Here is a 56,845-nt window from a genome sequence, read left to right as displayed (position 1 = left end):
CGGAGACACGCCGCCGCCGGCGCGTTCGCCTTGGCCCCGCCCCCCGGCTGCCAATCATCCCTACAAGGCGACGAAGCCGCGAGCGCCGCTCGGCTCCCCGCCCTGCCGCAGCGCGGTCCCCGCCCCCCGCCCCCTATGCAAATCGCGGCATAATCGGCGGCCAATGGCGCGCGCGCTGCGGTCACGTGCGCCAGCTCCCCTCCCCGGGGGCGGGGCCGGCCGCCGCCGCCGCCGCCGAGGAAAGCGAGCGAGCGAGCGAAGTTGGGAGCCGCTCAGTGACTCCCGGCGGCCGGAGCGGAGGGGTCGCCCAGGCGGAGCGGCGCTGGCGGGGCGGGCAGGGGCGTCCGGCCGGAGCAGGAGCGGGCGCGGCGGAGCCGGTGGGGGAGCGCGGAGGCGGCGAGGCGGCGGCCCCTCCGCCGCCTGGGCCCTCGCCCGTTGCCGCAGGGCTCGCCCGGACCATGCCGATCCTCCTCTTCCTCATAGACACGTCCGCCTCCATGAACCAGCGGGCGTATCTGGGCACCAGCTACCTGGACGTCGCCAAGGGCGCCGTCGAGCTCTTCATGAAGGTGGGGCCCGCGCGGAGGCGCCCGCGCCCTCCCTCCCCGAGCCTGACGTGTCCCTCCAAACACGTTCACACGCACACCGGCCCCTCACGCGTGTCGCCGCCCGGCGGCCGCCCGCCCGCCCGCCTCGGCGCCGCTCACTCGCCCTCTCTCTCTCCCCTCTCTCTCCGCAGCTGCGGGCCCGCGACCCGGCCAGCCGCGGCGACAGGTACATGCTGGTCACCTTCGACGAGGCGCCTTATTGCATCAAGGTAAGGAACGGGCGCGGCGGGAGGGCGGCCCCCTCGCCCCCCGCGGCCCCCCGGCGCGAGCGCGGCCGGGCGCGGCGGCCGCGGCGGCCGCGGCGGCGGCCCCGGGGGCGCAGCCTGCGAAGATGGCGGACATTTTGCTTTTGTATGGAGGCGAGCGAGAGGCTGAGGGCGCTGCTGAGATGGAGGCGGAGGAGCGCCAGCCCGGGCCCGCCCGCCCGCCGCCCCACCACGCGGCGGCGCCGCCTCCGCCTCGCCCGCCCGCCGGGGAGGGGGCGCCGGCTCCACTCCAGGGACGCGGACCCGTTCCCACGGGTGCCCCCAGCACGTGCGCGCGGCGCGCCTCGCCTCGGCCTTCCCGTCGGATGACCTCCAGCGGCGGCGGCAGCAGCAGCAGCAGCAGCAAGACAAGCTCTCCATCATCCCCAGCTGGCCTGGCCTTGGAGGGGAAGGGGGGAGCGGGAGGGGAGGGGGTGGTCCTGGGGGAGTCAGGGCTGGTCTCTGAAGGTCACCAGGGTGCAGGAGGCTGCAAAAGACAGGTACTTGCCCAGGTGTACACCTGCACGGCTAATTCAGTCTAAATAATAACGATGATAGAACCACATGAACAGGAGCATCGGAGTTCATAAGGAAGGCGCTCCACCTTCTCTCGTCCTCACCTTCTCTGGGCGTCCCCACGCACGTATTCGTTCCTTACCGTGTCAGCAGGGAGGACGTGCTGTATTTCTACAGGACCCTTGCTCTTACTCTGTCCCCCAGAGCAGTTTCTTCCATCTCTGTTGAGCCTCGGTTTACGGCATCCCCTCCTCACTGTGGCTTAAGACCATTGGCCCAGCCCTGGAGGGCTCCAGATAGAGAAAGCTTGATAAAAAGTCCAAAATTTCCCTGACCTATTTTTCCCTTGAGGTGGGCTTCCCTTGTGTTTGGAGGACAGCAGCCTTCTGTGATAAAAGCGCACAGTAAAATGCTTCCCATGTAGTAATGTTCCGTAGAGTTGCTTGGAAGCTTAATCTGAATTCTGTGCAGCTTGGTTAAGGATACAGTTTCTTGATTAAATAAAGTAGTTTTTGCCTTGGATTTTGTCCTTTCACTACCTATTTCATCATCCTGAATTCTAAACTGAATAAGGATCACTCTTTAAGTGTTTTACATTACATTTTAGATAAATATTAGATAAAATATTGCATATTTTAGTCTCCTTGTTGAAATAGGGGCCTGTTATAATCTTACGTGGCAATTAGTGTTTGTCAAGCACTTGTAGAAACAATTTTCTATCTCTTTTCCACCTTCCTTAAAAGGAGATCCTGGTTAGATAATTTTTCACACCTTTCTAATTCGTTTCCACATCCTTCACTTCAAGAGAGAGACTACCAGAGTAACTGCGTCCTAGGCATGGGGCCTTGCTATAGCCTTCTCCCTCTCCTATGGGAGCCAGCTAATGTGACATGCATTTTCACTGACGGGGTGAAGAGGGAGAAATAGATCCAGAGCTGCCATTTCCAGCAACAATTCTGTGGCTTTCCTTGCTGCCATCCCTTCTTTTTGTTCTGGGCCCAAAGGCATCTGTCTTTCAGATCGAGCTTTCTGTTTCTGGGAAAGTCCTCTTCCTACATTTCTGTTCCTCCTATTTCCTTGTTGCTAATCCCACCTCTTTCTGCATAAACAGAAGACCTTTCTTCTCATGGAGTTCAGTCTTTCTGAGAGAAGAATATTTAACATACTGTGTATTCCTTCTAGTTTCTTTGGTCGAAAATGAACTGTAAAGTTTGCTGCTTTCTAAGAAAAGAATTCCCTGCTAGTAGCCCGTTTTTACATTCTTTCTTGTACAGAGCTTAAAATTGCCTATATTACAATAAGGTTTCCGATAAAAAAAGGACCTCAAGTGCTGCAATGTTGCCCCTTGGCCACATTCTCAAAAGAGCCAAAATGAAACAATTCTTTGGTAGCATTTTCAAAATCTTAAACTCCAGGATGCACTTATGCAATAAGAGAAAATGGAATCTGGACTGAGAATTTATCCTAAATTCTTGGAACAGTATCCAGAAGCATGTTCCTCTTGCCCTTCTCCTACTGTGAATTGATCAGAAGTGGTCATAAAATCATGCAGTCAGGCCTCCATTTTGGAACTGACACCACTGGGGTGATCGTGTCTTTTGTATTTTGCTTCCTTTAACTTTGCATCCAGAGAAAACAATTTTCTCTGTATTCTTGTTAATAACACTTGCTCCAAACAACTAGGAATGCCTGCTGTTACAACTTCACTTACGGTTGTGCATCTGTTTGGTATTACTGCTAATCCAAACATGTTGAAAATGTATCTAAGAATAATTGTCCGTTTCAGTAGCTCTCTTTGAAATATACTACAAGAGTTCTTAAAAACTTTTAGCTTTGGAGTCTCCAGAAATTTGGGGTCTTGATTTCTTAATTGTTCTCCAGAAATGATCTATTTTGTGTTGTTAGCAAAAAATAAGACTCTATGGAATTATTTATTTATTAGTCAGAGGGACTCCTGTCACTCTGGAAATGAACTTATGTTTATATATTTGTAGTTTTCAGAAGTTTCACTATCATTTGCATTGTTATTTTTACAGCCGTTCTTCGTCTTTCAAGAAGAATTGAGAGTCAGAAAAAGTGGGTTGCTCAGGGCCACCTACTGAGCCCGTTGTTGAACTTGAACAGAGGAAACCAAGGGATGTGGTTCTACTTTTCCTGGAAAAAAAGATACACTTAAACAGTACAATCAGCTCCCTTAAAACACTGAAAAGACTTCAGCCACACTTCCATTTTTTTGCCCACGTTCCTAAACAGCCCTCTTTAAGTTTTCTTTGCCACCAATTCTTATTAAATTGAGTTGAGGTTGGTAGTGATCCCCCAGTACGCCAGCGCTCCAAAGACATTAAAATGGCACTTTTGTTTCAGTAGATTGCCAATCCCATAATTAGGGTTGAGAATAAATTTCTTGCTAAGCTTGTTACAAAGGCTTTGGTGCTGTTGGTGGTGGAAGTAGAAGAAAAATACCAAATATGAGCACACAACACAGACAAAATCATAATGTAGCTGCTGACACCAAATTAAGTATTAGTTGTGATCCTGCAGCCATGCTGTTGAAGCAAGTGAGCCAGAAGATGTAAAGGCTTTATCCGTGATTGATGACATACGTAGCCAATATATATGCAATAATTTCCTTAAGTTTTTAGGCTGCACTTAAAAGTTTTGGTCATTGCTTGCCTCAACCACTAACAGTCTAGTTGGTGCAAATGTTATTGTAGTGCCAGTAGCTGATCTGTAAGAGAAGGATAACTTCAAATGTTTCTAGGACAACTTCTTTAAAAGACCCACATTTCTCAAGAGAAAGTGTATAGCAAGTGCTATATTGTGTGGGATATAAGGAGCAGTGATCATTAGAAAGGGGTGTAATGGATGGCTGGTGGCAGACTTTGGAGAATATTGCAAAGGACTAACCGTCCCCTCTTTTGTTGTCCAAGTCATGTGATGATCTTTGGCCTGTGAAGCACAGGAAGGCTGTCCCTTCCTACCAGTGCACACATCAGTCTTAATTTGTTGCTGAACTCTCAAATAGTGCCATTGAGTTCATCTAAGAAATTCCCCAAAACAGATCTATAGTCAGTCAATTTCATTGAATAACCCTACCTTTTGGTGGGTTGAGACAGTAATTTCTTGTCAACATGATGAAAATGTGTTTAGCTTCTGTTCGTAGGTTTTGGTCTTCAATTATTTTTTATGCATATGTTTTAACAGTTCCAATAGAAATGGAACACCCTGTACTTTGAAGGCTCTTTGGAGTTTTAGAACTATTGGGCAATGCTGTGTAATAAACAAGCATTTGAAGAGCAGGAAGGCATCCATCCACATCTTCATATCTATTTTCTTGAATTCACTATCTTCTTGTGCCCAAATTAGTCACCCGTAATCTATACCAAAATTTGGAATGGCCCAGCAATTTGGTAATTGGATGTAGCAGCACTGCACTGGTTTCCTCTGGTGCTCTGATGTCTGTGTAGGAGTTGGATATAATTATACAACGCCTGAAAGGTAAAATGGCAGTGTATCTGAGTAGCCCCTCTGCCTTGCATTGCCTGAATTGAAAAGGTATCCTTTTGTAGTGCTCTCTCCAAAAGGTGTTCCTCTTTTGAGGTTATACAACTGCCTTCCCCTCAAGGCAAGTGCACCATTGAATAAGTCTGCTGGAAGAAGATTCTTCAGAGGGGGAGATTGGTTGTGCCTTTGCTACTGTTGTGAGATTTGTTGGGATTGGCACAAATCTCAGCCATCCTTTAGAATTCCCAGTTTTGTAATAATTGACACTTAAAATAATTTAGCACTTCCCAAAAACTCCTATTTGTAATAATTGACAGTGGATGAAAAAACTATTCCATGTTCTTTCAACCTCTTATCTATTTGGTTCAAGCTCTGTTCTTTTTTCCCTTTGGAACACCTGTGTTTCTGGGATGGACTAGTTCAGAATTAAAATGTTTGGGGGTGAAACAGGTCTTGCAGAGCAGAGATGTCTACAGATAGTACTCTTAGCAGTTCATGAAACAAATAGAGGGGGGCATGGAAGCGACTGCAGGATTGGTGAAAGAAACTGATCACCAGAAACCAAACTGAAGGCCTCTGCAGAGGTTAGCTGTGGAGGGTGCAGTGAGACATCTGCATTTTGGCTGCACGCAAACTTGTGCATGAGCTCTGAACTGGCTTTGGTTCACACCTCTGGGTCTTACTACATCTGCTGCTGCTGCTGCTGCTGCTGCTGCTGCTGCTGCTGCTGCTGCTGCTGCTGCTCAGAGAGCCGGCTGCTGGCAATACTTGTTCTGGCTACTCTCTCCGGATCTGTCATTGGAAAGTTCTTTTGACTCTCTGGTCAGGATGACTCTTCCTGTTTTTTTTCCAAAGCTGCTTGCATTTTATGCCTGGAAATGGAGTAGACATTCTTTATGTAAGTGGCAGCTGAAAATGGAATTTAGTTTCTTTAACTCTTCATGGCAAATCAGTGTATTCTTTCTAGAGAAACACAAACTCTGTCACACATGAGCAATTTCGGGAGTTTCATAATTCCCCAAAATATGTGCTGTTGTATTTGCAATGGTTCTGGCATCAGAAATACTGAGTTGTGAGCCAGTGTTGGAACTTGGGGGCCAGCTGCCTTTGGACGTGGAATTGCATGAAAACTCCCTTTGTGAAATTAGCAACTGATAGTGAAGGAGTGAATTCAGACCACGGAGTGAATTCTGAAAAATGTGTTTGGAGAGGCAATTCTTATATCTGCAAAGAGCTCTTTGATCATCTCCCCACACTCAACCAGAACATCTTAATTTCAGTGTCCCTCACGCCTTTAAAACACTGGCCAGGAACCGTTCTAAAAATAAAAATAGAACTATAGAATTGAAGTAATAAGATCAAAATAAATGATATTTTAAATATCCTGTCAAATTTGAAGTGAAGCGGGGGGGGGGGGGACTGAAAAGGCAAGTCCTCTGCAGCTCATCCCCTCTTAAGACACTGCAATATTTGTCTGAGAACAGTGCCTATTACTTTTCTAAGCTTTCTGAAAGCACAGTTTTGCCTGCCTTAAGAATTTAATGTACATACATTTACCTTTATTTTTATGGCTTCTTGAGAAGATTAAATCTTGCCTAACACAGTACTGTTGGTTTCCTGAGGAGCAGAAAGATTATCTTTAAGTATTAGAAATACAGTCTCCTCTGTTTGCCTCTGCCTAAAAAAACCAACTTCGGTTAGTGGGTTTTCTTCCCTCAGACTCATTGTCACATGAGTTGGGATCCTCTGGGGTTCGCAGCCTGCGGGGACAGTTAAACCTTCTGTCACAAATGCAGTTTTCCCAATCACTCCCTGCATGATAATTAAGTTCAGAGAACAACTTTCAGGGCACTGGGAAATAGATCCAGGGCTAAGGCATCATGGAGCAGAAGCTCTTCTGGCGAATACAGGTTCTTGTGGATACCCCATCTTGTCTTCTAGCAGCTGCTCCAAAATCACTGATTTTGGACAAGGAGAGAAGGAAACAGCAAAATTTTCCAATCCATAACTGAAGAAAAATGTTATCAAGACTAATGTGTTAGATATAGGCCTTTTTGGGGTGGACGTTAAGAGCAGAAACAGCACGAATTATTATAGTTCTCTGTTCTGTGACCGTTCCCAGCAAGTACAGAAGGCCTGACATCTTTTTGTGGCAAAGGAGGATTGCAGACAAGTCTTCAGGCCCTCCTAGATTAAAAGAAAGGCCAATAGCTTTATGATTCAGTCTGACTGTATTTGAGCACACTTAAAATTTGAGCAGAGAATGGAATTTCTTGTACCCTTTCATGATAGAACCTTTCCAGCTGGCCCATACACTTCTCCGGTGACTACCTCCTGTTTCTATCTCTTTTTCTTACGTTAATGTGTTTGTAGGGAGGGACACTCCCCCACCACCTCTTCAACAGGTCTTTCCACTCTGTCCTTAGTCTCTCCCACACTGGTTTCTGACCTTTGGAAGTATGATGTGGAAGGCATGTATTGTTTCTCGACATAGCTGCATGGTGGTGTGTCCATTCCTCTGGGTGTGGAGTTTTTAATTAATGCTTGCAAAACTAGGTGTTGCAAAGTTTTCAAAGAGCCCCACATACCAAAAGCCATTTGGCGAAAACTTGCCCATGGCATTTTTTTTCCTGTAATTACCGGGTGCCATCTTGTTAGTCTATGGAGATATAGCTGCTAGAGCATCAAGGCCTAATGAAACTGGATCTTCAGAAGGCCTAGGAGCTGGCTGCTGGAATAAAATCGATGAGGGGGAGACAACCCTTTCTGGCAATTTGCCTACTTACCATGGCGGCCCCTCCTTGTTTTTCAGTCTACCATCCTAGGCACACCTCTGTGGTTATTTTTCTCTGCTGGTAGGAGCACTTGTTGTCTCTTCATTTGCAAAGCTCTAGCTTCTAACAGCCTGAAATAGATGTCACCATTTTTGGTCCTTGTCAGGCTGCAATGGTGGGTTTAAAGGGCTGTTTTTCCATTTAAAAGAATGTAATGGATGAATTATAGTGGGTTTTTTTCCCCCCATGTTGCGAGTTGATTCTAACCAAAAGGCAAATTGCCAGCATTGAAACTCAGATCAGGAGTGATCTATGCCCTGCCTTCAAGTGTTCATGACTGAGCAAATACATTTTTAACATTTTTAATTCAATTTCTATCTGTTCAGACTGAATGCTCAGGAGAGTTTATCTAGTGTATTGTTTTGCAGGTTATTCATAACTTCCTGGTGCTCTAGGCAAGAGGGAGAAAGGGAAGTTGGTGTCTCTAAAAGTCCTGTATTCATACCATCTTTCTAGCCCCTGTTGAGGTTGTCTATGTGGCATCAAGTAATGTCCCTGGTATAGTACGGTGTACATGGTGTCAGATAACTGGATTGTATTTGGTGTATTTAGAATATTGCAAGTAACGAGACCATGGTTACTCAGATTTTTAATAGTATACACTGAGATCTGCTTGTATAAATTTGAATAAACTTGAGCCACAATCTAATCATCTCTGCAGTTGTGGTCCAACACCTGAATCACACTACCTCATATCTCTATAGCTCTCACAGAAGTGGCCTTCAGTTTGTAGTCCTTGTTCTATATTAAAATGTTAAAAACAGTTTAAAAATGCAAATTGTGTTAATTTGGTCAGTGTTTTGCAGTGTTATCTAGCTTTTGAAATGAAATGTTACATATTTCTGTATTAAGTTGCTGCCAGTAATAGGTAGTACTTTAAACCAGAACAACCTATCCAGAGAGCAATGGATTATCAAGCTCCTGGATTTTAAAGTTGTTTCTAAATAGATGTTTATGTATCTATGCATTTATTTGGGTGGCTCCTGGTTAGTGAATTAAGTTTTTCTAAATCACTAATTACTGCCTGTGTTATGGGGATGTTCTGCTATGCACTTAGTGGATCCTTTATCAGGAGTTTTATTGAGAAAATGTTTTAGACCCAAAGACCCAACTTGCAAGATTAAAATTGGGTAGTAGTGTGGCATGGTATGAGCAGGAATTGCAAAGTTTTAAGGCACACCACTCACTCAGGTTTTCTGCATCTTAAATAGACCTACAGTTGAAGGAAAGGTGGTGATTTGTAGGGTGTGGAGGGATGATGTCACAGCAGCAACTAAAAGCTTGTCCTAGATTTTTTGTAATGTTTCCACCTTCAAGCAAATGTTACAGCAACTTCAAGTTTCTCTGCGAGTTGAGAACAAAACTTAAAACTTTCATGGTGCGCATGCTGAGAAGCAAATCTTCCTGGGGACAGTGGATTTGCAATCATACCTCACATCCATTGATAATTAGCTTAGGTCTGCGGTAAAAAAGATGGTACTCCATCAGGTGGATATCTGGGCACAAAAATAGTCTTTATGTAGTGAACCTGGCAGAGGTTAAGGAGGAAATTGCGTTTGTGATGTCGATGGAACTTGTTTTATGGACAGCAAAAGAATGTCTAGTGATTCTGGGACTTCTTATAACAGTCTGTCTAGGTTCCTTTCTTTCTCTGGTGAAAAAAGCCTGGGAAAGTTTCTCTTCTACTACTGTTTTTTAGGGGTGAAAATATTCTAGGACTGTTTACTATGAAGTAGGATGGCTGATTTGGCAGATGTTCCCTGCCCAGTGACATTTGGCAATTTAGTGTAATAGTCCTGAAAGATTAGTAGTGATTCAAAGGCTCTTTGTAACCATTCACTTAAATTAAACTTATTGGAATGAGATCTGAAAGATGCTGCTGCCAACCATTGAAATGGGAGAAAAGTAGTATTGAGGAAGTTGCTTTGTCAGTAAAAGTTGTGGGGTTGGGAAGGGCTGGCCTGGGACTGAAATGCTTCTGATGGCTGAGCTCATTTGATGCCTACCTGAACAAATTGTTCCACACGCTGTTATTTGATAAGCCAATAGTTACTCATTTCGTAGCCTTTTTCTTGACTGTCACAAAGTAAGCATGGGCTTTTGCTCTTTTTTAGGCTGGATGGAAGGAAAACCATGCCACCTTCATGAATGAACTGAAAAACCTGCAAGCGTCAGGATTGACAACCCTTGGGCAGGCTCTTCGATCGTCATTTGACCTGCTGAACCTCAACAGATTAGTGTCTGGAATAGACAACTATGGGCAGGTAATAGATGCTGGCATTTAATTCCCTCGGTTCATCTGAAGAAGTTTTAGAGTTCCTTCGTAAACTGGACAAGAGCAGTTACTGAAGTGCTTAAAATAAATTCTGTGGGCTGCTTGGAGGCCCGCTTGGCCTGTCCAGGGAGGCTTTCCCTTTTCCCCCCTCTCAGAGCTCTTATTGTCTCTTCATGTATTCCCTTTTGCTACAGGTAGACATTTAGGATAGGTGTTTGTAGAAGACCCTCTCTGAAAGCAAGCAAAATTCAGATTTTGCCACACAATTTTGCACAATTAGTAGACCAGAATATGAGCATGTTAGGACATAAACTTGCATCATCTCTTTGCTTATTAATTGCCATTTTGCATGCTATAAAATGGGTTTATTTTTATGCATACTAAAAAACCAGTATTTTTGTTCCTCTTTACTTGGCGTGAGGTCTCTTGTTGGGGTTAATTTCAGCTGACTGGTTAATTTCAACTATGCATCCCCATTGACTCTTTGAAGTTAATTCAAAGCATTAACTTAAGCATGTTGTTCTTTCTGTAGGGGAGGAATCCTTTTTTTTTAGAACCGTCTATTTTAATTACCATCACAGATGGAAACAAGCTGACAAATACTTCGGGTGTCCAAGAGGAGGTAAGATGCACTACTAAATTGCTATGCTGTGATGTGAACGTGACACATTTGTTGTTAAAATGTTAACATTCTCCTGTGTTCGTATTCTCTTATAAAGGAATCAAAGACTAATAAAAAATGCAGGATTGCTTATTTTGTTCATGTTGCGTTCTTTCTTTATGATTCTCAAAGATGTGGTAGGCTGTTACAAACCTGTAAGATAGGCAAGTCTGGGAGAAAATAAGAATGTAGGAATCTGCCTGAGATAGCCAGGCCTCCTCCTAGCTGAATACTGTCTGCTCTGCCTGGGTTCAGTTTTTCAAGCAGGGGTCTCTCAGCTGTGGGGTTGTGCCAGAAACTTTACGTATGATGAGTATGTGCTCTGCTACTGAGCTACAAAGATTTCTCTGCAAAGTGGAATCTTGCTCAGGTTCCCCTGAATGCTTCATCTCTGGCTGTGTCTAAAGGAAACCCTCCAGCGGTCACACCAGAGCAGCCATTGCTGGAAACAAATCTGTGTTCAGTGAATAGCAGAAAACTGATTTGGCTCACATTAGCTTTTTAAGTCCTAGCAGAACCTTAGCTAAAATGCCTATTTCGTTCTTTCTAGCTTCATCTTCCTCTGAATTCCCCCCTGCCTGGTAGTGAGCTAACCAAAGAACCATTTCGCTGGGATCAAAGACTGTTTGCCCTTGTGCTACGCTTGCCTGGAGCCTCTTCAGCGGAACCGGAACAGCTAGGGAGCGTTCCCACAGATGAGTCTGCCATCACGCAGATGTGTGAAGTCACTGGAGGTAGCTAGTTTTCGTGGTTTACAAATCTAAATCATTCTGCTTGGAATTAATGTCAGATTCTGGTCAGAGCAGACAAGGTTGAACTTCAGTTGGCTCAAATACATCTCTCTTGTGGGTTGTGTCTGGCCTTTCTCTCCTCACAATCTCTGCTGGCCTTCTTGGAACATTAGTATCGGAGCTCCAAAGCCATAGTCCTTGTTGAATTTATGAAGAATGGCTTTGTATTTTCTAATCTTCCAGTAAACCCTGCCCTTCTGAAGGCCTTGTCAAACTTTGCTGTAACAAGCTTTGGAGAAAAATACAAAGACTGGATGGGTCCACAGGTCCCTGTTGTTCATGTAGGGTATTTCTGCTCACCTTAAAATACAGATATTGCCCATAGTTTTTCTACAAGAAGCATCATGTACATTAAAGACTCCCTTTGTATAAAATTTTGCCTTCTGCCTACTTTTGGGAAACAGTTCTCTTGTGAGATAAGATTAGAGACAGCCACTTTATAAACACTGAATTAAAAACCACGTCATTATGTGATGTGGAATTATGCTTGAGTCATCTCTTTTGCATTTGTATTTGTGTCAAATGAAACATTCGCTACTTTGGTCAGGCCAGATTTGAAATGTGAAAGACATGAATGCTATTGACAAGTGAGCATTATATTCCCTTGTCACCATATTTATGCCTTTCCACGCAGAACTCTTTCCAGAACGGGATCTGATAGGAATAAAAGTTATCCTCAACTTTAATCCCTTTACGAAAGTTCCAAGTTCAATTTTTTCTAAGTACCTTTAAATGAAATTGTGCAGCCTCCCCCTTAATACGGTTCTTAAGTCTACAATAGATTTTTGGTAACTTGCATAATATAAAACCTTTCTATTTCCATGTTTTCTATTCTAGGGCGCTCATATTGCGTTCGGACACAGCGCATGTTGAACCAGTGCTTAGAATCACTTGCTCAGAAGGTTCAGAGTGGTGTGGTCATTAATTTTGAAAAATCAGGACCAGATCCTCCTCACATTGGGGAAGGTACAGTTGAAGCTTTATGTAGACCCTCAGCTTAGTAGATCTTAGTAGATTCTTTGCTGATTTCAAGTGAGGATTTGGCCATTGAATCACTAATGCTGTGAACTGACACAAACAATATAAATTTGGTTTTGATGGATGCTCCCCTGCCCCCATCTATTACATTGAAGTTGTATTGTACTAAGATTTGTAAACTCTATTTTGTTAACATGATTGCAAAAATCAGAATTTATTCTCTGTACACTTAAGTTGTGTCTAATGATGCTTGTTCATTGATGGAATAGATTCCACCTCTCTCTGCATCCCTAGATCTGGTTCAGAGGAATCCTACGGACAATATCTGGGATGTCAGAGAGCAGGAAAGTGCTCTCTTGTGAGATAAACACAAATCATGTAGCAATGCTATATTTTTACTCCTATAGCAGGTAATTCGTTGAATACCATCTTTTATGTGTTGAAAAGCTTAGTGGAGTTTTTTTCGTTACTCTGAAAGTATTCTTTTAAATTTTCCTTTGATGTAAAACCACTGAACTGTTTTTGTCCAAATGTACACTTTTGCACATCTTTGTATCTCCCCTGCCCCAGTGTAGAGAAGATAGTTGCCCTGGTAATGCTGAGGAGCTTATTAATGTTCCATGTTTCTTACTGTTCTGTTCTTCCTTGGATTTTAGATGGACTGGTTGATGCCACAAGGCCTATCAATTCCTTTGGTTCTCAGTCATGGCACAGCTGTCATAAACTCATCTATGTGCGTCCAAACCCTAAAACAGGCGTGCCTGTTGGCCACTGGCCAATTCCTGAATCTTTTTGGCCTGATCAGAATTCACCAACGCTGGTATGTAAGATACTCTAGGAATACTATACTCCGTAGGTGAGACAACATCCTAATGGATGTATTCCTACTACAAATTCTGACCTAACCTGAAAACCATCAAGGGGCCTACAGTTGTCCTGTCTCTCAGCTCCATTCCACCTCCTGTTCTGGGGGTACTACGAACCTGTCTTTCAGATATGTTAGATATCACACGTGAAGGAGTTTGAACATATTAAAAATACTGAATAGCATCAGAGCTATTTTACTTTATAAACTGTCTGCAGAGGCTTATTGGGAGGTTTATGAAAAATTTGGAATAACTTTTGAATGGGTTGACTTAAGCTAAAATTGTTATCAGTAAGTTCTTTTTGGCATGGGTAACGGATCAGGGTGAGACTTACCTTCTGCAGTGCTTCTGACTCTGCCGTTATGTCCTTTGCAGCCCCCTCGCACAGCTCATCCGGTGGTGAGGTTCTCCTGTGTGGATTGTGAGCCCATGGTGATTGATAAACTGCCATTTGACAAGTATGAACTTGAGCCATCGCCTTTAACGCAGTACATCTTGGAACGCAAGTCATCTCATGTGTGCTGGCAGGTACTGGCATGATACTTGTTGCAGAGACTTGCTGTGCAGATTTAAAAAGCAGTGTGGCAGCAGAGTGGTGGACTTGGAAATAGCAGGACCAACTCTGTTGGTTCTGTCCTTCATTGAGTAGCCCTTGGTTGCACACAGAGAGGCCCCAGGTCAATCCTCAGAGTCTCCTGTTGTAATTAGAAGGTGTTAAAGGAAAGAACATTCTCCACTTGCTGTCATTTGGACCAGCCATACTAATCTGAGCAGGCCTATGGTAGCCTTTCTTGAAATTTCACACGCCCAAACTTGCAGGCTTCTTGCGTTGATCAATTTCATGTGTAAGTACAAATTGCACACAGGCAAAGACATGGAATTGCATGCTGCTGAGCAAGAAGGCTGTTGATGGATTGATAGGAAGTTCCATTTCTCTGCCGGTGGTGGTGGGGGGGGGGGAGACAATGTGAGTCCTCTGCATTTTACTTGGTCCTGAGACTCCCTGCAGCTTCTCCTCTCCCTGTCAAGCCCATTAGACAGAACAGTTGGTGGCCCTCTCGACAACTGTAACATAAGTCTCCAAATGCTAGTAACATAGTTTAAAAGAGCAGAAGAAAATTATTAAAACCCTCTTCCAGGAAAAAAAAATATTTGTCTTTCTCATTGATATGAGTGTCAACTGATAATGTGAGAATTGTTTGACAGGTTATTATAAAAAATGAGATGGTGGGCTAACTAGGATTAGAAAGCTCCATTGGGCACTAGTCTTAGTATGTTAAAGTGATTTTTGATAGTATAATTTGATAAATATGGGAGATTGAGAATCAAACTCTCTCCAGTCTATTTTTGTTCTAACATATATAATGGTTTTTCCCAATCTGCTCCTTTTTGGATACACAGGAGTACAATGCTCATTGCTATCAATGGCCACATTGGATGGGTGTTTTTGGAGTTGTAGTTTCGCACATCTGTCATGCACTGTGCTGGGAAAGTTTGCTGTCAGTTCACTAGATAAAATCAGTAGAAATTTAAATCATAGGACATGAAGCAGCAGTCATCTCTTTATAAAATATGGTGAGCTCTTGCCTCACAAATGTACATCATACAGTACTTTTTATAAGAATGTTTACACCTGGATTATTTTTTACAACTTATTTTTTTATAGTGAGCCAGACACTGTTTCACCTGGCGTATCTACTTTTTCCCTTCCCTTGTTCTTCCTTCCTAGGTATTTGTGAGCAGCAGTGGAAAATACAGTGAGCTTGGACATCCCTTTGGGTATTTAAAGGCCAGCACCAGTCTGACCTGTGTGAATCTCTATGTGATGCCTTATAACTACCCTGTCCTGCTTCCTCTGCTCGGTGAGTAATGCCCCGCCCGGCCACCCCACTGAACCGTAGGAAGGTAGTCTCGTCTGTCTATATTTGTCCGTGATGTATGTTTGCCAGCCGTTTTCTTAAACGGGATGGGAACCAGAGTGTTGCAAACTGCTACGTTGGGAGAAGAGGATTTTTACACCCCCTCTCCCTTTTTTTCTCTGCAGCAGAGGAGGAGAGCCACCTGCTGCCAGTGCATGTTTGATGCTGCTCACCTCCTAGACTCGTAGCTTCTTCCTTAATTGGAGTAAGGTTCAACCTCCATTCTTTTCCCTCTTTCAGGCTGTGGTGTCTACATTTCTTGCAGCAGCATGTATAGCCCTGTGTTTGTTTTCATTTGAGAACTTGGGCTCAGAATTTCCAAGGGTTTATGTAGGGGAGAAAAAAAACTTGCTGTTCCTTTCTTTTGCAAGAAATAAGCACCTTATCTCTGGGTGGATTTATTTCACAGATTTATTTTAGCCTGGATCCTGACTTTCAGGCTGAAGGAAACCCAGGTTGCCTTGTCTTGCTGCGTTACAATTTTTGGTTCCTAAAGCAGAATGTCTGGGTAGAAAGAGAGTCAGTTTTGTCTAAACATGAGTTTGGGCTCCATGTTTGAACTTGAATGTGTCTGGATGGCCTCTGGCAAGTTCGACACGTGCATCCTTCCTCCCAGTATAATGCAGGTAGCCTCTTCTTCAGGGTTGCCACGATGATGGCGACCGATGTGGATTGTGAAGTATTTTGCATACAGAAATTGTGTCCAAATTTAGAACGAGTCCTTTTTCAGATATCAGCTGAGCTCATTGCAGATCCTGTTTGTTAGCTGTTGCATAAAAGGGTAAAATTAGTTTCTGACTTGTGAATGCCGTGGAAGGAAACACATTAGGGTTGCGTGGGCTTGTCCAGTTCTGCTTTCCTCCTTGTCACTGAGCCCAATTTCAGCTTTGTCCATTAACTCCAACTCTTGGCTCATTGTGTAGGCCAATAACCTTCCTTTCCTCTCTCCTCTCCCACCCCATTTCTAACTCCCCAGCCTTGCAGTTCAGAGTGCATGTATTTTCCTGCCTTGTAAGCGAACTTGACAGAGACCTAGTTAGAGCCTCTTAGTTGCATTTTACAAGTTTTGCAGCTCTGCCCTTTTCTTTCTCTGCCACCTCTTGTTTTCACGACAGAAAACAAATGTAAGGCAGATTCCTTTTTCAGCATCTGTACCTCTCCTCACATGTTCATTTTAGGCCTTTATTTTTCAGTCCAGCTGACTGAATGTGAAGCAGCAGGGTGGAGATTCCAGGCTGCATGAGTCACAGACAAGATGTTTGCTGTGTGGTTGGGTAACTTTGCAAACAGGGGAATGATAAATGGAAGTGTGTACGCCTTGTGCTATTTCTTGCCTCAGTTGAGGAATACATCCAGAAGCACACTGATAAGTCCGGAGTATCTTCCTGAAATTTTTATCCCTCTGAGCTCTCTTGCTTCCTTGGAACAAAATGGTTAAAAGTTTTGCAAAAATTCAGATTGATCATTGATTAGTATATTTCAGGCTTCCATTTCAGAAACACTTTGGGCTTATTCTTGGAAGCCCTCATACCCTAAATGGTGTATTGGGATATATTCTGAAGGGGTGGTTTTGGAGAGAACTGCTGGTAAATAAGAGATTCTATTCCCCCTCCCTTTTTTTTGGGTATGATTTTACTTCAGATTTCCTGTTGCTTCAGACCTTATTCTATTCCTATAGGCCAAAGAAAACAGGAACCTGGGACTCCTTGCTCTGTTTTATTTTATTTTTTTCTAATATGTATATAGAGAAAGAAACCGGCATTAAATGATGTTCCTGTTTTATCTTTACTGGCCTTACAACTATATTGATTCAGTTTGGCCGCTCCTCAGATTTTGTTTGCTTCTTGCAATTTTTTTGTCTATTTTGTTACATTTGTTAATACTGAAAATTGAGAAAACTTGCTGCCCCAAGTTGGCAGAGATAATAAATGGAGGTGTAAAGAAAAGAAAAAAACAAAAGCTTTCTTCTAGGTTGTCCTTCCCAGTTCTTGGTTGAAGGGTATAGATTGCATGAGATGGATGTCTCTTGTCTTGGTTACAGTTAGCTGAGTGTGGATGATTGGCTTTGGAATCCTTTCTGTCAACCAACTGTTGAATTTTCTGAGAAGAATTTCCATTAAGTTGTGTCTCCCAAAAGTAACACATTCACGATGGCTTGTTTGAGGTCCTTTTTCTATCAGGAATAGTTGAGTAATTTATGCTACAAAGAGCTTCTCAGGACTTCTATCTGTAGCTTAAATCCCTACTTTAAAACAATGAGCATTGCTGCAGATAATCTTTCAAGGAGCGCCCCCCCCCTTCGCTTGAGCTGCTTGTTGTGAAGGGATGTAAGGAACAAACTGTATTGAAAGCTAAGGAAGACCCTGGCTTCAAATTAAGGCTATATGGTATGCTTTGAAAATAATTTCAGACAGAAGTTTGAAGACTGCTTTAAAGAAGTGCCGTGTTTGCACTTCAGCGTGTTTGAAGCACTGTTCCTGAATCATTTTCAAAGCACACCCAGGCTTACTTCAGAGGTCTCCAATCAAGTAACACAATTTCTCTTTTTTTCTTGCCTTTGAGTCAGACTTGACTACTGGTGACTACATGGACAAGTCCAACCACTTCCAACGTTTTTGGAAATGGTTTGCCATTCCCTTTTCCCTAGAGCTGAGAGTGACTTGGTCCAAGGTCATCTAATGGTCTTCTGCCTAAGGCAGGATTAGAGCTCAGATTTCCCTGTTCCTGCTCCAGAGTTTTAATACCGAGGCCAAACTGTCTGTCTTAAGATGTGCTATTTTTATGTGGTAACCATGAACTGAGTTGTAGCATACAGTAGCATTCTGTGTGTCTTTATAAGCAAAGTATCTTGTCAGTTCCAAAATGGGATTTGATCTTGGAAACACACATCCCTTTGGATCTTGGCTCTTAAGGGATAATCTCATGGAGCAGGAGATAGATGTGTTACTTTGACTGTAATGTGTTTATGTGCAGTATGTAACTTGAATTGTTTCTCCTCTTTGCAGATGACCTTTTTAAGTTTCACAAACTTAAGCCAAATTTGAAGTGGCGACAAGCATTGGACAGCTATTTAAAAACAATGCCTCCCTACTACTTAGTGGTATGTAGTTCTGTCCTTTTTATGGGCCCAAATGAACTGGTGGCTGATGTTCCTCAGGAGAACATCTTTCGCATGTCTTCCAAGTAAAACGGCTTGCATGTCAGGATTCCGAAGTTCTTAATGCTTGCAATTTAGTAGTCCCTCCTTAAATGTTTTGGAATTGTCAGATTTTTTGGGTTTGTTTTTCAACCCCCCTCCCCCTTTGCTGGGTCCATTAACTGCAGATCTCTGGGCTACTACTGCTAGTAGTGTAAGCAAGGGGTGATAGCACTTAACCATGCACCTGGCTGGGCCAGAGATGGGAGGGAAGCTGGTTAACTAGGTGGGCAATGTGGAAATTACCTGCATAGCTTGGGCAAGATGCCGCATTGTGGACTTGCATCATCCCGGCGATCAGGGTCTCCAGCCTTTTGTGCTGTAACTGGTGGTGGTGCCAGGCTGGTTCCATGGCCTGGACACCCACAATGAGATGCCTAAATGACTGGAGTGTACGACTTTGAATCCATGCTTCCAAAAAATGGCATGCTGGAGCATCAACTCTGCTGTGCCTTAATTTCACGTGTGCTGATCTGTGAGACTTTTTTTTTAAACAAACAAACAAACAAACAACTTTTTTTAAAGAAAAAGATTTGATACTCTTCTTACTCTTGTGTATTTTGTTTTCCTTATAGCCATTAAAGAAAGCCCTAAGGATGATGGGAGCTCCAAATCTGATATCAGATAATTTAGATTGTGGACTTAGTTACAGTGTTATCTCTTACCTTAAAAAACTCAGCCAACAGGTAGTATCGACAAAACCTTTGAAATTAGAAGTACATTAATTATTATTTTTTTTTAGTGTGTGTTGCTCTAGTTATATAAATAAATCACCTAAGGAATGTCTTTTTTTTCCCTATTTTTGAGATAGGTAAAAGACCTGTTTGCATCTTTGTTTCCAGTAGGTGGTGGTCGGGTCCCTAGAACAACTTATAGAGGAGGCCAAACAATTTTAGCGCGGCTGTTCAGCGCTCGCTGGGCTGTAGTTGTATATAATTAGCATTGTCAGTATTGAAACAGCAGCAGCTGTTCTGTGCTGTTGATACCTGGAGGCCACGTATCTGTCTAGAACTGTTTTTTTTTAAAAAAAAAATAGAAACAAAACCAGACAAATTACAATACCAAGACAAGTGAATACTTTTTCCCAGTCAAATGATCCCTTTCTTCTGAGTATGTAAGAAATGCTAAGAAGTACATCTCTTCAGGTTTTGTTGAGTTATGTATTAAAGTTGCATGGATTGGGGAAAATGCTAAAGGGTGCCTAATGCTTTAAAGAATGCTACAGATGTATCTTCCTGTAGAGTGGGAAAATCTTGCTGTAGAGCAAACTTTACATTGCAAGTCAAGAGAACTGTCTTTGGCATTCCCTCCCCTCTATTCTACTGTTTTTGAAATAGGGATGGCCAAGGTAGTGGGCTGGTTAGGTTTCTTTGCAGTGATGGGAAACCTTATCTTATCCTTTGCTGTTTTGGATAACTTGAGTAATTGGTTAAGAGATCTGCTACCTACCACTAGGTGGTATATGAGTTACCGAAAAACCATTCCCCTTCAACTCAGATATCTTGAGGTAGTCAGGGAAGGGTTCCAATGTCCCAAGTAGACTTTACAGGTGGGCTTAGGAGGTTAAAAAGCTCAAAGGTGCAGCCAGATTGAAGTAGCTGGGATTTAGCACTTACCTCCTTGGTTTTCAGTGGGATGCGATGCTACACAGTACTTGGAGTAAAATCATCACAAAAGGCTTGAGAAAGCAACTCTTGGGCATATTGAGGGCAGACTTAAAATTTGCTGTTTGTGTTGTGGTAGCCATGACCTTTGCTATTAGTTACATGAGAAAGCCAGGATGTGTGGTGAAAGAAACCCTCAAATTCAACGTACAGTCTGTAAAATATTTGGAAGCAAGATATGGCTGTGTCCTTCCAAAACCCAAACAGTTAATTCTATAGAAGTCTAGCGTGGGATAATGGTTCATTGATCTATTTCTTTCTCTCTCTCTCGCTCTCTCTCTCGCTCTTTCTCTAAATTATACAAATTTCTTTTGGAGTATTTATAGTAGAGGATGCTGGCCAAGGGCTCTGTTATTTGTAATTAAGTTGCTTAAAGTGGAGCTGTAGCACAAAGGGCAGGAGACCAGGATGTATTTTAGGGGAACCTACTGGAATTGTTGCTGTGACTCCTTGGGTGAGAAGGTTGCTCTGTCCAAAACTGGTCTGGGAAACCCCAGTGGAGGTTCTGGGTCAATGCTCTGAATTGCTTGCAGTGTTCTTTGAAGTATTGGCCCTTGCTGCACAAACCTTTAATCCCTTTGCAGTGCAGTAGCCTTTATGGGACTAATGTAAATCAGGCATGCAAGTTTTTAAGCTGCACAGATCCCTTCATGGAGCCACATAGAGAATACGAATAATCATATTTTAATCAGCAGGAGACTGGAGTGGGACAGACTAAAAAGGAATGGTGAGGACCTGCTCTAGATGAGAATTGGCTTTTCCATTCTGCCCAGTGAAAGTCTCCGTGACATTGTTGCATTTCCCCTGCCTTTACATTATATGCAAAAACTCTCTTGATTGGCTTTTCTGCTGCACATTTTGGATAGTCCCTTAAGAAAATGCCCTGCGTGTAATTTGAAAGCTTGCATAACCTTGACAAGTGATTGTGATGGTGTTTTAGCAAAATGCTGTGAATCCTTGAGAAGACCTGTTATAAGCAGTTTTTATTTAATCTCCTGACACTTGGAAGGCAGGCTTTGTCTTTTGGAGTGCTAGGCATTTTGCTTTATGCTAGAAACATCGGCAGCGCTGTTGGCTGTCATTAATGGACGATGTGGTTTTTATTGCAGACAAAAATAGAGTCCGAGCGGATAATAGGGTCAGTGGGTAAGAAAGCACCGCAAGAAACAGGCATTAAAGTGAAAAGTCACTCCAGTGGCCTCTCCCTCATCCAGAGCAGGGATTTCAAGCAATTGCTTCAAGGGATCTCTGGTGAATCTCCTCTGAGGCTGCCTGAAATGAATGTGAAGGAATTTGCTGGCTTCCACATAGGGCTCTTGAATAAGGTGAGTTTGATAAAGTGTCTGGAAAAAAGCCAACTCCTGGCTCTGCATCTTCCGGTTTTTCAGAAGCAAGAAAGGACTAAGCAAATTATGTTCTTTGCCCAAACCCAGGATCTAAAGCCACAGGCCTACCGCAATGCTTATGATATTCCTCGTCGCAGCCTTTTAGACCAGCTGACCCGGATGAGGACTAACCTGTTGAAAACACACAAGTTTATTCTAGGCCAGGATGAAGGTAAGGATTCCCGTGGTCCGTTGGCCGTGGAGTTCTGGGATGATCCCCTTGGCTGGAGTGCAGGGTGTTGCTTTACATCTGCCTCCGGATGATCCACACAGCCTTCATTGGCTCTTCAGGGTTTCCCGGCCCTCAGTCAAGGATTGAACACGGAAGGCCACGTGCTTGCAAAGCACATGCTTTACCTGACAGCTGACACCTGTTCCTGGGAGTAATTGGGACGTGTGGGATTCTTGGATTGTACGCAATTTGAATTAGAGAATGAGGAAACTTCCCCTCTTTGTTACTTTGTCTTGTCCCCTTTGTGGATTTTGTTTTGTTTGGACTTGTTTCCCAGGAAATGTTTAATATTGGAAAGTGCAGATCAAGGGAACTCTTAAAGGAAACCTCCCAGTTACTACCTTGAGATGCTTTTTGTTGGGTGCAGGAGTAGTCTTCTGCTTTGAGCCCCAGTTTGCATTTAAAAGCATCTGAGGACCGAGGCTTTAAAACAGGGGAAGGAAGTGCCCAGTGGGAAAACGGTTGATGTGGCTGCTGGTCAGCTTAAGAATTAACAACTTAGAAGGTCGTCTTAGTGGGGGAGTTTGAGGCTAGGACATCTCTTCCGAGCAAGTCGAGACGGTGGCTACGGATTTCTCAGCCAACACGGTCAAAGAAATACTGATAGCTGAAATCCTTCCTCGTTTGGGGAACATCATGTTGGGAAAGATGCATTGAAGGTGCTAATAATACAGTGGTTGAGGAAACTGTTTTCTTTGAAGTGGCTCTTCTCCAAAGAAGAAATTTTTATTGCAGCTGTAGGCTTTAAAGGGCTTTAGAAAATATTGACTCTTTGGAAAATGAGGGACCTGGGTCTTGTGTTGGTTGCAGATTGCCTTCACAGTGTTCCTGTAGCACAGATGGGGAACTACCAGGAATACCTAAAGATGATGCCTTCTCCACTTCGAGAAATTGACCCGGACCAACCCAAAAGGCTTCATACTTTTGGAAACCCTTTCAAGCAGGATAAAAAGGTAGGGGTGGCCTCTGCTTCCTGGCCAAACACTGAATTCTGTCCTCCTCCTCTCCTCCTCGGGCACAGGGAGCGGATGATTCTTTGTGGGTCATGCTGATGGTGGTTCTTTCCCTCCCAGGGAATGATGATCGACGAAGCAGATGAATTTGTCACAGGTCCTCAGAACAAAGTCAAGCGTCCAGGAGAGCCCAACACACCTGCTTCCCTGAAGAGAAGGCGCAGCATGTCACCGCTGTTGAGACGGCCGCAGTCACCGCCAGTGATAGCCAACCATGTTGGTGGGAAGGGATCCCCCTTGGCTACTGGGCCCCCATCCAGTCCCAATCCTAAAGCCATGCCAGCTTATAAAGGTATTCAGTTGCCCATCTGAAAGGGTTTTAATCCTTTATTCTTTGTGCTCTCCTTGCTAAACTCTCCCCGAAAGACAGGGTTTGCTTGTACAGAAGTAGACATGGTTGTCGTGGGGTGTAGATGTGGCACGAGATGCACCCAGGCATACAGGCACCTTCTTGACCTTGCACAAAATAGACATGTACATGCACACTGATAAAACTTCGAAACATTAAAGGTGTAATGAAAGCATCTTTGTTTTTATGAGTGAAAGAAAAGTGTTCACTGCTCTTTCCTTGTGATTACCAGCAGGTGGCTCTGTAATTCAGTGCCTGGCATGCTCTCCAGGATGAGTAAATTTGGAAAGGAGGAAGACTCACCTTCATCAGCTTTCCAGGATTCTGTTCAAACCTGTGTGCCTTTCTCAGAGCTAGACTTGAGGTCCTTTGTAAAACAAAGGGACTGACTGTTAGAGGAAGCCTATTTCACATGTCAGCTTCTGGCAGCGGGAAAGGGAGGTTTAGATAGAACAGCCTGCCTACCAGTCTTGAGGATTTGGGCGACATGTGTTGATTGGGGATATTTTTCTTTGATTGGCATGCTGTTGTCTGATGCTGGCCCTGCTTATCTGGGTGTTGGATACTTGAATCTTGTAATTGGTGCCTAAGAATCTCCAAATTGGGGCCTGGATAAACAAAGAGAAGAATTTGCAAATAAGCTGTCTTCTTTGCCACCAGCCCTCAGGAGGGCACCTGTGCTGTGCAGTTGCTAAGTTTGTTCCAGAAATCCTGATGCAAGTCCAAGCAGACCCTTAAAAGACAGGGAATAGCATAGAATTATGTAATGTTTGAGTTGCTATGAAGTTAGAATTCAAGGCTTCCTATAGATTGAAAGGGCCTGTCTTAGTGAAGCTCGTCCTGTGAATTTTGTTCTGTTTTTTGTTGGTAGTTGTGAGTCTTGTAGCTCTGTCAGTGTTGTCTGCCTTTTGAAACTCAGAGCCAAGCCTTCTCTCTTACAGATGCGAACAGCAATACGGTTCAAGATGGCAACGGTGAAAAGAAAGTGGAGAATTTCCAATTGCTGGACAAGCCAGGGGATGGACCATTGATGCATCTTGTTCCTCCACCCCCAGCTGTTGTGGTGGATGAAGACCTGCCAAATGATGTGGACTCTTTGGCCAGTGAACTCAATTGTGTTGGGGAAGATGGACTGGACCACAGGCCTGTTGTCAATTCTCTCGTACGGGGCCCTTTAAACTACAGTCTGTCTGCCGAAGACCAAAAGCTACTGGTGGAACCAGCTTCTGGAACTGTGCCAAATTCAGTGAAAATAACATCCAGTATGTTTGAAGGGAACAACGAAGTTATCAAAATCAAGGTTATGAAGGAAGTTCGCAAACCTGGGAGAAGTAAGTGATTGGAAAGAAGGTTCTTAAGGGAGGCAGGTGGACTGCGCATGTTCCATGACACCTGCATAAATTAGAAAGAAAATGGCTTTTCCTTTAGGCAGGCATGGCATTGGGAGTTTATATCTCAATTATTACTGAAGCTCTAAGTTGTCCAGTCTCCACCCCTCATAAACCCATTCACTTAGAAGTAAAGTTGAGGTTCTTTAAGATGATCCACTTAATGACCAGCTTTTAGTATTAACAATCCCTTTTTTGGAATGAACATAAGGAATCTTGTGAGTGTTGGAAAATATCCATAAACAAAGGTTTATGTCGGAAGGGATCTTATAGGTCACCTAGTCCAATCCCTTGCTTAGCGCAGGATCCACCAGAACATCTCTGACAGATGACCCTTCAACCTCTGTTTGAAGGCCTCCATAAACTGTCTGACTGCTTGTACATCAGGAAGCTCCTCCTGATAGTTAGCCTGAACCTCCTTGTAGTTTTAACCTGTTGGTTTTGTCCTGTCCTCTGAAGCAGTAGAGAATAAATCCGCTTCCTCTTCTGTGTGATAATCCTTCAGATATTTGAAAACCGATATTGTATCTCCCCTTAGTCATCTCTTCAATAGGCTAAACGTTTCCAGATCCTTTAGCTCTTTCTGTAGGGTTTTATTTTCAGCCCCTTCACCATCTTGATAACCAAGTTGTTCCAATTTGTCACTGTTCTTTTTGAGCAATGAAACTTAGAACTGGGCACAATATTCGAAATGGGGTCTAACCAGGGAAATTTTTTTCCATGATCTAGACACCACATCAACATGTGATTAGACTGTGAAGCTCAAAATGTTTGTGAACTCTGACACTGTGGTGCTGTAAATCACCATTTATGATGCAATTGGTGTGAATCCAACCAGTTGTGACTTACGGAATCAACTGTAGCCCAGTTACGTTGGAGGTTTAGGAGAGGCAGGAGAGTGACTCATATCACCAAGTCCAATTAGTTTTATTTTAAACATTTTTATTCTGCTTTTCAGTCAATCTTGGGAGCAATTTATATATGTTCTCAGACTGCAGACCCAAGACAGAAGGAGAAAGAGGGTGGGATTAGTTTGCCGTTCTCAAGGTCTTCTGAAAAGGAGGTGCTGGCTGGGTGGGAATTTTGCTAAGCTGGCTGGTGGTAGAGTTGGGATAAAAGGTTATGATGGTGTGCCAATTCTGTTGTAATCTAACTCTGTGTCTTGCTTTTTTGAAATTGTAGATTATGAAAAAATCTTCTCTCTCCTAGAAGAAATACAAGGCCCTGTAGAAATTCAAAAATATTTCATTGAATTTGCTATCAAAGAAGCAACAAGGTTTGTATCAAGACAATATGCTGCAAGTTCAAACAGAAATGCTTAGTTTGTTGCCTGGGCTTTTTACATATTTTGCGAATGTTTAAAATGTGCTCCCTTCTGAGGGTTCCAAGCGGCAGCTGGGCCTCTGCTATTTTCTGAGAGATAAAGCTCTTGGCCATTGTCTGTTTACATTGTATATAGAAATCTAAGCTCAGTGTGCATTTTCAGGTGGAGAAGTGGAAGATGAGTGCAATACCCCTATTAAACTGCCTCCCCCTCTTTTTCTTAGGTTTAAAAAACGGGTCTTAATTCAGCACTTAGAAAGAATACTAGAGGAAATAGAGTTCAGCAGCGTTCCCAACAGAATTAATCATGTCAACAGTAGATAATAGCGTGCCGGCAAGAGGAACGGACGGGTCAGGGCGATGGAGTTTGCTGTGTCGCAGAGGAATGGAAGAGGACGTGGCAGTGGCCGCCTCTGCCGGCCTGGCAGCCAGGTGGCTTCTCTGTTGGAGTCTCAGAAGAAGGGTGACGTTTTTACGCTTGCGAACCTCTTTCGCCGGACACCTGAGGAATTTGCCGCAGGAGGTGTGGCTTCCTCCCTCCCCACCCACCTTTGGAGGGCTGATCTGCCCCTGGGCTGAAGAAAGACACTCAGTGCTGCCCCTGGTCCTGCAGGTGATGAGAATTTACTCATTTGAACCATTGCTGTAAGACACTTTAAAGGGCTGCTTTAGGCAGCAGGGCGAATGGCATCCCCTTTATCTCTGCACTTGTGTTGGAGCGATCCTTTGTCCTAAAACAAAACGAAAAGGAAAGGAAAGAGGAGAGAAGGAGAAAATTCCCTCCGTGGTGGTAGTGCGTGTTGTCGCTACAGGCACGAAGGTGAAGCTTCCCGCGAGAGCGGCTAGCCAACCCAGGCACGAGGTTGCAGGGTAAATTGAATTGAGAGTAAAGGAGCTGCTAACCTGGGTTGAGGAGAAGCTCTCGAGAGCCCTGGGACGGACGGACTGGCTGGCTGGCTGGCTGCTGCTGCTGCTGCCGCTGCTCCTGTGGTGGCCACTAAACAACCTACCTCAGTCTCCTCTTCTTCTTCTTTTGTCTGCAGACGTTCTGAAAGCGCGTCCGAGGCTCCCCAGGTCCAGGCTTCAGTTCTCTTTCATCTTGTGAGGAGGACGGAGACTCTTCACGTGGACTTGGCTTTGGAAGCGCTTAAAGGAAACTTGGGGTTTAGAAACAAAACAAAAGCCGGGAAAAGAACTCCCCCCCTCCCCTCTCTCCACATGTATTTTACTTTTTAAATGTTCATACGAGAAGAAATTATTTTGGACAGTGTTGTTTAACAGATCCTTAATTTGAGATATCAAATGGTGTGTGTGTGTACATAGACATCTATACATATATATATGAGAGAATTTTTTGAGCACTTGTAAATAATAAAAATCATTTTATGATTTTTCTAAGAAGTGCCTAATCTGAATGGAGAATTCTGCGCAATGTCTTAGCATTCCAGTGGTCTATAAGCTCCCCTGAAATAATCCTTGAACAGGAGGAAATCGCGCGTCTCTGCACCTCTCTTCCCTCCAGCTTCTCTCTCACTGAAAGGCACAGAACCGAACCACCTCAAGGGCTCTTCCCTGGTTGTTAGCAGTTGCTTGGCAGGGGTTTCTTTCTCTTCCTTTTCCTGCTCTTGGTAGAGCCGCTTTGGTCAGTGTCACCCAGGAGCTGTGGTGCTCTGTCCACCTGTCTTGGAGAAGGGCCAAGTGGGTGACTTCATGCTGGGTGATGAATGGGGTTGCTCTTTTAGACTTCAGCCTATGGCAGCCAGCTTCAGCATTTGTTTGCTGAGCAGTTTATCTGCTGCTTTTGGGGAAGGTTTGTTGTGCCTCTGCTGGACAATAAGTGAACTTGGTGTGCTCCAGATGTTTTAGCTTTAGCCAGTGGCAAAGGACTGGGAATTGTCATTCCAAATACTTGGTTGGAGGTGACCCACTACCGACCCCTCTCTACACAGAAGGAAGTAATTAGACTGATTTTGAAAGAGGCAGGCTCTGGTGTAAGCTTCACGAGTGGAAGCATTCCAAGCCAGGGGATGCTGTTGCCTGCGTCCATCTTGAGCACACATGGGAGAGGCTGGCTGGTTAAGTTTTGAAAGGGAGCCTTTCCCATGAGGCTGCAATTTCAGAAGAGCAATAAAGACCTTGAGAAAGGGATAGAGCTATCAAGCTTGGAGTGCACCTGAAGAATCAAGTTAGGCATCGACTGTATTCATACACAGCTCAGCACATTGAATGAACCTGTCAGTGGGTTTCAGTGTCTTTTGAGGGCCAAGTGGCTTTTTGGAGGAATTTGGAAGAGGACTTCTTGGTTTCTTAAATGGGATACGCATCCTTTAGGGCTTAAACTATAGTTGATCATCTATCCCCCACCTTGGTATGGAAAGAAATTCTGTTTTCAGCAATTATGACGAGAGGGAGGACCCTCATGGCCACAAAGAGGGTTTGAGGCCAAAGGTTGCCCATACCTGAAATCTTGGGTTAATGTATGATGCAGATAAGGCTGTCGGAATAGCAGCACTCTGCCGCAAAATCCTTCACCCCAAAACCCAGTCTTTCAGGTAGAAACGTTAAATACAGCCCTGAAATTTGTGCCAATGCACTCCCGCTCCCTGGTATGCTTTCAGGTGGTCTATATTTGCAAGCTGAGCTGGGTAGGTGAATGAAAAACTCAGTGAAGTGAACCAGTTTGACATCAGTGTTCTGGGGGCAGTCATGCAGCACCTTTGAGTTGAAGCTTTCAATGCCTCAGCTCCCTCAACTTTTCCCCTTTGTGGTCGAACCTGAAGGGCAGAGCAAAAATGCTGTTGGGAACTAAGGGTGAAGTCTGATTTTCATGTAGGTCACCTTTCTACCAGTACTTAGTGCACAGGCTGAAGAAATTTCTGCATTTGCTCCACCCTGTGATTTCAGTCATGAGGATAACTAGAAAAGTCATGTGCTGGTGAGATCTAGATGTTTAAATGTTGTCCTCACTTCCAGTAGTCATCACAGGATAATAGGAATTAACTGGGCGTGGACATTGCTCAGAACTGAAACATTGTGCTGCATCGGCTAGGTTTTACTGCAAAATTACCTTACAGCTGCAGGCAGAAAATTACTTTGCATGCAAAAACCATTGATTATATTGGCAGGCTGGTTCCAGCCTTAAATCAGGCAAAATTTTCCCTGCAGGCATACTGGAAGAAAGTAGCACAACGGCCCTGAGAATACTAAAAATAAAACCCACCTCTAATGATTTGTGCAGCTTCTCGTTTTCCTGCACCAAAGGAGCATCTCCAGGGAGAGAAATGGAAAGCTGGCTTGCGATTACAAGAGGCAGAGTCAAGACATATAATTAAGGGGTCCAACAGCTCAAAGTTACATTTTCATCCAGCATAGCCAAAAATACATTGATCAAGCAAGACTGTTTCTAATTTGTACTTTCATTTTCAGAAATACTGGAAACTTTTGGAAGTGGGCATTATGTTTCCCCCTGAATTAGGCCCATTGACCCCCCAAAGCTCACCCATGCACCCCCAATTGTCAGACTGTAATTAAGGGCTTATCTTCAAATGCCAGGGGAACACAATAGATCTGCAGAGGAAGGTGGCAAAGTCTACGTTGGGAAATAACCATACAGTGCATTTTGTGTTAACTGATGGTGTAATTGTTATTTTCCCTTGCCAAATATTTTTCTCAAACTTTAAGGAGTATAATGAACCAGTAGGCTAGGAGCCCCAAAACTGAGGAGGAGCTCTCTATTCAATCTTAGATCTAAGTGGTTTAGTACATCACCTCTCCCTTCAGAGAAATCCATAATCCTTCAGATATAAGAACCTGTTTCACAGGTTTACACCACTGTAAAAGATCTGATGCTGCAAAAATAATTCTTACTCTGTTTTGGAATAATATTAGTTCTTTATTGGACATGGCAAGAGCAAAAAGGGGAAGAAACAAAATTTGCACACTTGTAAAGTAACCATCAATGCTGAAGGGGAACCTGTTTATTTCTTGCAAGTTTAATAGACCCAGAAGGTGCTTGAGCAGACTGCAAAATTCATAACAAATGCATGAAAAGACCCAGACTTTGGAGAAAGACTGCCTTTGTAGCAAAATTTGCAAGTTCTTGGCAAACCCTGATTAGTCTCAGGATAAAGAATTAATAAACAAGGACCTCAGCTTGAAACGGCATATACTAAAACAGCAAACACTGAGTAGGCAAATCACTGGCATTTTATGGAACCGTTTTTGATGCCACTGTCCCCATTAACTTCTTAAAACGGGGCTGGAGAGTGTCACTTAGATACCAGACTGAATTAAAAACAGCTAGAAGAAACAGGATCTCCCTGAAAGGACTGGGAGACGGAATAGCCAAATGGGCAGCACGCATTAGGAGGAAGATGACCAACAGAGCTATGCAACTGCCTTACAGATGTCTGATAGGCTTCACCTAGACCAAATACAAGGCTGAAAAAAGTTTCATTCAAAAGAAGGACCACAATTTGAACCAATTAGTATCAGGGCCAGGTTTAGAAAGGCCAAGATTTATCACAGTCAAAAGTCTAGCATCCTGATCCTTTGGTTAGAGCAATGTTCCTCAACCTCGGCAACTTCGAAATGTGTGAAATTCTGGGAGCTGCCAAGGTTGAGAAGCACTGGGTTCAAGCAATTTTCCACATGGTTTTCCTGCCCTGGAGTGGCTGCCATCTAGGGAAAAGATCCTACCTATCTCATGACCTGTAAAATTTTATTTTAATCATGAACACACCCCACTTCTCACCTATTTGTAGCACAAGACTTTGTCCCTGGAAGTGCATTCAACTTCTCTACAACTTTAGTTACTAATTTGAAATTGGTTACATTCTGCAAAAATCAAACTTGAAGCAAACACTTATTGAATTGAAGGGAATCTATACCACCCCAAATATTCCAAGGTAGGTAATTCTGGAAGAAATCTGGTGATCAAATACAATTATGTTAAAAAATGCAGTAGAATGGAAAAACAAGTTGAACGTGTTCAGCTGCTCAAACGGGAACATTACAGTTCATGGTATCTCAACCTACTTTTACCTTTCTAAAAAAGGAAAGCACGTATAATGAGTGGGAGCTAAATCAAAAGGCATTACCAAAAGCTGAAATTGAGAAAAATCATTACAAGACACAGTCCAAGTCCTTCCCTTGTGCAAACTTGCATGCTGCCAAACCATTTTTTCCCTCCTTTAACCAGATCTGCTAGGTCAGTCTTCCTCATCTGCCTGACACCTTGTATGTTTTAGACTAGAGTTTCCATCCACTCCAACTATACTGGCTTGATTTAAGGTAAAGCCCTTTTACAGAAGGAATCCTAGAGTTTCAATCCAGCTCCTCTCTTGGCTACAATCTCTATTGATGACGTGCTATGAGCAGAGCTTGATGCCAGAAGTGAATGGATTATGGATGACATGATTCACCTCCATGTCCTGGTTAGACATTTAGAGATTTGGCCATTGTGACTTCTCAAAAAGCATACAGCTTTCAGCATTTCAGGGAGCTCCAGGTCAATGACTAACTGATGATCAAGTCTGTATCCCTTTGCCAAATGGTTAAATTCCTACTTGAAAAGGATTAGTCTTGACTGGCTCTGCTGGGCAGATATTCCACACACAGCACCAATAAATGAGATACAGAAATTACCATGTTCTGTCAAGGACTCCGCTGGAAGAGGGAGAGTTAGGGGATGGGAGAAGCAGATAAGCCACCTGCAACTATTTTGTCGTTGAACAAAATAATACAAAATACCCTTTTCTGTGCTTATCTAGTACATTAAAACCATCATCTGCATTTGGTAATACAGATTTTGATAATTCAGAAGTGAGTTAACTGCAGCAGTGCTTTAATGAAAGGTAAAATGCATATTTCACAGCATAATTTTAGCAGTAACTTTCATTGTTTGCCAATTCACAATTTAGTTGTCATTACCAGTGTTCAAAGGTCCTTTTAATTTTTTTTATATATTTATGTATGTGTGTGCATGTGTGTGTAGACAGACACACATGCGCGCACACACGTATTATAAAGCCTGGAAGATCAATATAAATCCTGCTCCAGAAATTTAAAAAAAAGTGTTTATATCCAACTCCAATATTACAGCTCAGTGTCCTGTTCTATTTTTAGAATCGTCTGTAAAAAAAAACTCTTTAACGGTGCAGAGGTTCAAGTTTTCGCAACTTCAGTGATGTGCTGGATGACAATGCATCCTGGTTGGAGGAAGAATGGACAGTGTCTGGGGACTGGAATAACACTCTGCCCCGGTGATTAAATACATAAAAGGATGGATGGTTCCTTAATGTGTCAAATGTCCTAAAACAAAAGGGAAAAAGGAGAGAATGGAATTAACATTGAGTCAGAACAGTTACTGTAATTGGCAATCAGACAATCATTTCAGAGAGAATGGATTTTAGACACTGACATAACCAATTCTACAAATATCATGGACACCTTAAGGTGCTTTCACCTTACCCCTCTGTTACCCTTGCCAAGGTCTGAGCCTTACTGTACCATCCAGATTTGGAATGGTTCTTGTTTCAAGATTTGTACAAGGTCAGCTTTGTGGCTAAGGCTTGCCGTTGGTCACCATGCAGTACGTTATTTCCCCAAACTTGTGCTAATGGTCATTCCATTCCCAGCTGAGGCCATCAGCCTCAAACTTTCCTTAAAAAAGTGTGTACTTGGCAAATGAGCCTTTTTGCTTCATCCATTCTGAGAACATAGCCTGTAAATGAAGCTAAACCAAAGAGAACAGGCTTAATGGAAAAGGGGGGGGGGGGGAAATGACAGCAGAAGTATCACCCAAAATGTCCCAAATTCTATTATTCAGAATAACAAGAATAATAAGTAGCAGCAGTCCTAAATTCAAGGAAGGCTTTCTGGCTTAAAGTTTCATACAATCCAGCCTTTCTTAGGGGAAAAAAGTTTTTCAATTTGCACTGGGCTTTGCTTGTAGGGTACCGCCCCCCCCGCCCACTTTCCCAACAAACTAAGGGTCTTTGTTTTGAGCCAGCTCAGCTATTCTTAATACTCTTCTCCCCACAGGTTTAACGTGCTTCTCACATGGGCCAACTGGTATTCAATGGTTTATTTTCTCAGATCACAGAGATCCAATACAGCTACCATAACCAATTCCCCTGGCAGAACTATTCTGAGGGAGGACAAGAAGCACAAGGAGGAGGCCCGTTGTGATCCTGCTCTCTCAGATGAAGAAATTGGGCACTGGAGCCTTACATCTCCCATGGCACCATTTGATGGCACATGGCCAACAACACTGTTTTCCCTTTTGAGTAAAGAGTGAGAGGTCCCCTCCTACTTAGCCTGAAGTGGCATGAAAACAACCAGGAGATCATGCAATCAGAGAAGTAGTAATTGTGGAAGAAAGATAAAGGATTAAGGAACATACTTATTTTTTAGCTCTGAAGTAGCATCCATGTCTTTAAATTCTCCTGCAATATGTACTATCCCATAACAGGTGACTGCAAAGGCCAGCAGGGTTTGAAGAACAATCTATAAACAGATTAAAAACAGTAGCTGAGTGTGTTCAGAAAACCACTCCACCATAATTTGTTTGTTAGGCTTCTGTATTCAAGGTAGTTGTCCTTTTCAAGTTCAAAACTGCCAGGGCTACAAAAATGTGTAATGCAGTAGACCAAGACCTGATTTGAGACATGGAATGCCTTGTTTATTATGCTCACTGGGCAAATATGAGAAAAGGTAATTGAACAATGTTTACTATAATTAGAATATTACGTAGGTTTCTATAGCACGGGCACCAGGAATGTTTGCAATCTGAACAGTTCAAAATCAGTAAAAAAAAATCAAAATGCCAAGAAAAAAGTTAGAAAGACTGCATTGGTGGAAGGATCAGTAGGTGGAGGATACATTAGCCAAATGCCAGAGGGACCAGGCTGTTTACTCTGCAGAACACTGGGAGCTAAACCAGAACAGAAGTATCAACTGGAGGTAACAGGGAATTCCTAAAGGGATGCTTTCAAGGGAGGGGAAAGTGCCAAATTTGGGCTATTTCATTTCTACCACAGAGACTGCATGCTACAACTGGCCAGATATCTGAGCTTGTCAAGTGTGCAAAGGAAATTAAGACACAGCAATTCAAGTCTAGCTTGGCCTTGACCTCTGTTTGCTTCCTCCTTTATAATCACTGAAATCAAACTACTCAGGGCCCAATCTGTCATTTTATGGCTTACAGTGTGACACGTTATTCGAACCACAAAAGACGAAAGCATGGACCACTTACGTCTATAGGCAACGTTTCATCTTCTTTTTCTGTTAATCTCATATAGGAACGATCTGTTAAAATAAAGATGCACTCCTCAGTTTCCATCTTTACATCACCCGCAACTAGGCCAAAATGGGGAGGGGGCAGGATGGGGAGTGCAGAGGGAGAAGCACCATTTCCCACATATAGGAATGCGGGGGGGGGGGGGGGCAGGGAAGCCCAGGACATTTATGTTTATGACAGTTCTCTCAGCAAATTCAATGCAGGCACCACCACCCCCGCCTTCTCTCCTGCATGTTGCGCGTTGCCTTAAGTGGCTTGATAAAGGTCTCCAAGCGCAGGCTCAAGAGTCCCCCACACTTGCCCCCCAACCTGTCCTCCTAGCCTTAAGGGGGGCAGCCCTTCCTTCTTTCCTTCCTTCGCCCCGGATTCTCTCGGGGATCCAGCAGACCCAGGGGCTCTCCTTTCCGAGGGACGGGCCTTCACACCACCCCAAGGACACTGTCCCCGGACTACAACTCCCATCACCCTAGGCGCCTCTGCCATCTGGCCCGGGGGGGTGGGGGCTACGGCGGTCCGGGGCCCGGCTCCTCCCTCCGGCCCAACCGCCCCGGGGCCCCATCTAGGTCTCCCTCCTCGGCCCCGGGGCTCACGAGGAGGGGAGGCCGCTCCGGCGGGGGAGAGGAGGGAACGGGGCCGACGCGCGTCACTCACGCTGCGCGGCGGAGAAGGCCGCGTGCGCCAGGGCGAAGAGCCCGACCCCGACCAGCCCTTTCCAAAGAGAGGCGGCCGCCATCATCCGCCCTCCTCCTCCTCAGCCGCCGCGGGAGCTGCGCATGCGCGCGTCAGGAGGTGCCGCCGCTCGGCGCGCCGCGATGACGCCACGAGCCTCGAAGGCGGGGGAAGCGGGGGCACCCGAGCGCTCCCGCCGCGGGGCGGGCCCGGCCCATGACGCGCTCGAGGCGGAGCTGGAGCGGCTGGCGCGCCTCTCCCGCCACGGCGACTTCGCGCCCCTCGCGCGGGCGGGGATGACGGGAGCCGCGGTCCCGCCCCGCCCCGCCTCCTGCGCGGCCCGCTGACCCGGGCGGGGGACGCCGGGGGCGCCGCGTGCCGCTGAGCGCCTGCGCGACTGCCCTGAGGCGGAGCGGCGAGCCATGGCCGGGCTGGCGCTGCTGGGCCTGGGCCCGGGCCTGGGTCTGGGGGCGGCGGCGGCGGCGGGCGGGCGGCGCCCGGGGGCGCTGGAGGAGGAGCTGGTGGCCGAGAAGGCGGCGGAGGCGAGCCACCGGCAGGACAGCGCCAACCTGCTGGTCTTCATCCTGCTGCTCACCCTCACCATCCTCACCATCTGGCTCTTCAAGCACCGCCGCGCGCGCTTCCTGCACGAGACCGGGCTGGCCATGATTTACGGTGAGCCGCGCCCGGCCGGGGCCCCGCCGCCCCGGCCCCTCTCCGGGGCGCCAGGCCACGGCTCGGCTCGGCTCGGCTCGGGTTCCTCACCCTCGGCGGCTTTAAGAGGGGTGGGCTTCAACTCCCAGAATTCCCCAGCCAGCCTTGCTGGCTGGGGAATTCTGGGAGTTGAAGTCCAGCCCTCTTAAAGCCTGCTGGCTGGGGAATTCTGGGAGTTGAAGTCCAGCCCTCTTAAAGTTGCCACGGGTGAGGAACCCTGGCTGAGGAAGGCGGGGGCGTCCCAGTCAGGCTTTGCACAGCGAAGAGGGAGGGGGGTTGCGCAACGCCCTGCCAGGATGGTGGGTGGGCTCCCAGCATCCCCTGGTGACCGCCCCAAGTGAATTTGGGGGACACGTCTGGACCCTGCCCAGGTTGGGAAATGAGGGGTGAAGCCCCAACTTTGTGTTGCCTGGGGGTCTCGTGTGAAATAGGCCCTTGACTCCATGGTCAAAGATGCCAGGCAGGTTTTTCTTTTGATCCTGCCCTCCCCGTAGAGGAAATGTAGGGACTTGGGGCATCAACCCATCGCTTCGGTTACTGCCTGTTTTTGGGTTGGGGGGCTATGAAAGCTCTGCCTTAGCTGTGTGATGTTCGACGGGCCCTTCTTGGGAGAGCCAGACCTGTTAAAAAGATGGAGGCTTATTATTTTTAATGTATTGGCTGCTCAACTCCAGTGGACTTCATAAACCTGGCCCTGTGAGCAGTCTCCCTTGATTTAGCCCCCTCCAGGCATCTTGCACTTCAGCTCCCATAATCCCCAGCCAGTATGGCCGGGGGAGTTATAAATTATACGTCCAGCGTGGTTTGTCTGGAAACCACAGATGCCCTCCTTCAAAACAGCTTTTTCAGGGAGGAGTTGAGATTGCAGCTCTAATATGCAAAACACCCAGTGCTTGAAAGTAGCAATCCTCTACTTTCACTTTTAATCTTGTTTTATTAATAGAAAATAGAACTGGGATATTTCCAAAAACTATTCCTTTGCTGTGCTTATATCAGTGGCTAGGGCGTGGTTTTCTTAGCCATATTTAGTTAAATAAACCACCAAATATTGATTGATCAAAATTTATTTACAGTCCAAAGCCAAACACAATAAAAGACCAGCATACAATACAATAACTATAAAAAGAAATTTTAAAATTGTGAGAAAATCCTACAGCAATTAGCAGCTAACAACTGATAGCATGAGAACCACTAAATATGCTAACAAGCTATATTTTAGAGTCATGTATTGTATGAACTGAACTGCTATGTTTGTTATTGGCTAGCTATTTGAACCCACATCTCAGACCTATTCTTGATTATCCTGGCTAATTTTTTTTTTTCCAGCATGGCAGACCCCTGTAATGTAGGTACACATCTTGGATTTTTCTTTCCAACACATCTTAGCAAATCTTAGAAATTCACTCCCATTCTTTCTTAACCAGGGCTGATCACAAGAATGGTGTTGGGAAACTACATAGCTTAAAAGCTTCAGTGAAACTGCCAATTGCTCAACAGACACAAGGGAAAAGTTTCAATTTTAAATTTATCTGCTGTCATCCTCAAACTGACTGAAGAGAGTGACTGTTTCAAGTTGCATTATAATCTGTAGTAGTGGATTTTTACAGTGAGCAGGGGTTTTGATTTGTGCACCACGATTTACTTGGGTGCTGAATTAATCAATTTTCTGGGCTCACACACTATGCTCATCCATGAGCTGGCCAAGTGGGCCACTGAGCCCTACGTTTTCCACGTTATTGCAGATACAGCTGCTGTCTTTAAACAAGATAGTTAAGTGGACAACCCAATTACTGTATATTGACATCTAACTGAACAAACTTTTTACAGGCTGCAGTCTTGTTCTTTCCTCTTCCCATCTTAAAGGGGCCTACAAATTCACTTCTTTCCTTCTCTTCAACCAGGAAGCGGAGCTCCAAAGTCCATATTACTGAAATAATGCCAAGGCTGGACATTAAATACTTTGGCGGCACCTTTCATGTTTTTTGTTTCTAAATCTTTGGCAAACGAAACTTCTCTTGGTCTCAAACAAGAAGTTGTTATTTCCACAGGCCTATTCTTTTCTATCTCTGGGAGATGCTTTTGGGGCAGACCATAAAGGCAAAAAAGCCAAGATGGAGGAATTTTCTGTGGTTGAAAGCACTTGATGTTTGGGAGCTTCTGAAAGGTTTTCAGTGGCTCTGCATGTGGGGTGGGGTGGGGTGCCACCAGCCTCTCAAAGAAGAGGTCGAGGGGGTTTCCAGCAAATTAGGGCCACAGGTGGAATTCTGGCTGACGGAGAGGAAGACCTTGAAAGAGCTGTTGAGCTGTGGCAGTAGGTATCACTTCAGCCATCCAATTAAGAGCACAGGTCATAACAGTGTGACAGCAGGAGCCATGTAATTCTTAGCTATTTTGATGAGGGATTGCATTGAATTTATTCAATTTAGGCACTGCCTAACTCTGAGCCATCTTCTGGTTTCACCCCGGCTTTGCTGGGGGAGTTCTTCCGATAGTTGGTGAAAAGGGGGGTGCTGAGAATATATAGATCTGAGCTCTGAACCTCTCAAGATTGCTCTAGTGCTCTACCAAACCTGAAGCCCTCTGTATTTCCCCCTTCCCTTACAGGAGTTCTGGTGGGGGTCATCCTTCGCTACGGAATCCACATTCCCAGCGATATCAACAATGTGACCTTAAGCTGCCCGATGCAAACAAGCCCCGCCACTTTGTTGGTCAACCTGAGTGGGAAGTTTTACGAGTACACCCTGAAGGGGGAAATCAGTTCCCATGAGCTCAACAATGTTCAAGATAATGAGATGCTGCGGAAGGTGAGCTGTGCCGTTTTCCACTTTCCACTTCTTTAGACCAAAGGCTCTAAGAAAACATGATTGAAATTCATACTTCTGCCTTAGCTCTGCCCCAGATTTCTAGAGGAGTCTGGAAAAAGAAAAAAGCTGTAGAATTTCTGAAGGCTCCTCTGCTGGTGGTTCTCCTGACTGACTGCCGTTCCCCAAAGTTCTCCTCAGCTTCACCTGTTCATCCAATATCGTAATGGCTGGGTTCACATCTTGCTTGAAGTCAAGATGTGAATTACTGGGTGGTGGCTTGCCATCTTGTGGGGATCTGGCCATTGGAATAGGCAAACTGTGGTACCAGGTTGTGTGAGGTCAGCTGTTTGTAATGTATTCAGCAGTCATGGTGGGGCAAATTAACTCTCATCCTGTCCTTCCAAGGCTAAATAAAAGGAGCTTCTTTCCCACATTCACCAGATGTCTTTGGCACAGGCATATTACCTTCCTCTGCTGAGTTGTGCATCCCAGATCCACACTGTTTTGATTCCGGAAGTTTCTTCAGTGTGAAATTGACCCAGGCCTCCAGATTGTAAAATTGAGAATTCTGGGCTGCAGAACTGTTGTGCTAAAAGGTGGTCCAGTTCTTGATTTGAATGAAAATGCATTTAATCAAATGACAAGTGTTACTCTGCAGCCATTGAAGTTGAATCTTCTGTGATTTTTTTGACTCTCTCTTTCTTTCTTTTTTAAATACCCTACAGGTAACTTTTGATCCTGAAGTGTTCTTCAATATCTTGCTCCCTCCAATTATATTTTATGCTGGATATAGCTTAAAAAGGGTAGGTTTCTATTCCTTTTAATCCTTTTAAAATATCCAGGGTAGCAACACAGTTGTTGAGAAAGACATAATAAGCCAGACATCGTCCACCTGATACTCTCTTGTTGCCTCTGACTACAGCTTCAGTCTGTTTTGGATGAAGTCAGTTCTTCCTTATTTTCCCTTGAATGCTTTTTGCTTAAGATTCTACCTTGCAACAGTCTGAAACAGGGGAAATAATCTTTTATACGTATCACTTTCCATCCGGTACAGCTATAATGTAGGCCAATGCATGTAGGCAAGATAAAATAAATCCATTAAAGTCTGTCCCTTGTAATCCAAATCTTTGATTGCCTTGTTATACTTTGCCTTTCAATGCAACAGTACTACAGTAAGAGCAAGATTTTTGCCAGGAAGATAAAGTTGAATGATAAAGAAATAGTAGGTTGTTATATATTTTTTTTTCCAGACCCAAAATATCTCTGATCTTTCCAAAATCAGTAATTTGTAACCAGACACCAAGTGTCTACAGGCAGTGCTACCTGTCGTAACATAGGTTTTTCCCCCCATGCTGGGGAAAAAATAATAATTGTAACACTTGTAAAACATCTTAGTTGGAAAGGCACTTTAAGAGTTAGAGAGATATGTCAATAGTCTTGTCCTATTATTTGCTCTTTCCCCCCTAGACAGACAGCCTGAACAAATGGGGACATTGCATGTTTAGGGAGGGGCAAGTGGGCCTTTGTTTGTCAAAAATTGCCAGCTCACTCTGGGTCAATCATTCCTAGCATTTCAAGTAACTGAAATAATGTTTGTTACTATCTTTTTTTTCCAAGCGGCACTTCTTCCGGAACCTTGGATCCATTTTAGCTTATGCATTTCTTGGAACGGCAATTTCCTGTTTTGTGATAGGGTGAGAGTTTTCCCCCCCTTTGCCCTTTTTGCTTCTAAAAATATTCAGTGTTTACATCCTTTTTATATTATCTAATAAACAGAGGTCTGTGGGCAGCTGAAATGCCGGAGGTTAAAGCCATGACAACAATAAGGCAATAAAAATCGACAATTAAATCAAAACAGCCACAGCATAAATCATAACAAAGAGGACAAGAGCAATGCCAGGTCTAAAAGCCCTCACACATTTTTAAAAATGAGAAGCTAAAAAATTCCAGGAGGGTTTGGATGTGTTGATAAACAATCAGAATTCTGTGATTCCCCTTCTTGTCCACTGTCATTGTGCCCAGGAGAAAATGAGAAGCTTTTGTTCCATTGTAGATTAAACACAGTTTAACATATTAATGAACTATGATTGGTTAATCTTAACTCTGATGGTACAAACCAATCACTTTTGTAAACTGATTTGAAGTTGGTTCATCTCCATGAACTATATATTGAACGTTAAATTTGTCTGGATTTAGATGTCATGGTATGATAGGTTTGAATTGAACAGGATGTGAACGTTTCTCAACTCCTCCCAGCTGCATCTGGGGGAGGAGGAAAGAGCACCATAGCCCAGTAGAGCAGGGTTCCTCAACCTTGGCAACTTGCTGGCTGGGGAATTCTGGAAGTTGAAGTCCACCCGCCTTAAAGTTGCTAAAGTTGAGGAACTCTGCAGTAGAGGACTGTGTTTGTTAGAATTGTGATCCAAATGTCCTTCCCACAAACTCATAGGCTGTCAAGGGTGGGTGCAGGAAAGAGTGAAGTCCACAAGGCTGCCTGAGTCTCAGTATATGAAGAATGCTGAGGTCCAAATTGCCATTGTGACGATGGTGCCAACTCTCTGTGTTCAACAGATCCATCATGTATGGCTGTGTTGCGTTGATGAAAGTGATGGGACAACTTGGAGGAGACTTCTATTTTACTGACTGCCTGTTTTTTGGTGCCATTGCCTCTGCTACTGATCCTGGTACGTTGTAGGCTGGATCCAAGATCCTCCTCAAAAATGCCATTGGGAACTGAGTTGATTTTCCTTGTTTTGGCTTCCCTGTGCCCTGCAGAAATGGGGGAACCATGTTGGAATGAGGAGATTGAAATACAGCAAGAACTTTGCTGGATCAGATCAGATCAGATGCACATCTGAATGCTTACAGAAAGCCCCAAAGCAGATCAGGAGGGTGTTAGTAATCTTGGAGTCCAACCAGACTTGTCACAAGAGAAAGAGGAGAACATTGGCAGAGATTGTATCTCTGAGCTTCTTGAAAGGATATTGATCTAGCAAGGGTGAATGGGATAGTAATGGCCTTCATATCTTATAGGAGACTTGTTAACAGTCCTGAGTAAGTTTGTACTCCTCTTAAACCATAGTAAGGAGGAGTCTTGCTTCAACTCTGCAGTTTATTCCATGAACCCTGTCTGCCATTGAATTAGTTGATCTCAAAGAAATTTATGGAAGGATCTGTGAAAAGTGTTCCATGGAGGACCTGGGGTGAACTGTCCTGTAAATGTTTGGGAGTCTTCCTACATATGTGTTTGCATCTCTGTCATATTTTGAAGATTGACATCATGCTGGTTAATAATACAATAGGTTAGCTCAGGATTCCAGCAAATTCTTTGTCCCTTTTTCTTGGCTAGTGACTGTCCTCGCCATATTCCATGAACTTCAAGTGGATGTTGAACTCTACGCCCTTCTGTTTGGAGAGAGTGTTCTCAATGATGCAGTTGCTATCGTGCTGTCTTCGTAAGTTGTGTGTCTTTTTCCCTCTGAAATGAAAATAAGCGATAGCAGAGGCAGCCCAAGTTATGAAGCATCTGCAAAGCGGCTGTGCTTTGTAGAAGGTGATCCCTGGAGCATCTGGCAGTAGCAAAACGGCTGAGGGCAATTGCCGTAGGACTGTGCTTGGCTACAGAGCTATCTTTATGGTTTCTGAAGAAGCTGCTAGTAACATCAGCTGAATCTAAGAAAGGCTTGCTGAGTCTGATCTAAGGCCACCTTTTTCCCATGGTGACCACAGAATCTTAGAATGATAGTTAGAATGATTGCATGTTACTGTTTCAGCTCCCCTCAGTGTAGTTGTCTTCCATCTTCTGATATTAGGTAGAAAACTTCTTCTAGATAGGAAGAAGAAAAATTTTGATGGCCAACATCAAAATTCCTTGGGATTCTGCTTTGTTGAACTGAAAAGGTTCTTGGCTGAATTCATCCGTGGTCATTCTGCTGAACTTTCAGTGATCGATTAGAACAAGGGTGGGTGCTTGGGTGGTAAATTGGCATTTGTTGAGAGATACTAGAGCAATTTGTAGTGGATCATCCAGGATTTCTGGCTGTCAATAGACCAACAGTAGTAAATCTAATGAAAGCTTTTTTTCTGCAAAAACACTAAGGCTGGGCTTGTGCTAATCATTTAGTTTACAGATTAATGAAAGTAGATTAAAAACAGATATTTCTGAGTTATCTATCACCCACATATGCGTAAATCGTACGTCCTGCCCCCTACCTTCCCAATCCCATAAACATTAATTGAATTTCAAAAGGTTTGAGAAGCATGATGCCATTATAAATCCTGGCTGGGAGGGGTGCACATTGGTTTTCAAGAAAAGATAGGACAGACATCTGTCCAGGATGCTATAAGGATTCCTGCATGGGGCTGGACTAGATGACCTTCAAGATCCCTTTCCACCCTATGATCCCATGACTGAGTCTATGATTCTCTGATTCTACTCCTGAGCAAAGAGCATGCAGGATGTGCCAGCTGGAGAGAGGCACTGCTTGTAACACTGGGTTATTTTGGTTCCATGGGCTGGCTTGTTCGTTGAACCATTCCTGCAGTCCATTGGATCCCTGGCAAGGCCTCCTACTAAGAAGCGTGTGGTCTGTGTTTTTCCTGCAGTTCGATCGTCGCCTACCAGCCCGCAGGAGACAACAGTCATACTTTTGATGTCACAGCAATGTTCAAATCCATTGGGATTTTCCTTGGGATTTTCAGCGGATCATTCGCCATGGGGGCTGCTACTGGTGTCGTCACTGCTCTGATATCCTTGGCTTGTCTGTTGAAACATTTGTTTCCGAGCGAGCAGGCTTATGCTTTCGGAAACCATAAAAATCTGTTGCAAAGTAAGAAGGAATGCTCCAGTTTGGTCCCAGGGAAAGAATTCAAAACCCTGGAATAGTTTGTCAGTAAATAACTCAGTATTTCTAAGCTGCTTTCCCCCAGCAACAGAGTTAAAGCTCTAACCTATTTATCATAAACTTGACTGGCCACATGCATCAAAATCATAGAAATCTTTTTTTTTTTTTAATCATATCCATTTCAGCTGATTAGAAGCACACTATCCAAATGTATTTGCTTATTGGGTTTGAAGGCTCTCTAATTGCCAAGTGACTTAATTAAGTCAAACAGTACCAATTCATCTGAATGCAAAGGGCAGTACCATTTCAAGAACAGACCACAGAGATCAATAACGTTTTCATAAGGCGACCTTCTCCACTGGATTACAAGCGTATAACAGCGTGAGGGTGCTTTGCTTTCCGAGGACTGGACACACCACCAAAGCTGTACACAATGCTTTATTGCAGCACACACCTTCCCCAGCACAGACGGTTGCTCTCCACCCCTCCAGGATTTGCAAGGTGATGTGGCCATGTAAATACGTCTTTAATACTCAGTCCTTTATTGCTTAGTTCAAGCAAAGGTCTATAAAGTGTATAAAGTCTGTATAAATATATAGTCTATAAAGTCTGTAAAGTGGCAGACCACCTTTGCCTCCCTCCAAACGTTCTTACCCTAGTTGGGATGAGGGGCTGCTTCAGTGGGGTCGTTCCTCTTCTAGTTGCTCCTAAGCCAAGCTCCAGGCAGGCTATGCTGCTCCCCACAATTTGGGCTCCTGGCAGTTGGCTGAGTAGTCCTCTCGCCTGCTTGCAATAGCCACCAGTCTCCAGACGTGCCTCCGCTTCCCCGTCTGCAGGCCGTTTGCTTATCGCCTTTCCTCCCACACCCCCACCCACGCTCTGTCTTGGCACTCGCTTTTCTCAGCGAAGGGCCCGGGTGGGGTGAGGCTGCCTCTGGATGTCGGCAGGTCCTTGAACGCGCAGGGTGGGGCTCCATTCTGGAACGCCGGCTTGGGTGCTTGGGAGTAAAGTTTGAGTTAGGGAAATGGGGTGAGAAGCGATTCTGCCTGGCTGCAGCGACTTTTCCTAACTTTGCTCCCTCACAAACAGCTCATTAAAATGAAAAAAAACAAGTGAAAAGCCCAAATATTTGATAAGCCATAGATTTGTTGATGCATTTATGGGGGGGACTTAAACTCACAGTTTGCTTGGTTAATATCTTTCCCTGATTTTGGGAGGCTCTAATGATCTCTGTGAGAAATTGCTCTCTTTTGTTGGGGTATTTTTTAAAATCTGCAGTAGAGTCCACCTGCAGATCTCTTCCTTAACTTCCTCCAGTTTCACGTCACCAAGTTTACCAAACTCCATGAGTTCCACTTGCTGGAAACAGGCTTGTTTTTCCTGATGTCCTGGAGTACGTTTCTGTTGGCTGAAGCGTGTGGTTTTACTGGTAAGCTGTGATGTGCTTCTTGTACCACTTGAATGGAGTTGGCCCAGGAATTTTCCCAGACTGCTGTGAGATTTAAATCGTGTCCAAACCAGCAGTGACCCCACTTCTCTGATGCTGCAAAGACCAGCCACGCTCTCAGAAAGAGTCACCGCTCCCAGAAACCCCTCGGGACAGTTCAGGCAGGGGAGTTGAGGATCTGGGATTTCAAGTAACTGAAGTCATGTGCCTTCAAGCACTGGAGGACCCCAGTTTTCTCTGAGATGTCTCCAATGGGGCCAGGTGCTTTCTGGCCTGGAAGTGAGGGGGGGGAGGTAGAGCTGCTTATGCAATATGGAGTGATACAGGTATGGCACCTGTTGGGGCTGATGACTCTTGCTCTCATCTGTCAGATGAAAATTCTGTATAACTAAAAAGCATGGGGATTTCAGTGGTTGGGCTCAGGCATTATGCTAACATTTTGCTTTAACAAGGGTTTGCTCAGAAAGTTAAGGTGATCAGGCTGAAAGCTAATGCCAAGCCCTAAAATTTGGTTTATCAGTCTCTGCAGCACCCACCCATCGTGCTAAACCATAATAAAGGGGTTTTTGTTTTGTTTTGTTTTGTTTGCTTTTGGCTTGGAGTTCTAGCTTACATGTTTTAGCCAAGCTGCTGTGACTTATTCACCCAACCCTGGTTTTAAAAATGTGGGTTTAGTGCCGAATCCAACCCCTGCCCAGGGCAAGAATCCAGTTGAGCATTCTCCACCAGAGAGACGGTTATCCAACCTCTGCTTGAATGCATCCAGCGAAAGAGAGGCCACCCTCTGACTGGGACCTTGGTGCCCAACTGCTCTTAGCTTGTTAGAGTATTTGTAGCCCACCCCACTTTTCTAACGATCTCAGAATGGTTAGCAGTCATAAAATATCTAGGTTCGTACCTTGCCTTGTGGAGCCATACCTATAGACATAGTTGCTGTGTTGAAGAAACACTGGCGATGGGCTTTGGGTGCCGCAGAATACCGTTTTAATCCAGTATTTTGTCCCCAGGAGTGGTGGCGGTTTTGTTCTGTGGCATCACTCAAGCTCACTATACTTATAACAACTTGTCCACAGAATCGCAGCACAGGACAAAGCAGGTGAGGTCTTTCACCAAAATGGCCGGGGTGGGACACCTCCCTCATCGCAGGGCGGTTGCAGTCATTTTTTTTAAGTCGCCCACTATCCTCTTCCTCTGCTGCATCAGGCGGGCATGCCCAATGTACATAACAAAGGGACAGTGCTTTAATCACATGGGTGTGGCTACCACATTGACTTTTTTGACCAGTCTTGCACAGATACCCCAGTGCAGATGTCCTGCTCTAGAAGGGTGGACTTCCAATGGATTTTGGTGGTAGATATTTTTTTGGCATAAGATGAAGAGCCAGGGTGGGGTAATAGGGAAGGTGGAAGACAAGATCCGAGGGATCCTTGGTTCAAGACTCTCTTTCCCCATGGGAATTCAACAGGTAATTCAGGATCTAATACATCTATATTTATTAGGCTTATAAATCTAATATATGTAATGCTGGCTTATGTATTTTGTGCTGTTCATGCTTTGAGGAATTCCCTACATTTTAAATAGATATTTTGGATATTGTCATCGCAAGTACAGTGCTGTCTTTGCTCTCTACCTTGTCCAATATTTTAGTTGTTTGAGCTTCTCAACTTCTTGGCGGAGAATTTCATCTTTTCCTACATGGGGCTTACACTGTTCACCTTCCAGAGCCACGTCTTTAATCCTACATTTGTGGTTGGAGCTTTTGTATCCTTTTTCGTTTAAAAAATGAGGGGAAGCTTTTTGTCTATAAACAGATTCTACATCTGTTGCCTAGGATAACAGTCCAGAAAACGAGGGTTAAACGAAGAGAGGTCTGGAGAGCAGACAAAGAGCGTTATTCCCCCTTAAACAGGATTGAAAGATGTCTAGGACAAATAAGTTGTGTAAATTCAGCACTGAATGACATAGGTAATTTAATATGAGCGCTCTCAGTCCTCCTTTTCAGAATTTCCACTGAATAAAAAGCATTGCCTGGAAGTAAAAATCTGGATTTGCATGTTTACGCCTTTTTTGTTTTATCTTGGCTTGTCGAATAAGCCTCCGTTGGTTGGGTTTGCACAGTGTGGTAAGCCCTGGGTCCCAACATGGTGCCTTCGGGCATTTCCTTTGTCCAGCACCAGGCCCCACCTGGTTTTTATTTTATTTTCAGAATTTTCATATTTTCTTAATACAATCAGCCAGATGCTGGCCTGCTGCAAAGCAAAATAATAGGCTTCAAGTGCAGTCTTTATTTTCCAGAATGCACTTTATCCCAAGGACTGTTTAGAAGCTCACCTTGACCTTTATTAGCCCAAGTTGGACCAGGGTTGGCTTAATGGTGAAGAGGTCCCCGAGATGCCATAGGGTGAAATGCAGTGCAACCTGGTCAGTTTGCCTTCTGGAAGCCAGCTGCTGGCAACCATTTGAGGCAAGTCTCCATAACGCGTCAGCTGACCAGGAAGGTTGGGCCCTCTTGCTGCCCGGCAGACTTCACCAACCCGAGTGTCTGGACTCAGTCTGAAAAGACCAAAGCAAGCAAACCTTGTGTTGGCTTTTTTGATCCATGGCACTTTTACTGGCAAGCTTTGCCTGGCTCTGCTTCGCCAGCTGGTTCTGAGAGGTTCTTAACCCATCCGCCTGATGAGGAAGTCAATAAGCCAACATTGGCTCTGTTTGCATGACATGCTAAGTGGCTATAATCAGGGTTAAACAGTGTAAATTTAAAGTGAGCTTGAAAAGACAGAAGAATTTCCTCAATGCAGTCACGAATCTAGCTGGCGGTATTCTTGGGCAGAGCTGCAAACATTTATCCCCTCTCTTTCCTGCTTAACTTGGGGAGACGAAACAAGATTGGAACAAACTTTCAACATATGATGATGTTTGCTGGTGAGTAGCCTTTTTGAGTCCTTCCAACGTGATTGTCACAAATAATTGTATGCTTACTTTAAAGAAAGAAAGGCAGCTATGTAAAGAGATGAAGAATGGAGCCCTTCCAGTTTTTAAGATGTTATTAGAGCGAAGGGAGAGGTCCAGGTAAATATTTCTTATCAAACTGAACAAATGCCTTCAGGAAACAAACAATGAGGGTATGTAGCCAAAGGAGAAATTATGGCCACTTGAAAGACCAGGAGATCATGTGCAGAAAGCTTCAGTCCTGCATAAGTGCTTAGCTGTAATCCATAATCATAAAATACCCTATTAACAGTGGTTGCATTTTACTGACTCTTAACTGCCTTGCTTATTAATGTGACTATATGAAATTCTTGGAAATAGGGGGTTGGTTGTGCTTAAACTTCAAAAAACAAAAAACGCAGTTTAATAAACCCGCAAAGAGATGGGAAGATATTTGTTCCCTTTCTATTTTAATTGCAAAGCTGTATGATTTCCTCTTAGCTGATGCAGAATTACCCTCACTTCCCATTTCTCTAAATCTTATAGTACAGTTCTGCTAACTAGAAATGTGTCAAAAAATGTGTACATACTATGTATGCCCTCCCCTACGAAATACAGTTTACAAAATGTATTTCTTTCAGCAAAATGCACATTAGGCAAACTTATGTCCAGAAATGATTATATTAGGAAAAAGGTACATGAAAATATGTATGAACCCTTATGTGGAGAGAGAGAGAGAGAGGAAATCATGTAATGGCTGAAAGAGAGAGTGAAATGATAGTTATCTCTGCCTTTGAAGATCCCCTTTCCATGTGTGTGCGAAGTTTAACGATAGTTAAGTAATTTTTGGAAATGGACCAAAAAATCAGCAAAGTCTGGGGGGACCCTTCCACGCACCCTTTCTCTCTCCCAGGCCTGCGGGGAGCCATGGCGTTTGCCTTAGCCATCCGGGACACAGCTACCTACGCGCGGCAGGTGATGTTCAGCACAATCCTGCTGATTGTCTTTTTCACCGTCTGGGTGTTTGGTGGTGGGACCACTGCCATGCTCTCGTGCCTGCACATTCGGTGAGTAGAACTTCCGCCCTCTTCCTCAGCTACAAGTGGAATTGGGGTTCCTTAATTTGGGTGGGACATCCTGGGCGTGGGCGTTTTTGAAACAGTGGTGCTTAGAGCCAAGGCCACTTTCAAGAGAACTGCAATGAACTGCTTTGAGCAAGCTGGTTTATGTCTCTTCAGAAGAAGGGGGGTGCTAGCTTCAATTTATTTAATTTCACCAATCTTGTGTTTTTTGCCCTTGTGAAAATTTGGAAGGGTGAGGTGTCCTTTTGGAAAAGAAAGAGCCATGTGTAAGCTGAGTGGGGCCACATCCAGTTGTGAAAGAGATCCTCTTTGCCACTGGGTGTCACCTTGGCTCTGGATGATGAGAGTGAAAACAGTGGCCAAGCAGAGGGAAGAATGAACTGCATCAACCTCCCAAGAGTGCAATCTCGTGGATGCCAGTAGGGTTCACGTTTGAGTAGAGATGCGAGATTTATCCACTTATGCTTCGGAGATTTTTGCATATGTTGATCAATTATGTGCCATCAAGTCAGGATCGATTCTTAGCAACCACACAGATTATCTCCAAGGCAATCTGTCCACAACCTGGTCCTTCTGACCCCCCAATGGTGCACCCATCACCATTGTAGCTGAGCCCCCTGTTTTGCTGCCGGCCATCATCTTCTCTTTCCTTCCACCTTTTCCAGCATCAGAGTCTTCCCATTGCACATTTTGGCATACCTACCTGTGTGTTAATTTACCATATTTAGAGGAGCCCATATAAAAGCTTTTGGGGTGAGGGTTTGTGCGCAACTGGACGGCCAGAGAGCTTTGCACTATTCTCAGTCTGAATGGGAAGAGTAACCATCCTTATGTGTTCTTCCCTGCAGGGTTGGTGTAGATGCTGATCAAGATCATGTGGTAAGTACCTCTCCTCCTCTCTTCTTCATCACTCCCACACTCTTGCGTTGCTAAGTCAGAATTCCCAAGTCCTTGTGGGTTAGGATCACTCCTGAGTCATTTCTCACCTTCTGGCGTGCCCAGTCCTTTCAAGATCTCATTTCTTACCAGCCTGAATGGGGCTCTTTCATGTCCTAATGCCAGGATTCTGCCAGAACTTCGTTAAAGGTGCTACCAATCTCCCCCTGATTTTGGATTAACACAATACAGATCACAACCATAACTAGAAACCATAAGCAATGCACCACGGAAAATATAGATCAAATGGGATTGACTCTGCTCCCCCAAAGCCTGCTATGATCCTGTTTCGTTTCTTCTTTTCCAGGGTGGGGCAGAAAATGAGGGGCGAAGCACCAGAGCTGAGAGTGCCTGGCTGTTCCAAGTATGGTACAACTTTGACCATAAGTATCCTTCACAGAGACCAGAGCGTGGCCCTGGGTCCTTGGTTCCCCAGCCAGTCGAAGAACAGCTGCTACTAGGAAGATTCAGGACCACCTTCCCTTCCTCAGCTGTGGATTCCTGTCTCTCATGTGGCCATGTATCTGGGCCGAGGCCCAAGAAATGCAGCATGATATATCTGTCGTATGTGCCATGCCTGTAGGGGCAGAAGATTATTTTAGTTTTCTGCCAGTTTCTAAATCCCCCCGAGATTTTGTCACAAGGCCAGCTCTCTGCTGTGTCCAGAAATGACCGATCCCATACCACTAGCAACAAACATTTGGGAGACCTGAAACCAAAACTTACAGAGCACCGTATTATTAAAGGGTCAAAGAATTACCCTCAAACTCCTGAAAAGTGCTTTCCTTAGAATGAAGTCGGGCAGACCTGCTTCTCACCGGCGTGCAGCAGGAAAGGACTAGCAGTTGACTAGAACTGTAGTAGTTGTGATGACTTAATGTAGGAAAATAGGGAAGGAAATCTGCAGCCAGGTATGGAGGACTGACCACTGATCAGCCGATCAGCCCTTATATAAACATCATGGTGGAATCACAGGAAGAATGGATTAATCTTTGTTCAATCTCTCTAAAGCTCTGCCCAGGGCAGTGGGTGACTCCCCAGGCTATTAATAGCCCCCTCCCCAGGCACAGAGGCCCTGGGGTAGACCTCTGCATCCTTTCAAAAATTGCTACGAAAGGGGAACTGATTGGATACGCGCAGGCCTTGAGCCAACTGGCGCTGTGGTGTATTTCTGTCTGAAGGGGCCTGCTGTTCTGTCTCCATAGCATATTAAGTTTCCCCATATCTTAGACATCTTATTGAATTCCTGATCTTTTCAAGGAGCAACATTTTTAGAATTCCATTGACTGGAAGTCCACAAGGAAGGCACCCGAGATTTGGAAGTCTGTCTCCGAAGCAGCTCAGTGCCTGCTGAAAGAAAATAAACCATTCTCAGCTATAGTCAAATTGTCTGGGGTATTCTGGGAACTGAAGTCCACCGATCTGGAGAGCTCCAGGGTTGGGGGAAGGTTGATGGAAGCGTCAGCTGGAAGGCCAGGAGGAACCAGGACTCATGGGCAGAGACGCTTGATCTGTTTCGCCACTGTTTTCTGGCAGTTCATTTTTGTACTCCTTGCCTTTTTTGAGTTTGGCACTTCCAAGAGTGCCGATAGAATGATAAAACTTTTTTTTTTTTTTAAAGCAGTACTACATTACTTCCAGAGTCCACCAGTTTGGGTTCTTCGTGAGCATCAAATAGGTCATAGTGTTTGTGCACCAACGAAGACCTTGGTGAAAGCTTTAAGGAATCCTCTTGTAGTTTATGATAGAGTTTATTGGTTCTGTTGTCTTAGGTAGTTTTAGTAGAAAGGCTAGAGCTAGAAAAAATGTGTAAGAATATTGTCTTTGGATAAAAATCTATTATTTCTAAAAAGAGAGACGCCTCCTTTGCCTTAACCAAGACACCCCCCCAGTTACTTAAAACCTCTCTTGACACACAGCGGTCCCCCCCTGACCACCACACTCCCCAGCTGCTGTGGGCCCATTGCAAGGTGCTTGACGAGTCCACAGGCTTATGAGGTAAGTCCAGGACTTCCCCAAATAGCATTAAGGGCCTCCTTTTGCGCACCAGTGCATTCATCTTGGCATTCTCACAGCTGCTAAGGTGGGCCGTGCAAATCCGTTTCTAAAATAGGACTGGACAATCTGTGCGTGGAGTTGCATGGTTAACATTTAGGAAAGGAGGGAAGGGCCCCAGGGGGTGGGCCAAATGAGGCTAAGTGGTGAGGACGTGGTTTGGGTTGTGATTTTCTGAGGTGGCTCTAACCAATGTCTTGGATACTGGGGCGGGTTTTTTCTTTGTTCAGCAATTGATAAGCCTCTTTCCAGCCTCAAAACTCTTGGGTCTCCCTCGTGGATTCCCCATTAACCACCATTCCTCTAAATGAGCAACACACACAAACAGTGCAGCATGGAGTTGAACGATGCTTTCCATGGTTAAAAAGGCTCTCAAACTGTTCCTCAGAACAAAGAAACATCTCCCCCCACAATCCCATCCCCTCCACTGCAGCCCTGTCTTGCTAAAAAATGATGAATGTGGTTCCAGAACTAAGAAGTTGCCCATCCCTCTTACTGGAGCCTCTTTGGATTTCTGCTGTTAAATAAAGCCATGGATTGATCTGATCTCTCCTCTCCCCTCCCCTCCCATCCCCTCCCCTCCCCTCCAGAATCAAGAGCAGCTGAAGGATGATGATTCGGATCTGATTTTGAATGATGGAGACATCAGTTTGACGTACGGGGATTCCACTGTGAATTCTGATTCTTTGCCATCGGGTGCCTCGAGACGAGTTGCTGGAAACGGTTCCGAGGACACGCTAGACCAAGAGCTCGGCTTTGGGGACCATGAACTTGTCATCCGGGGCACACGCCTAGTTCTCCCCATGGATGATTCCGAGCCCCCTTCGGGCGTGGTTGATAATGCTCGCCACGGCCCAGCATAAGATCAGTTTCTTGACACGACTGGTAGTCCAAAAGAGAGAAAAAAATCCACAGATGATGGTGAAGAAAACCTGGCTATCTATGACCCAAAAACCTACTGCATGTCTCAGAACGTCTCAGCTGTATAAATATGATTTATTTATATGGTGTCAGGAGAAACATTCGCTATCTGCGCAAGGCAGTTCATGGAGAGCAAGCTGTTAATTTTGTACGCTTAAAAACAACCACCTGAAAGTGATGAACTTGCAATGAATAGCAGTGGAACTGTTTTAGGATACAGTTGTGCTGTGACAGCCGTGGGGAAGTGAAGAGACTTGTAGGACAGAGCAGCTTTGCAGCAGCCCTTCCAGTTGTATAGACTAATTTTTTTGTTGGGTTTTTACCATTCAGTGCCCATTTCTCTGATACCAGAAAAGGAAGGGGATAAGTTTGAGGAGTGGGAGCCTAGACTAGGTAGCCAAACTGCAGTAGGAAAAAGATCTCTAAAGCGGAAGAGGATTGCTTGGAATCTTCACATTTTATTTTGAAGAACATCCTTTGGATGTTGGACAGATTTGGGGAGAATTGCCCAGAGAGCTTCTGTCTTCGGCCGTTTGGATTTCCACATTTAATAGGGAGTTAGCCAGATGATGGATGGGATTTGACTGCTGTGGACGCAGGAGGGTCAGACTTGCAAGTTGTGTGTTAACAGGAACAACCGGTAATCCAAGAGTGAGGGTCAGAAAGACCAGAAGCAGTTCTTAAGAAGGCGCTTCTTTGTGGTTTTGCTGACACGGAAGGTGCGTGTTTATAATTGTGTTTTGTTTTTTGTTTTTCTCTTGCCTTATCTCATAGGATTAGGGCGAGGTCCTGAATTACGGAGTACTCAAAGCAGCCACTGTTTTGTTTATTTTCACACAGAGAATTAGCGCAGAGTTTCCAGAGCAGGTTGGGGCACCAAGAAGTGGCCAAGTTAGTTTTGAGCTTCTGGTCTAGTGGCTGCATCCTTCGGGGGGAATGTTTCTAACCAGTGTAGGTCTACTAAACAGACCAGCTGGAGAAGTAGCATTTGGGATTGTTCAAAGGACACAGGTGGAGATTTTACAGACCGTCCAGGTTTTTTTTAAAAGATATTTCAGAACATCCATCCATCTTGTATAGTTGCACTGTTTGGTAACATTTGCGTGTGTGTGTGTCTGTAATGAAAAAAAAGACTTCAGTCTTGCATCGTTTACAATTCAGTGAGAAAAATGCTGATTAAGATCCTATTATTTCTTGATGTAGAGTTTTTTTTCTTTGCCTGTGGAAGAGCACTGAACAACCTGTTGATTTACATTCAGTTTGTTCAGATTTTTCCTGTAACTTCCTGTTTGAATCGCACTGAGAAGTCAAGAACTCTCAGTGCACCTTTTCCAGGTACATCTCACGGGCAGAGCCGGTACTGTTACAAACGGAACATAATCGCTCTCTTGAGCATAAAACATGCAAAGCCAAATCTTATTTTAGAATTTTGAAATATTTTTTAATGTCCTATTTTATTCTAGTTACTAACGGTCCTTATCTTTTATCCTGTTTTAAAAATGGGTTTCATTTTGATCACTGACCATAATAATAAAGCTATCACTCTTTTAGATTTGCATCAGCAGTAAATAGCAGTGTGGCTTCCCTTTGGCTATTCATTCAGTCCCCAGAGAAGTTTCTCAGCCTAGAATAAGGGTTGTACATCCACGTAGGCCTTCCTCTGACTGAGGAGGAAAAACTTGCACAAAAATTGTGCTGGCCTGGGTTTTTATGAACGTGATCCTTCTGCCCTGGAGACGGGCTGGGTAGCTGGAGACACCCTGCGTTTCAGTATATAAAGCATAACTTTGTGGCTTTTTTCTGTTTGTTTAAAAGAAGAGCAAATGAGAACAGATAGTTTTTGTTGAGATTTCTCCCCAGAAGAGCTGAGTTGAACCCTCCTGTCTTATCCTTTTAAACCTTCTCTAAGATTGGCTGTGCTTGACTTTTGCCCCAAAGTGATTCTTCTAGTCCAGCTGTTAACAATGGCACGGAGTTGATTCCATTTCAGCCATGAAAACAAATTACCTTTTGTTTTCCAAGACTTTCAAGTCTGAATTAGCCTTCCTTAAGTCTCCTTCAGAGCAGTTTTTTGGAGTAGCCCAGAATTGTGGGGTCTCTCTTCCCTCTGAGTTGCATTCTGCTTGCATCCTGTCCAAATGCATGTCCCATCCACATTTCTCAAGAGTAGCTCCAATTCTTTAGTGACACAGCTTGTCTGAGAAGCATAAAACTTCACTGCACTGGAAAAAAATGTGTTTTCTTCTCCCAGATTTTGTTTGTTTGGTAACATTAGGTCTATTTTTTTTTCCTGCTATGCAGGAACTTCATTAAATATATGTGAATGCATGTGTGCTTTTATATAATGTCTGTATCTTAATGTCCAATGTTAAAATAATAACAATACTATTGCTAATAAGAATATGAGAAATATTCATGTGTTAAAATTTTTACATCACTTGCACAGTGATAATTCTTTGGTTTAAAATGTTTCTAAGCAACAGCTAATGATCTTGTGTAGCCTGATCGCCATTAGGTTTGCAGACCTCTGTATCTGAAAATGTAGAATGTTGTCAAGGAAACATATTTCTGATATTGGATTCCACTTCTGCTCCGTCCTCCCCAAATTGGAAGATTGCAGACTCGTACCAGTTGAGCTTGTTTTTGTAAATCATGATGAAGACTTGTCCTCCAGATGTTGCAGAACTGCAGTTCCCAGCAACCTCAAATGCCATGGCCAAGTGAGGCATGCTGGGAATTATAGTCCACCAACAACAGGTTGAAGATTGCTCTTCCTGTTGTGTGTTGTTCAACATCTGGAAGGCCCCATTTTGTCCTGTTTGAGGCTTTCTTTACTTTTTGACTTGCCCAGACCAAAAGTAGAACAAGATCCCTTGCAATTTTGGGATCTGGATCTGGTCTCTATCACATATATTAAACTGAGTGGAGCTAACAAGTTTAGGAAGATCCTAGATCCTGAGGGAATCCGTGTTCAGTGGTTCATGCTTTGCTGCCTTAGCTGGACTACAGAGGGAAATGCTCTCACACCCATCCCCTTGACTGTGTCTGCTTTATTTTCAAGAGCAGTTGTGCAATGTCAGATCGCTCCCATAAGGTTGAGAACCATCTTACAAATGTGTCATTTATTTAAATCAGCAACTCGCTAACGTGTGGTTGAGGAGAGAAGTCTTGTGATGTAAGCATTCGTTGCAGTGTATTCTAGTTAGGAACATGGCAGAGATCTCCTGGTTTTAAAAGGCAAGCCGATGGTTCCTGGTGGGTCTGTGGGAGAGGACATCCTATAACACAGCCTCTTGAGAAGCTGTTCTCCTAAGCGGGACTCCTGAACGCATTGACTGCATCTAATACTGTTTGTTTCCTGAGCTGTACGTTAAGAATATAGGGGATGTTGCAAGAACTTTCGGGGAGAAACAACTTCATTTCCCATCTTCAGACTAAGCACCTCTATAAAACAGATCCTGTATCTTGAGGATTTCTCTTTCTCAGTGTATAATAATACACTTCCTATGTCTTTCGTGCAAGTTTGCTGTTAAAGGCATATTAACAACAACCACACCCACTGTAGCTCCAGATTTCTAATGCCTGTGATTGTTTGTAACTGCTTATTGAATTAATACACTATTGTTGAGATAGATCCCAGGTTTTATGGCCGGTGAGAGAGAGAGAACCCTCTAACGCTGGAACCAGTGACAGATTCCCACTGCCGCTCCTCCAGGATTAACCACGATCTGCCAGAAATAGAACATGGTGTTGATAAGTGTGCATTTCTTTCTTTGATACTGCAGCAAAGCAATTCCTTGTGCTTAATTTCTTCAGGGTCTCTTGTACCATGTTCTTACGCGACCTCAAAAACAGCAGTGGGGATATATATATATATAAGCTTGTGACTCCAGCCGTGGTTTTAAAATCAATTACCCTTGAAATAAGCTGTTCTGTAAATGATTCAATTTCTGCATCAGTGACACTGTATGTCAAGTTCTAGTGTTCTCTACTTACTGTTGAATTGTCTCTTTTTATGGTATTAACTGCTATAGTTGTGGCATTCTTGTAATTATATACTTAAGCATAATTGCACCTTTCTTTTTGATTTATGATAACTAAATCTTTTATTGTTACTTGCACTGTGAAAGAAATCATGGGCCTATAAAAAGTTTGTTTCTTTCAATTTTATGTGTCTATGTGGTTTTTCACTCCACACAAAAATGTGTTTTTAAACTAATTTATTCCTTAGTCAGTGGACTTTATTTTTTTTTTAGTCACATTTTGAATCTCACACTACTGAAAAAAGTGATGACATGCAAAGTGGAAAAGGAAGATATATCAAGATTCTGTACAATAACTCTACCATAACATAATTATAAATGAATAAAAGGCATCTTTGTTAAGTTCTGTGATT

At 44.2% G+C, this 56,845-nt stretch overlaps 3 protein-coding genes across 5 annotated transcripts; 2 read left to right on the top strand and 1 right to left on the bottom strand.

Moving 5' to 3' along the window:
* Nucleotides 1-234: 234 nt before the first annotated feature.
* On the top strand, nucleotides 235-26,816 carry LOC103064443 (integrator complex subunit 6-like). Of its 3 annotated transcripts, XR_015798080.1 has the most exons (19): nucleotides 235-569; nucleotides 740-817; nucleotides 9,822-9,971; nucleotides 10,515-10,604; nucleotides 11,194-11,377; nucleotides 12,272-12,400; nucleotides 13,069-13,232; nucleotides 13,654-13,806; nucleotides 15,008-15,140; nucleotides 18,203-18,297; nucleotides 18,969-19,079; nucleotides 21,167-21,382; nucleotides 21,491-21,614; nucleotides 22,485-22,627; nucleotides 22,748-22,979; nucleotides 23,978-24,367; nucleotides 25,607-25,700; nucleotides 25,972-26,360; nucleotides 26,791-26,816. XR_015798080.1 is itself a non-coding variant. In XM_088151663.1 (18 exons), the coding sequence occupies exons 1-18, from the start codon at nucleotides 459-461 to the stop codon at nucleotides 26,069-26,071; spliced, it is 2,697 nt and encodes an 898-aa protein (XP_088007789.1). In that variant the 5' UTR covers nucleotides 235-458; the 3' UTR covers nucleotides 26,072-26,816. The 3 variants fall into 3 exon arrangements, 1 of the variants encoding a protein (XP_088007789.1); XR_015798081.1 differs by lacking the exon at nucleotides 18,969-19,079; XM_088151663.1 differs by having other exon boundaries at nucleotides 25,972-26,816.
* Nucleotides 26,817-29,618: 2,802 nt separating this feature from the next.
* On the bottom strand, nucleotides 29,619-34,943 carry MMGT1 (membrane magnesium transporter 1). The gene is made up of 4 exons (XM_007428862.3): nucleotides 34,701-34,943; nucleotides 34,005-34,057; nucleotides 33,153-33,256; nucleotides 29,619-32,059 (listed from the first exon to the last, which is right to left on the bottom strand). The coding sequence occupies exons 1-4, from the start codon at nucleotides 34,783-34,785 to the stop codon at nucleotides 31,897-31,899; spliced, it is 405 nt and encodes a 134-aa protein (XP_007428924.2). The 5' UTR covers nucleotides 34,786-34,943; the 3' UTR covers nucleotides 29,619-31,896.
* Nucleotides 34,944-34,964: 21 nt separating this feature from the next.
* On the top strand, nucleotides 34,965-56,614 carry SLC9A6 (solute carrier family 9 member A6). The gene is made up of 16 exons (XM_088151664.1): nucleotides 34,965-35,393; nucleotides 38,037-38,236; nucleotides 38,962-39,039; nucleotides 39,854-39,930; nucleotides 40,808-40,920; nucleotides 41,586-41,691; nucleotides 42,842-42,983; nucleotides 44,404-44,509; nucleotides 45,535-45,623; nucleotides 46,175-46,288; nucleotides 47,338-47,449; nucleotides 48,369-48,522; nucleotides 49,386-49,416; nucleotides 49,781-49,860; nucleotides 51,366-51,471; nucleotides 52,119-56,614. The coding sequence occupies exons 1-16, from the start codon at nucleotides 35,141-35,143 to the stop codon at nucleotides 52,389-52,391; spliced, it is 2,034 nt and encodes a 677-aa protein (XP_088007790.1). The 5' UTR covers nucleotides 34,965-35,140; the 3' UTR covers nucleotides 52,392-56,614.
* The last annotated feature ends 231 nt before the right edge of the window (nucleotides 56,615-56,845 follow it).

This window comes from Python bivittatus, unplaced genomic scaffold (assembly GCF_059951505.1).
Source record: "Python bivittatus isolate LINGU-HERP-01145 unplaced genomic scaffold, Pbiv_v1 ctg000670_np1212, whole genome shotgun sequence".
NCBI classification, from domain to species: Eukaryota; Metazoa; Chordata; class Lepidosauria; order Squamata; family Pythonidae; genus Python; species Python bivittatus.
The sequence above is the reverse complement of the archived record's forward strand: the minus strand, read 5'-3'. Positions and strand labels throughout refer to the sequence as shown.

Excerpts from the sequence above, each read along its gene's own strand:
- LOC103064443 (XM_088151663.1), top strand. The coding sequence starts at position 459 with ATGCCGATCCTCCTCTTCCTCATAGACACGTCCGCCTCCATGAACCAG. Across the intron at positions 21,615-22,484 it reads TATTCTAGGCCAGGATGAAG|ATTGCCTTCACAGTGTTCCT; the intron begins GTAAGGATTCCC and ends TGTTGGTTGCAG. Across the intron at positions 22,980-23,977 it reads AGCCATGCCAGCTTATAAAG|ATGCGAACAGCAATACGGTT; the intron begins GTATTCAGTTGC and ends TCTCTCTTACAG.
- MMGT1 (XM_007428862.3), bottom strand. The coding sequence starts at position 34,785 with ATGATGGCGGCCGCCTCTCTTTGGAAAGGGCTGGTCGGGGTCGGGCTC. Across the intron at positions 34,058-34,700 it reads GGCCTTCTCCGCCGCGCAGC|ATCGTTCCTATATGAGATTA; the intron begins GTGAGTGACGCG and ends TTATTTTAACAG. Across the intron at positions 33,257-34,004 it reads ATGAAACGTTGCCTATAGAC|ATTGTTCTTCAAACCCTGCT; the intron begins GTAAGTGGTCCA and ends ATCTGTTTATAG.
- SLC9A6 (XM_088151664.1), top strand. The coding sequence starts at position 35,141 with ATGGCCGGGCTGGCGCTGCTGGGCCTGGGCCCGGGCCTGGGTCTGGGG. Across the intron at positions 38,237-38,961 it reads ATAATGAGATGCTGCGGAAG|GTAACTTTTGATCCTGAAGT; the intron begins GTGAGCTGTGCC and ends AATACCCTACAG. Across the intron at positions 40,921-41,585 it reads TGCCTCTGCTACTGATCCTG|TGACTGTCCTCGCCATATTC; the intron begins GTACGTTGTAGG and ends TTTCTTGGCTAG.